The 72,089-nt window shown below is 41.1% G+C and overlaps 3 protein-coding genes and 1 pseudogene across 5 annotated transcripts; 1 reads left to right on the plus strand and 3 right to left on the minus strand.

Annotated features, from left to right (window-relative positions):
- Window positions 1-4,628: 4,628 nt before the first annotated feature.
- On the minus strand, window positions 4,629-5,917 carry LOC311110923 (alpha-2A adrenergic receptor-like; annotated as a pseudogene). Its single transcript has one exon. The product of its transcript is annotated as an alpha-2A adrenergic receptor-like (transcript).
- A 1,184-nt stretch (window positions 5,918-7,101) lies between these two features.
- On the plus strand, window positions 7,102-12,506 carry smndc1 (survival motor neuron domain containing 1). Its single transcript, XM_084153563.1, has 6 exons — window positions 7,102-7,225; window positions 8,872-8,991; window positions 9,132-9,274; window positions 10,587-10,742; window positions 10,857-11,010; window positions 11,703-12,506. The coding sequence occupies exons 2-6, from the start codon at window positions 8,872-8,874 to the stop codon at window positions 11,838-11,840; spliced, it is 711 nt and encodes a 236-aa protein (XP_084009689.1). The 5' UTR covers window positions 7,102-7,225; the 3' UTR covers window positions 11,841-12,506.
- A 174-nt stretch (window positions 12,507-12,680) lies between these two features.
- On the minus strand, window positions 12,681-25,092 carry LOC311110925 (max-interacting protein 1-like). Its single transcript, XM_084153564.1, has 6 exons — window positions 24,736-25,092; window positions 20,292-20,394; window positions 20,020-20,049; window positions 18,412-18,526; window positions 15,105-15,282; window positions 12,681-14,530 (listed from the first exon to the last, which is right to left on the minus strand). The coding sequence occupies exons 1-6, from the start codon at window positions 24,950-24,952 to the stop codon at window positions 14,367-14,369; spliced, it is 807 nt and encodes a 268-aa protein (XP_084009690.1). The 5' UTR covers window positions 24,953-25,092; the 3' UTR covers window positions 12,681-14,366.
- A 10,205-nt stretch (window positions 25,093-35,297) lies between these two features.
- Window positions 35,298-58,729, minus strand: LOC311110922 (gamma-adducin-like). Of its 2 annotated transcripts, XM_084153561.1 has the most exons (16): window positions 58,498-58,729; window positions 57,012-57,289; window positions 53,936-54,028; window positions 53,694-53,838; window positions 52,609-52,760; window positions 52,205-52,285; window positions 51,460-51,609; window positions 50,746-50,889; window positions 50,353-50,451; window positions 47,927-48,100; window positions 44,834-45,094; window positions 44,396-44,512; window positions 43,910-43,999; window positions 39,523-39,646; window positions 39,224-39,316; window positions 35,298-38,969 (listed from the first exon to the last, which is right to left on the minus strand). In XM_084153561.1, the coding sequence occupies exons 2-16, from the start codon at window positions 57,210-57,212 to the stop codon at window positions 38,740-38,742; spliced, it is 2,154 nt and encodes a 717-aa protein (XP_084009687.1). In that variant the 5' UTR covers window positions 57,213-57,289; window positions 58,498-58,729; the 3' UTR covers window positions 35,298-38,739. The 2 variants fall into 2 exon arrangements, with proteins under 2 accessions (XP_084009687.1, XP_084009688.1); XM_084153562.1 differs by lacking the exon at window positions 53,936-54,028.
- Window positions 58,730-72,089: the final 13,360 nt, after the last annotated feature.

Consider the following 72,089-nt stretch of genomic DNA (forward strand, 5'->3'; position numbering starts at 1 on the left):
TTCCGTTTTTTTCTTAAAACCATTTTTTGCTTTGTCATTATGGGGTATTGTGTGTAGATTGATGAGGGAAAAAATCAATTTAATCAATTTCAGAATAAGGCTATAACGTAACAAAATGTGGAAAAAGTCAAGGGGTCTGAATACTTTCCAAATGCACTGTATATAGTATGGAAAACCGTGTTGTCTTTCAGTCACATTGATAAGGCAATAGAATTCCTCTATTTGTGTTTATTCAAGTTGTCTGAAATGGTGGTTTCAAAATAAATGCAAGGCCCCAGAGCGAGGTAAGTGAAGACAACTGCATAGACAGGTTGGTTGTTTAGCAACAAAACCGATGCGTGCGAAACTATGGGGCAAAACAGACTGGGTTGGCTTAGATTGTTGACAACATGTAAACTATATTTCGTCTCCAATGTTTATTGAAAACATAAATACATTTGCACAATGAGCACCTGTTGTCTCTCAAATACATCGTTACAGTTGTTGGTTAGTTGGCTAGCGAATATTTTGCTATATTAGCATTATTATAGACATGACATCAGTCAAAACACCTCAAAACAAGACATGGTATCAAGAACAAGATAAAAACTAGCTGAAAGAGTCACTTACGATTCCCCACATGGCAGCTTCTGGTCATTCTTGCTAGCTATCTGGATATCCAGAATCACAACCACACACGGCCTTCTGCTCCATTGAAGCGAGCGCATCGTTTTCGTGACTTTGTTAGCTAACCTGTCTATATTGTTGGGTTCTATTTTCTAAATAATTGGATTGATGGGATGACTAACTTAGAAAGAATGCATTCTTGACTGGGCTAATGTAGGTTGTGACACCTGGCAAGCTGTGATTGATGTGAAGAGCTGTTTTAGGGGGTAAAGTGAGATAAGGATTTGTGTCTCCAAATGCTAGACTATACTGGTTCTTTGTGATCTGTGAACCTTCCTTGGACGTAGGAATGGTGTCTAAGGGAGCTGGCTCTTCTCACTATGACAGGTTGTTATGATATGGACATATGCCTGGTAACAGAGATGCATCAACGGATTGGCTGAGTAAGTTTAAACCACGCTCAAGTCTCTACTCTAATTGGTCAGCAGAGAGGTGGGAAACTCCCTCTGTCAGAGTATTTGAGTATTGAATCTGAAACAATGTTTTAGTTCTCTGGGGTGCCCTGCGAGGTATCTCAGAGAGCCCGTATATACGAAACATCATATTTACCATTAAAGGTTTTTGCATTAATTAAAATAACTAGTATATCTTAGAAGTCGTGTTGACCTCTTTTGTTCCTAATGCCAGATTTGAATTAACTCAACTTTGACAATACATATTATGATTAATGAGCAATATAGTTCATTTTGTATTGGATCATCAACAGGGGTTGCAGTGACTCATGTGTGCATCACTAACATAATTAAATTATCTCTGATGGCAGAAATCCAACACCCATCGCTTAAAGGAAAATAAAATTCCACCCAAAAACAATATTTGGTTATTTGTTTCATTAGTCCTTTGTTGACATAGTCCCAAAATGTTTTGCTTGTCAGCAATCAAGTTTTGAAGATATGTAACTTTCAAAATACAGAAATTAAAATGCAAATCAATTTATAACATTTTTGACATGCGCAAAATGCGTCATATGGGATGATTTTTGTATTTTGAAAGATATATACAGTGAGGGAAAAAAGTATTTGATCCCCTGCTGATTTTGTACGTTTGCCCACTGACAAATAAATGATCAGTCTATAATTTTAATGGTAGGTTTATTTGAACAGTGAGAGACAGAATAACAACAAAAAAATCCAGAAACACGCATGTCAAAAATGTTATAAATTGATTTGCATTTTAATGAGGGAAATAAGTATTTGACCCCCTCTCAATCAGAAAGATTTCTGGCTCCCAGGTGGCTTTTATACAGGTAACGAGCTGAGATTAGGAGCACACTCTTAAAGGGAGTGCTCCTAATATCAGCTTGTTACCTGTATAAAAGACACCTGTCCACAGAAGCAATTAAGCAATCAGATTCCAAACTCTCAACCATGGCCAAGACCAAAGAGCTCTCCAAGGATGTCAGGGACAAGATTGTAGACCTACACAAGGCTGGAATAGGATACAAGACCATCGCAAAGCAGCTTGGTGAGAAGGTGACAACAGTTGGTGTTATTATTCACAAATGGAAGAAACACAAAAGAACTGTCAATCTCCCTCGGCCTGGGGCTCCATGCAAGATCTCACCTCGTGGAGTTGCAATGATGATGAGAACGGTGAAGAATCAGCCCAGAACTACACGGAAGGATCTTGTCAATGATCTCAAGGCAGCTGGGACCATAGTCACCAAGAAAACAATTGGTAACACACTACGCCGTGAAGGACTGAAATCCTGCAGCGCCCGCAAGGTCCCCATGCTCAAGAAAGCACATATACATGCTGGTCTGAAGTTTGCCAATGAACATCTGAATGATTCAGAGGAGAACTGGGTGAAAGTGTTGTGGTCAGATGAGACCAAAATGGAGCTCTTTGGCATCAACTCAACTCGCCGTGTTTGGAGGAGGAGGAATGATGCCTATGACCACAAGAACACCATCCCCACCGTCAAACATGGAGGTGGAAACATTATGCTTTGGGGGTGTTTTTCTGCTAATGGGACAGGACAACTTCACCGCATCAAAGGGACGATGGACGGGGCCATGTACCGTCAAATCTTGGGTTAGAACCTCCTTCCGTCAGCCAGGGCATTGAAAATGGGTCGTGGATGGGTATTCCAGCATGACAATGACCCAAAACACACGGCCAAGGCAACAAAGGAGTGGCTCAAGAAGCACATTAAGGTCCTGGAGTGGCCTAGCCAGTCTCCAGACCTTAATCCCATAGAAAATCTGTGAAGGGAGCTGAAAGTTTGAGTTGCCAAACGTCAGCCTCGAAACCTTAATGACTTGGAGAAGATTTGCAAAGAGGAGTGGGACAAAATCCCTCCTGAGATGTGTGCAAACCTGGTGGCCAACTACAATAAACGTCTGACCTCTGTGATTGCCAACAAGGGTTTTGCCACCAAGTACTAAGTCATGTTTTGCAGAGGTGTCAAATACTTATTTCCCTCATTAAAATGCAAATCAATTTATAACATTTTTTACATGCGTTTTTCTGGATTTTTCTGTTGTTATTCTGTCTCTCACTGTTCAAATAAACCTACCATTAAAATTCTAGACTGATTATTTCTTTGTCAGTGGGCAAACGTACAAAATCAGCAGGGGATCAAATACTGTTTTCCCTCACTGTATCTTGAAAACTTGATCGGTGACAAGCAAAACATTTTGAGACTGTCAACAATGGACTAATGAAACAAATACCAAAATATAGTTTTTGGGTGAACTTTTCCTTTAATGTACTGATATGTTTTACTGAAAAAAGTGATAACCTTTTCGTCTTTTGTGTGCATCATGCCTATTTGCAGGCTGTGAGTGAAAGATCATATAAATAATATACTGTATTTAGTATGCACCATAAAATCAGTTGATTGTGGGTGGATTATTGGCATGGTGTTTCCTCTCGCTACTGATAAAGACAGAGAAAATCAAATTATACTGGTAGGGATGTCTGCAGTAGGATGATTCAGTCTGTCTTGCCCAGTGGGAAACCAGGGATCTCTTTCTGTTAGCTCCTCTGGGTCTGTGCCTCTGTGCAATATGGAACATGAAGGTTGAAACATTGTCCTTATTCAATAGGTAGAATACAATGAAAACTTTTAGAGGGTAGTGTTTTGAGTTATATAGTATTGGTTTTCTGGAACATTTACTTAATGTACAACAATCATACCCCTCAACCTCAATTGGTACCACAATGAATGTATACTGATAGAACTTACTGTAATATTCAGGGAATACTGTAATATTCAGGGAAGACATGTTTAAATATGTTTATTCATAATACATGCATATGCTCCCTGATATTATGCATGACAGAATTATAGCCTAGGTATTAACATTAAGCATTATGTTATGGGCAGCAGGTAGCCTAGTGGTTAGAGTGTTGGGCCAGTAAGTTAAATGTTGCTAGTTTGAATACCTGAGCCTACAGGGTGAAAAATATTTTGCTCCAGGGGCACCATACTACTATGGCTGACCCTGTAAAACAACACATTTCACTGCACCTATCCGCTGTATCTGACAATAAAAACATCATTTTTTAAATGTCTTTTTATTAAGCAAGATCAATGGAGATATTTGCCAGCTCCCTCACAACATGCATTAATTAATAAACAACATTGCATTCATTAGTTTTAAAGTCAAATACATCTAAATGTATGTAGTGGGATTAAAGATTGTAATGAACTCAAAACTATTGTACATTGACACACACATAAAAACAGTAACAGATGCATTACAAAATTGATCACAATTTACTTGCAGTTTTTCCATTTACTTTAAGCACACCCCACTGGGCACAACCGTCAATTTAACATCTATTCAAAATTGGTTCATCGTAATTTCATTGAAATGACATGGAAACAACATTGATTCAACCAGTGTGTGCTCAGTGGGACAGAACTGAATGTGGAACAAGTCTTTCCCAATAGGTACATTTTCTTTCCATAAGACTCCCAACAGGAAACAGTAGCTAGTCCAAAAAAAGATTATTCATAGCCCTCGTCGATCCCTTTTGCAAAGGATATTTTTGAAAGACCTCCTGAAGTCATTGTTGAATATAGTGTATATGACTGGATTCAGTGAGCTATTGCAGTATCCGAACCAGAAGAAGAAATTGAACAATGTCTCAGGGACACAGCAAGAGTCACATATGGCGGTGAGTGTGTACGTGAAGAAGAAGGGGAACCAGCAGACAACAAACACTCCCATGACCACAGCCAGAACAAAGGTGAAGCGCTTCTCTCTGTTCTGCCTTCCTTTCCATCGGCTCACTTTCACACACTGCTGTGCATCATCACCTTTAGGAGATGGGTCTCCTGGTTTCACCTGACTCACTTTGGTATTTCCCTTGCTCCGTTTCATTTTGATGGAGCACTGGTTCTCATTCCCATCAGACGAGGAGCACTCTTCCTCCACATTTAGTCCATTGACCTCCTCGCCCTCCTCTACTCCACCTCTCCCTCTTTCTTTGTTCCCTCTCTCCAAAGGGTCCTGCTGAACTAAGCCATACTGACTTTTATCTGGATTATCGTTTTCCCTTCTCCTCTCACCCGGAGGGGCCCTGGTTCTCTTCTTGGCAACCTGGTAAATTCGAATGTACACCAGAATCATGATCACACAGGGGGCGAAGAATGAGGCGGTGCTGGAGAATATGATGTACCACTTCTCCTCATTGATCTTACATGTGGGACCCTCCTCTTTGGCCCCTTCCTTCTCCATTGAAATGAGAGGTGGGAATGATATAATGGCAGCCAGCACCCACACGAATAACACTATACATTTGATCCTGCGTGGTGTCCTTTTCGAGTTGTACTTAATGGCTTGAGTGACCGACCAGTATCTGTCCAGACTTATGGCACACAGATGTGTGATGGATGAGGTGCAGAACAGAACATCCAGGGCCAGGTAGATCTCACACCACACTTGACCAAAGTACCAATATCCCATCAGTTCATTAGCCAGAGAAAAGGGCATCACCAGAGTGGCCACTAGAATGTCTGCACATGCTAAGGACACTAAAAACAAGTTCTGAGGGGCTCTTAGGGCCCGGCTGGTGAACACAGTGATGACCACTAGGACATTGCCGAACACTGTGAGTAGAATAAGGATACCCACCAGTATTGTCAGAGGCACAGAAGTCTGCACAGTGTAAGGGAGCCTAGCAGGCAAAGTCCCGTTGCTGTTGGTCAAGTTATCACAACCCATAAGGATGAAGCGTGTGTCCATATAAGAAGAGTCCTTGTTCGAAGAGCCACAACTGATCCACTATTATGACACATTTGTTAATGAAGCATCCCATGATGAAGTAGCCTTCATTTTTTCCCACTGGGGAAAATAATGTCATATGAACAATCTAACATACAAATCATCTCAATGTTAGTTAGTTGATCACATTTTACATTTTAGTCATTTAGCAGACGCTCTTATCCAGAGCGACTTACAGTGAGTTCGTTTTTTTTTTCTTTCATTTCTTTCATCACAAAAGCAATAACCAGGTAAAAGAGAAAATACTCCTTAAACAGCTGTAGTTTTACTCCTTTGTTTTCCAGCATCCAAAAACTCAGCTTTACCATTTACATATTCAGGAAAAAAAGTGGTCAATCGTTATCCTTCAAAAACGTCAAATGGCCCAACGTTGTGCACAGAATAACATCTGCGCAGGATGATATTTCTCTGCCCACTGAAACAGTAGTTGGTGAAACAGATCTTTATGTGGCAGGGGATGGGATTGCTGCTTTATATATGGTTTTGAGCCTCCGCTCCCTGGTCAGTATATTTCAGTGGGAATAATGGGCGGGGTCCAACTACTATCGCAGCTACAGATGAGTTTTATTGCCGCTTTCCAAACTGAACATTGACAAAAGATCTTGTCATTCCAAATATACATATATATTTTGTACTTTGTGACTACGTCTACTGTTTATTAATGAGCCAAATTAGATATTGATAAAAATGTTAATGACAGCAAATAGTCTAAGGCAGGGTTCTTCAATTCCGGTCCTGGAGGGCCGAAATGCCTCTGTTTTTCATCCTCTCCTTCTAATCAGGGGCTAATTCAGACCTGGGACACCAGGTGAGTGCAATTAACTACCAGGTAGAAATAAAAAACAGAAGTGTTTCGGCCCTCCAGGACCGGAATTGAAGAACCCTGGTCTAAGGTAACCGATGCAAATAGTAAATTATAGTTTAATAGACTAATTGGAGCGGGGGGGTTCAAATTTACATGGCATGGTGAAGACAACTTAATGGCTCTTATTCAAGAAGAATATTATAGAATAAGATTTACAGTCAGAGTTGACCTTTTACAGTTAATTCGTTAGTGAGTCGAATCAAAGACCAATTGTTCATTTAAGCATCATGGACAGAAATTATTGGGATAAAGCCCCATCTGCTGACAAAGCGCTATATGACACTTTAGGAGACTGTAGTATCGCGAGAAGAAGATGTTACATCAAGAATCGACATTTCCGGTAGAATTTGCTGAGGAGGAAAGGAACTGTTTTGTTGTTGTCTACGATTTATTAGAAACAATTTAAGTAAAATCTGAATATCCTGAGTATTTATTTAGTTTAAGCAAATACGGGAAGGTAAGATTATTAATTAACATTTAATCGTTTTGAAATCGTTTTTTTTTTTCGTGGCAAAATGTTCATTGCTGCCAGCGGTCGCTGTGTTGTGGTTGTGATGATGGCCTAGCTACTATAACGTTAGCTATCTAGCGGTAGCTAACATTCTAGCTAGCGATGCCTATTTGAAATTAATTTGAAAGTCGATAGCTAGATTTGATACCTATCAGAGTATGGAAATAAATAGGTCGATAACTAACTAGTTACCTTAGAACCGAGTGTTGAACATGTGTTAACCTCCCCCTAACACCGAAATGTAACTAGCTAACGTTAGCTAAGCCTACTAGTTAGCTTTGTAGCTAGATAACTTAATTGGTATTTGTTGGTCGTCCAAATTTACCACCGCAACAAAGTCATTATGGCTAAAACCTCACAATCTCTCCTAAAAATCTGATTTTCAATCTAACCCTTATCCCCAACCATATCCCTTGATCATGACTCCGTGCCATTACATTACACTACACACAAGAGTCATTGACATTGGACAAAGCCGTCTTCTATAGGGGGAGGTTTGTTAAGAGCAGCCACGCTCGGTCTGAACATGAACATGCATAGCTTGCGATACTGTTTTGGAAGCATAAGGAGTATCTTTCATATCGGCGAGAAAGAAAATAAAACGTTAAATTGATGCACACCTTTTATGGGTTTAGGGTTCCCACGCGGCCATATTTCCATGTTACAGCGCTTGTTTATGAAAACAGATGGCTATCTGCGTCTCCGAACACCTGTGTGTAAACGGGAGACAGATGCTACAATGGCGTTGTCAGCTTCAACTGTGTTAAAACGGTGTAGAGTAAATGTGTATTTTGTATTTGGAAAATACTTTTTTTGTGATATGAAAGTAGTGATTTCTGTTTCTAGACCTGTACTGTAATTGAGAATCGAATCCAGAGCCAAATGTCACTTTCACAGAACATGTAAGATCCTTAGACTAAGGAGTAAAGTTAACGGTAGGCTCCTTTAGTCCAATATTCAGTTCGCCTAACCCTAGGAAATATGACCATGTGGGAACCCTATAAAGGTGTATATAAATGTAACCTTTTGTATTTTAAAAATTATTTGTCATCGATATAAAAGATAAGGAACGGCTAGCCTACCCTAAAATTAAGACCAAAAAGCAAAAAAAAATGTTTTCATGAATCTTTACGATATAGCCCATTTTGACTTTGTGGCTGTGGTAACCAGTGACAATAGTATTTGTTGTTTTTGTGTAAGTAGCTAGCAACACTAACAAAGTAGTGTATTTATTGATTTTATTTGACACTTTAAAAACACAATACAACCACAAATGTGGATACAATGCATACTTTTTTTTATAGGATAACACAATTGTGGTCCTCTTAAAAAAAAAAAAAAAAAAACATCGACCATGTTACACATTCACAGCTAAAAGCTGAATTGTATATAACATCACCAAAAAGAATTAAACTATGCAAAGACCAAAATAATAACACATTTAAATAGTAGCCTTGCTCCGCCTTGCAAATCTTTCCAATGCCTTGCCATCCTCGCTGAGTTGTTGGGCTATGTGTTTATTTGCTATTCTTACTTTGTTTCAAGTGTAATTTTACTCTGTTGTATCCCACCCTTTCATTGTCAATTATCAGATGTCAGAGGATTTGTTGAAACAGTTGGCCAGCTACAAAGCACAGTTACAACAAGTGGAAGCCGCCTTATCAACCGATCCTGAGAATGAAGACCTTCTCAAATTACAGAAAGACTTATCGGTAACTAGAAACATGCCATCAGTGTTAGCCATTAGATTTTTTGGTTTTTATGAGTTTCAGTATGTTTCTTAGTGTCTCTGTCTTCAAATGTGATTATTATCTAGGAACGAAATGACCTCAATGTTATGTATCCTTCACAGGAAGTCATAGACTTGACAAAAGACCTCCTGACATCGCAGCCCTCTGAAGGTACTGCTAGTGCCAACAGCTCCGATGCAGCCCCCCTGAAACACAGCTGGCGCGTTGGGGACAGATGTATGACTGTGTGGAGTCAGGATGGACAGTGAGTGTCACCAGAAGTTCCGCAGTCAATATTTAACCAACACTAAACAAAAATATAAACGCAACATGCAACAATTTCAAAGATTTTACTGAGTTACCGTTCATATAAGGAAATCAGTCAATTGAAATGAATTCATTAGTTCCTAATCTATGGATATCACATGACTGGGAATACAGATATGCATCTATTGGTCCCATATGCCTTCAAAAAAAGGTAGGGGCGTGGATCAGAACCGGTCAATATCTGGTGTGACCACCATTTGCCTCATGCAGCGTGACACATCTCCTTCGCATAGAATTGATCAGGCTGTTGACTGTGGCCTGTGGAATGTTGTCCCACTCTTCAATGGCTGTGTGAAGTTGCTGGATATTGGCGGGAACTGGAACACGCTGTCGTACACGTCGATCCAGAGCATCCCAAACATGCTCAATGGGTGACGTGTCTGGTGAATATGCAGGCCATGGAAGAACTGGGACATTTTCAGCTTCCAGGAATTGTGTACAGGTCCTAGCGACATAGGGCAGTGCATTATCATGCTGAAACATGAGGTGGTGGGGGCGGATGAATGGCACGACAATGGCCGTCACGGCATCTCTGTGCGTTGAAATTGCCATTGATAAAATTAAATTGTGTTAGTTGTCTGTAGCTTATGCCTGCCCATACCATAACCCCACCGCCACCATGGGGCACTCCGTTCACAACGTTGACATCAGCAAACCGCTCGCCCACAGGATGCCATTAACGTGGTCTGCGGTTGTGAGGCCGGTTGGACGTACTGGCAAATTCTCTAAAACGACGGAGGCAGCTTATGGTAGAGAAATGAACATTCAATTCTCTGGCAACATTCCTGCACAGTCAGAATGCCAATTGCACGCTCCCTCAAAACTTTAGACATCTGTGGCATTGTGACAAAACTACACATTTTAGAGTGGCCTTTTATTGTTCCCGGCACAAAAAATGAAAGATGGGACCAACACTTTACATGTTGCATTTATAGTTTTGTTCAGTGTAAAATAATCAACTGATACATGACCAATTTTACAATGCTGCTAAGTGGGAAGGTCATCTTTGTTCATCTTGCTTGCACACTATGGTCTTGGCTTATCATTTGACCTACACTGTTGTAATTGATTTGTTCAATGAAGCAGTGATAGACATGACAAAGCTGTTGTGAGATATTTTTAATGAAGAGCCTAGGTCCTGAATAAGAACAATAACAGAAACACTCAACTGTATTTCTTCACAATATTGTGTAGTAGGGCTTGAGTCTGTGGCTCGTACTCACCTGCTTACAGCCGTGATTCTTTGACAGGGTGTATGAGGCTGAGATTGAGGAGATAGACGGCGAGAACGGAACGGCGGCCATTACCTTCTTCGGCTACGGGAACGCAGAGGTGGTGCCACTGCAGAACCTCAAACCTGCTGAGGAGGGCAAGCATTCTGAGGAGGACGGGAAACCCAAGTCAAGGTAGGAGAGTCAACGCTTATGTTAAATATGTCCTGTGTAGTGTCAGGAGTTTTCCACGTTTCCATGATGCTGTTGCGAAAAGAATTATAACTTTGTGTGTGCGTGCCATGACAGGAAAGAGCAGATAGCAGACCAAAGGGAGTACAAGAAGAAGAAGGCCCAGAAGAAGGTGCTGAGGATGAAGGAGCTGGAACAGGAGCGAGAAGACCAGAAATCCAAGTGGCAAAGTTTCAACAACAAGGCCTACAACAAGAACAAGAAAGGACAGGTAACACATGTTCATCTACTTTACACACACATCTTAACACTAGAAAAGCCGGGCCCCGTCATTTTTGACCTCAACATTCTAACAGTCGAATAAATACATTTCATATATGCTATTGCAAAAATAATCATTTGGTTGTGTTTATGAACGTCTTGGGTAACATTTTAGAATCTGGAAAAAAAGGTTCTTCAAAAAATACAATAGCATTTTCATTAGTTTGTTACTGTAGGCTATACGTAAAAACTAAAACACACCAAAAACACCACAATTCAGTGTTAAATCCATCACAAAGAAATCAATCATTGTTTCATTTTGGTAGGTCTTAAGAAACAGTATGACCCTAAGAAAATCTATTTCAAAAGAACAGAATAGCATATTTTAAGGGGGGGTGAAGGGGGAGATTACATTTCCTCCCCAAACTGCTTATAACACGAAAACTCTGTTTGTGAAATAGAAATTCTAACAACGTCAGTGTGTTAAATAGACTTAGTTAGGAAAATGTAAGGATGGATGATTTAAAAAATGGCAAAGCTATTACAATTTGAAATTCATGTGAAGTCAAAATGACGGTCTCTGCGCTTCTAGCCTTAAACTAAGTAACATTTAATGTTTTTTGCACATTTTCAGCCATTGCTTTGTTGCAGGAGAGGTACCATCACAAATACTCTTACTGAGATTTCCGTTGTGTGTTGCAGGTGAAGAGGAGTATATTTGCATCGCCTGAGAGCGTAAACGGAAAGGTGGGTGTAGGAACATGTGGCATTGCAGACAAACCCATGACCACATATCACGACACATCCAAATATAACGTCAGGCATCTCATGCCACAGTGACCAAACATGTTCTCTTGGTGTTAAAGTATCCCATTGTATAGTAGGAGGATCAGTGCTTACCATTGTGTTTATATGGTTTAGATTACCCAAGTAAAGGAGCTTTGAAACTAATCGCTACTCACCATTGGTTGGCTCATTGGAATATTGTTCTTACCGGTATGTCATATAGAACAGCAGAATTCTTAATAAAATAAATTACCCCTGTAATGAAGCAGCACAAATAAGTGTACTCAAGTGTTTAGATTGTGGTGAAATTAGTCTGGGTTGCTGTATCTTTCTGAATGCAACAAAGGCAAAAACTATAATATGTGCATGTTTCAATGTTACACATTTATTATAGCTTTTTCAGGGTGAACTGGACTATAACATTATAGACATTTTTACTTTTTACTCTTTAGTGGTAATACGACTATTTTTAAAGCATCTCAGTTTTGTACATTTACAGTAAAACAAATTGTCATTTTTGTTGAGGTAAGATGTTCCTCTCATTTTGCCCTGAAATTCTGAATAAGTTTCCATATTGGTACTGAATGTTTAACAGTTCCTCCAGATGACAGTAATGTATTTTGTACCATCTTTGTTTCCATGATGTACATCAATGACCTTATGTCACTGCTGGCGATGTAAGCTTATTTTTTTCTCAATTAAAATCAGGGATGAGTTGTGTATTCGCCTATGTTTATTGTGAGATTGCGTCTGTCTGGTGCTAGCGCAGAAGTGTACAATCTGCAGAAGGAAATGTATTGCATAGAAAATACATGATTTCAGTCATGAATAGTGTATATTTAATTTCTTATAGCTTTGGACACACCAATAACAAATAACAACTGGACACTGTATAGGTACATGGGGTGGTAGAGGTTTATTGATCAAGTTTCAAGGGACCACTACCAGGAAACACACAATGGTAGCAGGGGACCAGCAACATGTTCTTTGTAAAAGTCACCTTTGATGGCTGATTTTAGCGCAGTGGTGTTAAGAGACACTTTCTTAGATCAAGTCTTTTTCATAGTGCATTTTACAAATTACCCAACACTGACATTGAATAAAGACTTGGAACTAAGAAACCTGTGCAAGAGTCAATTTAGCCATGTTAAGACACAGTTGGTGGTGATCTATTTAGTTGTCCCACAAAAATATGGGTATGGTCATAAGATTACATTTCCAATTTGGTTAGTGGAATAGTCTTGCAGTGCAATAAGGGGAAAGTGTGATTTTTGTAGATCAATATTCAGAATATACAGCGTCAGGGTTTTAACGTTGGAATGGAACATAAGTTACTAAGTAAAAATTCAAAACTCACATTAAATTCTGCCATGTGTTCATCAATACAAAGACATGAGCTCTCAAAACTGGTCAATCCAAAGCCCATGATGAAAAAATGGAAAGCTACATTCAATACACATGCGCCATTACTTTTGTTCCAAACATTATCTTAATATTGATTACTATTTGTAATTAATGAAGCTACATACAAAACAAGCAAGTTCAATTTGGTGTTGGATGGACAAAATGTTGTGCCTAAAACAGCCAACTTAAAAGAGTTGACATAACTGGCAATAAGTTATTGCTTCAGAATTGTGCTTGGCCCTTGAAGTGCGGTATAGCTCATTATAGCTGCCTAGTGTATACAAACAATATTTATTTAGAAATCTCACCGGGGATGAATGTCAATCATCTCACATCAGACCACTGGGTGATACATTTAGCGTGTCGTGTACCATTGCACTAGCTTTTGTCTGAGAACTTGTCAATGCTCAGTTCAAAACCACAACAGACTTACATAAAACCTAACTTTACAGTTGTCCAAACATCCAAATCATATTTTCCATTCATTTCATAATTCAAGTGTGACCAAGACAGTACAGCATGATAAATATTGGGGAAATAAATACATTTCTCAATCATATTCAAATTAGGTAGGAATAACATTGGTGGCTTGTGAAAGACTTGGGGTATAACTGTGGGCTATGGATGCTGTGGGTACTGTATAAGAAAAACAGTTTGGATTGGAGATATAGAAGCCCTAGTAACTTGCTTGGTGATTGACAAGAATTGTTTATTCCCAGAGGGTCATCTGCTAGGGGTTTTCAAAGTGGGGGAAAAAGTTGCCCTTGTCACTGGTGAGCTTCTGGCTGGCTTTATGCGGTTTTTGTGCTGGTTTTAGGAGGAGACGGGTAACAGACTAGGTGCCGTCGCCCACATCAGTGTCAAGATTTTACAGTTGAGGTAAGATCTGTCCTTTCAAACTGTAGGTGGGGTTTAGCTTTTAGCTGGTTCTTTGTTTAGACTGCAGGTGGTTGATTTTAAGATTCTTAAGATGAGAGGTCCAGTTTTAGACTTCAGGAGGAGTTTAACTAGTTTATCAGAAGAAAGGACCAGTTGACTGCAGGTGCTTGAGATTTAGGCTGGTTCTTAGGAGGTGAGTCCAGATTTAGACTGCATGAGGAGTTGAACTTCAGGCTGGTTCGTAGTAGAGGACCAGTTATAGACTGCAGGTGTGGATGAGGAGCTTCAGGATGGTTCTTAGGAGGAAAAGGCCAGTTTTAGACTGCATGTGGAGTAGCCCTCGTCGCTGGCCAGGCTCTGCCGACTGTTGTGGTCATCCAAGTCACTGCAGCCACTCGTGCTGATACTGTCCAACTCTCCATGGGAGAACTCCGTGCTTTCCACGTCAACCTCGATCTCTTCTACAGAAATTGGAGTGAGGAAAATATTTAATAATGATCCTCCCACACTTATTAGTAATCAGCTAAATGTATTGAATGACAACTAATGCTACATTCGAGACTAGCACATGTACATTCCATTGAGTGGTTTGAAATGGATCTGAACTAAACCGTCTCTTAGTATAATATAACACTGCCACTGTCAGCCGAAATACAGTGAGCTCCAAAAGTATTGGGACAGTGACTGTTTTGTTTTGGCACTGTACTCCAGTGACTGAGGTTAAAGTGCAGACTGTCAGCATTAATTTTAGGGTATTTACATCCATATCGGGTGAGCTGTTTAGAAATTACAACACTTTGTACATAGTAACCCCATTATTGGGGACCAAAAGTATTGGTACAAATTCACCTGTGTGTATTAAAGTAGTAAAAAGTTAAGTATTTGGTCCCATATTCATGGCACACAATGACTACATCAAGCTTGTGACTACAAATGTGTTGGATGCATTTGCTGTTTGTTTTGGTTATGTTTCAGATTATTCTGTGCCTTCTATCTCTATGGGACTAACTAAGCTCTGTGGAATGGTTGGCTCACCTTGGTCCGAGTCAGAGTGTTCTGAGGCCAAAGGGGAACCTACGCTGTCCATACGGACCCTGTCCCTCTCGCCGCCTACAGGGGTCTGCAGGTGGGCCAGCTGCCTCTGCAGGTGCCTCTGCTCTCGCTCCAGGCTTTCCAGCTGGTGCTGACTCCTCCGGTCCATGTCCTCTAGTTTCTACAAACATACAGAGAGGAGAAAGAGTTAATCAACCTAATGTGTGGATAACCCTTAGTATTTTATGAATAATAATAGCATATAAATGGCGTAGGCTAAAGAGCAGCTATTTATAAAATTTCCTCAGACATCTGCATATACAATGACACAGCCCTCTATCTCACAGTACACCCATTCACATATTGTATTCCTGGACAAATTATGAAATCTTAAACAGCTGCCATTTACAAACATATTTTAAATCGAATAATGTTTTTATTTTCATTTTACTCTACTCTTGCAACAACACATTCTGCCCATTCAAGATTGAGTTACAAACTGTGTGTTGTGTTCTTCTGAGCCTGAATAATCATATGTGAATTCATCATTCGCTAAAAATACCAACAGATCCAAACGGCTGTAGTGGCAAAGTAATTCCTGACATTTTTGTATGATGGCCAATTGTAGACCTGGATTTGCTGCTTGGAGGAAAACAAAGGAAACAGCTGTGTTGGTTAAGGCTGAACATACAAGCCACACTTCCTTTCACTTTGTATTTTAATTCTGAAATACAGCAATGTGCCAAACATTTCTCAGATCAATTAGAAAGGCTTTTTCAGAGTTCACAAGAGGGAGACAAATAGGTTCTCCAGACTCAGGGCAGGTTGCAGGCATAAGTATTCGGAAGGTATTCAGACCCGTTGACTTTTTACACATTCTGTTATGTTACAGCCTTATTCTAAAATTAATAGTTTTTGTTACTCATCAATCTACTCACAATACCTCATAATGACAACGCAAAAACAGGTTTTTAGAAATAATATCACATTATGAAAAAATAAAAAATAAGGTATAAGGATAAGAGCGTCTGCTAAATGACTAAAATGTAAAATGTTAACATAAGTAGTCAGACCACTTACTCAGTTCTTTGTTGAAGCACCTTTTGCTGCGATTACAGCCTCGAGTCTTCTTGGGTATGACACTACAAGCTTGGCACACCTGTATTTGGGGTTTCTCCCATTCTTCTCTGCAGATCGTCTCAAGCTCTGTCAGGTTGGATGGGGAGCGTCACTGTACAGCTATTTTCAGGTCTCTCCAGAGATGTTCGATCGGGTTCAAGTCCGGGCTCTGGCTGGCCACTCAAGGACATTCAGAGACTTGTCCCGAAGCCACTCCTGCGTTGTCTTGGCTGTGTGTGTGCTTAGGGTCGTTGTCCTGTTGGAAGGTGAACCTTCGCCCCAGTCTGAGGTCCTGAGCGCTCTGGAGCAAGTTTTCATCAAGGATCTCTCTGTACTTTGCTCTGTTCATATTTCCCTCGATCCTGGCTAGTCTCCCAGTCCCTGCTGCTGAAAAATATCCTCACAGCATGATGCTGCCACCACCATGCTTCACCGTAGGGATGGTGCCAGGTTTCCTCCAGACATGACACTTGGCATTCAGGCGAAAGAGTTCAATCTTGGTTTCATCAGACCAGAGAATCTTGTTATTCATGGTCTAAAAGTCTTTAGGTGCCTTTTGGCAAACTCCAAGCGGGCTGTCATGTGCCTTTTACTGAGGAGTGGCTTCCGTCTGGCCACTCTACCATTAAGGCCTGATTAGTGGAGTGCTGCATAGATGGTTGTCCTTATGGAAGGTTCTCCCATCTCCACAGAGGAACTCTGGAGCTCTGTCAGAGTGACCATCAGGTTCTTGGTCACCTCCCTGACCAGGGCCCTTCTCCCCCAATTACTCAGTTTGGCCAGGAGGCCAGCTCTACGAAGAGTCTTGGTGGTTCCAAACTTCTTCCATTTAGGAGTGATAGAGGCCACTGTGTTCTTGGGGACCTTCAATGCTGCAGAATATTTTGGTACCCTTCCCCAGACCTGTGCCTCGACACAATCCTGTCTCGGAGCTCTATGGACAATTCCTTTGACCTCATTACTTGGTTTTTGCTCTGACATGCACTGTCAACTGTGGGACCTTTATATAGACAGGTGTGCCTTTCCAAATCATGTCCAATCAATTGAATTTACCACAGGTGGACTCCAATCAAGTTGTAGAAACAAATCTCAAGGATGATCAATGGAAACAGGATGCACCTGAGCTCAATTTCGAGTCTCATAGCAAATGGTCTGAATAGTTATGTAAATAAGGTATTTCTGTTTTTGCTCAAATGTCTAAAAACCTGTTTTCGCTTTGTCATTATGGGGTATTGTGTGTAGATTGATGAGGATTTTTATTTATTTAATTAATTTTAGAATAAAGCTGTAATGTAAAAAATTGTGGAACAAGGCAAGGGGTCTGAATACTTTCCAAATGCACTGTATATATATATATATTTAGGAACTCTGTTGGGGTCTGAAATTACTATTGAGAGTAAGAATAGTAAAATACACCAGGTGCAATTTTGAAATTTGGTTGTACATCAGCAGTTTTTCTCTTGTTACAGTAGGCTATGTCAGTCACTGACAGTCACTCAATTAGGCATGTCAGCTAACAACTTTTAGATTGGTAGTTAGTCTAGCCAGCTATCTATCATGGCCGAATACCGACCGGGCATGCAGGGCACGTGCCCAGGAGCCCTGACCTCCAGGGGGCCCCCATTGATTTTGTTAGTCATTCTCACTCAAATATCATATGGCATATCATATATCATATGGCATAAGTCATTACAGAATATTTAGAATTGCTGTAAAACTGCAAAAATGTCCCATAGTAAAATGACTAGAATTGCATGTCATTTTGTATAAAATTGCAAAGTTTTCACACTGCCCCATTGCAAAATGTGTACAATTGCAGGTGATTAACTTTAAAACGTACATTTTTCTCTCGCTGGAGCTGGCCCTGTCCAGACTACAACTAGATAAAATAGGGGGAAAACCTTTCTAACCAATCATGTTTGATCAATCAGTTAGACCCATTAAAGGTATATCCCCATTTTCGTTGGATTTGCTTGAGTCAGGCCCAGAAGTGTGTAGTCAGGAGTAGCAAGTGATTTGCAGGCTGAGAAAGTAGATCACATTGTGTTTGTGTGCTGCAGTGCTATGGCAAGTCATGGGAGCACACAGCTTCTCTATCCATAGGCTAGGGGCTTCAATTTAACCATTCACCAGATCCCATGACACCATGGTCCCCATGACACCACCATTGTGGCATTGTTGACTACCATACCTTAATGTGACCCTTGGCCTTGTTAAGCAACCCCAGGGTAGTGTGCCGACTGCAGTCTGGTCCCAGTGGGATCAACATCTTTAACCTCTCCAAACACAGGCGGAGATGTGCTCGTCTGAGAGGGGGAAGAAACAATAGAGGACTAATCTTTAGTGAAACCAATAATAGGAACAGTCTCTCTACATCCAGATGCAATTCCTAGAGTTGAGTGACATGATTGATTTTCTACATAAATAAATTCCTTGATGAGGCCCTATTCCCATCCCCTCCACATCCATAGATGAATAAATTAATATTTTTGGACAAATTAGACATTGAGCTGGTTATTAGTAATGACATTAACTACAAAAGCAGACCCTTTATATTTTTTTCCCATGTTGTTGGATAGACAGGCTAATCCATTACTTAGATGGAATACATAGTCTGTGCCCAGAGCTATGAACTGACAGGCAGACAGACAGACAGACAATCTCGTTTTAAGGCCAGGTCTTTTCAACATAAGAACTGAACATCCTAGTGTCTCGATTTGGAAGGGCATTGTCCTTACGATCAAATGTATTGAAATGTAGGTAAAGTGGGGATGTCAACTCCTGTCTCGCTAATGATGACCAACCCTTTGTAGTTCAAAGAGTCCATTTGAGATCACGTTTTTATCATCCAGATGCCTGGCCCTTCGCTCTTCTGTGATCTACAATGATTCCCACACTGGCTGCTCTCTACAGATTAGCACTTGTCACTGTATTTTGGGAACCGTGCCCTGACGTGCTTCTCATTGGAAACAAAGATCAGGTCCTGTGCGATAAGCTGATTTTCAATGCACAGAAATGCTTAGTTTACGTGGAGGGAGGCACACTGTCTAAAACAAGCAGTTCCAGTTCCAGTTCCAACTGTGGAAACCTATGGTTGTCTTCCAAAAACCTGTACTGGACTACACGCCCTAATTTGTCTTGCAAAACAGACATCTTTATTCAATGCATTATGCTACCACCAGGATGCTAGCATGCTAATGACCAGCACTGTACAAACAAGCTTGAAATTGTGAAGGTGTTGATAAAATAAGTGTTGTTTGAAGTCCAGCCGTGAAATAATAAATAATAAATAAGCCAGTATTACAATTAAAAATTGTGGGTCAATATATTTAGCATAGCACCAGGATATGCAAAATAAAAGCAGCCTCCAGAGTATTTAGGATTTTCAGCTTGAAGTTCCATTTTGAAAAGACAGCTTGCTCTAGAGATAAAGTCCCTAGAAATAGCTATTTGCCACATTACTTACATCAAACCATGTATCGGTCTACACAGTTGAATGATTTTGTGGATATGATGTTTAATATGCACCAGGACACATTATGCACCATAAGATATATTAGGCTTATATCTCTTTGACTAATTCCTTTTCTTGTAACTCAAGTGTTTTACCCCATGGTACACAGTTGCGTGAGCAAATCACAGTTGGTTGGGGAACGGAGTAGAGAAGAAAATGGTACATTAATGCAAATTCAGTACTTACAGAGATCTTCAATTGATCAATAATAACCATTAACTGTCAATGGAAATACTCGCAATGGCCTCTAACACAGAATGACAGTCACAACCCCTTCTGACTCACCTGTTTTTTTCCAGCTCATTATGTGCGGACCTGGATGTAAAACAAAATGGACAGGTTATAGACATAAATCAAAAGACAAGATATGTTAGCAAGAGAGACAAAAAAAAACTGGTTTGATAGTTTCTGTCTAGTTGCACTGGTTTTCTTCCACATTTGACTGATGTTGGAGCCAATTCCAATAATGAAGGGATAAAATAAATGTTATCATGTAACTGTAACAACATGGGTATTTGTAATAACAGTTATAAATAATTATGACAAGATTAATTTACCTGTTGTGAATATTGTCGATTTTCTTATTCTTGAATTTCCGTTGTCTCTGATGATGCGTGCTCTGAGTTGCAGGGTATGTTGAGGCATATCCATGTTCACATTCTGGTGATGAAATATACACTAAGTATACAAAACATTAAGAACACCTGCTCTTTCCATGACCCATTATGGATGTCACTTGTTAAACCCACTTTAGTCAGTGTAGATGAAGGGGAGGAGACAGGTTAAAGAAGGATTTTTAAGCCTTGAGACAACTGCGACATGGACTGTGTATGTGTGCAATTCAGAGGTTGAATGGGCAAGACAAAAGATTGATGTGCCTTTGAACGGGGTATGGTAGTAGGTGCCAGGCACACCGGTTTGTGTCTAGAACTGAAACGCTGCTGGGTTTTTCACGCTCAACAGTTTCCCGTGTGTATTAAGAATAGTCCACCACCCAAAGGACATCCAGCCAACTCGACACAACTGTGGAAAGCATTGGAGTCAACATGGGCCAGCATCCCTGTGGAACACTTTCGACACCTTGTAGAGTCCATGCCCTGACGAATTGAGGCTGTTCTGAGGGCTGGGGGGTGGGAGGTGGGGTCAACTCAATATTAGGAAGGTGTACCTAATGTTTGGTATACTCAGTGTATTTATGTAACACATTATAAATTCTGTCATTTCTGTCAGACAAATACTTTTTGATATTACTTACTTTCACGGTAGTGTTTTGTTCTGTAACATTTGTGACATCAAGCTATAGCTTAAAGTCCCAAGACAACAGGGAATGCATAGACAACATGTCACATACCCCACTCCCTCCTCTCTAGATATGCTGCAGCTTTCAATAATTTTTTTATGTTGGCAAACTGTAGTCATATACTGTTGATTATTGTAATATATATATATATATATATATATGCCTATAGCTTGACCCAACACTGTCGTTTACCTTCTCAACAGCTGACATGAGAAGAGTTTTTAAAGCCACCCGCAATGCATTTTGGGATAGATTCCATCAAGGTTATTTTGTTTGGGTAGCAACCAATGATTTATACAGTGCCTTGCAAAAGTATTCATCCCCCTTGGCGTTTTTCCTATTTTGTTGCATTACAACCTGTAATTAAATTGATTTTTATTTGGATTTCATGTAATGGACATACACAAAATAGTCCAAATTGGTGAAGTGAAAGAAATAACTTGTTTCAAAAAAGTATACAAAATAAATAACGGAAAAGTGGTGCGTGCATATGTATTCACCCCCTTTGCTATGAAGCCCCTAAATAAGATCTGGTACAACCAATTACCTTCAGAAGTCACATAATTAGTTAAATAAAGTCCACCTGTGTGCAATCTAAGTGTCACATGATCTCAGTATATATACACCTGTTCTGAAAGGCCCCAGAGTCTGCAACACCACTAAGCAAGGGGCACCACCAAGCAAGCGGCACCATGAAGACAAAGGAGCTCTCCAAACAGGTCACGGACAAAGTTGTGGAGAAGTACAGATCAGGGTTGGGTTATAAAAAAATTATCAGACTTGAAGGAATGATGGATAGCGCTAAATACAGGGAAATTCTTGAAGGAAACCTGTTTCAGTCTTCCAGAGATTTGAGACTGGTACGGAGGTTCACCTTCCAGCAGGACAATGACCCTAAGCATACTGCTAAAGCAACACTTGAGTGGTTTAAGGGGAAACATTTAAATGTCTTGGAATGCCTAGTCAAAGCCCAAACCTCAATCCAATTGAGAATCTGTGGTATGACTTAAAGATTGCTGTACACCAGTGGAACCCATCCAACTTGAAGGAGCTGGAGCAGTTTTGCCTTGAAGAATGGGCAAAAATCCCAGTGGCTAGATGTGCCAAGCTTATAGAGACATACCCCAAGAGACTTGCAGCTGTAATTGCTGCAAAAGGTGGCTCTACAAAGTAATGACTTTGGGGGGGTGAATAGTTATGCACGCTCAAGTTCTGTTTTTCTGTATTATTTCTTGTTTGTTTCACAATAAAACATATTTAGCATCTTCAAGGTGGTATGCATGTTGTGTAAATCAAATGATACAAACCCCCCAAAAAATCCCTTTTAGTTCCAGGTTGTAAGGCAACAAAATAGGAAAAATGCCAAGTGGGGTGAATACTTTCACAAGCAACTGTATATACACACTAGATAACTAAAAGGGGGCGCTGTCTTGAAGCCACTGTTCCTCCATCTTGGCACTCCCCCACCATTGGGGAGAGGCTACACGCCTGGTGCCCAAATTGATGACGTATTGTATGTCACGCAGCTGAGAGTCGAGTGTGGAGACGAATGGATTTGGTTCAGGCAGTCGTTCTGATGGCCCTTCCCAGGCCCAGCTAGTTTATACTGGCTAGCTGGCAATAGCAACATGGAGCTAGTTGAACTTGGTAATCTGGATTTGGTCACTATCTCTAATTTGTTCCATTCCACTTGATTTTATTTCGAGTAGAATAGCAGCCTACACGAGAAATTATTTGTAATATTGGTTGTTACCATCTGGATGTCACTGTGATGCAGGGGAGAGTTTGCGCTGAAAGCCGGCAAGACAACACGGGACACAGGGTCCTTTGCTCCCGCTTGCCGCAGTAATGAGAGGGAAGCGGCTAGATAGTGCAGCCAATATCAGGCCAAGGTGACAACTAAAGAAGATTTATTGTAATGATTTTCACTGAAAATGTACAAAGTTATGGCATTAACATCTAACATTTCCGTATAATAATAATAATAATAATAATCACTCTGGTAAAAACGGAATGATTCTGAACACTGTCCTAACAAGTTAAACATTCTAGCTGAAGTTCCTAGCCACAAGCATAAACTAGCTTGATGGGAGGGCTCATCAGGACAACTGAGTGAACCGAATCTGTTCATCTCCACTCATCAAACGTCATCAGTTTGGGTCCCAGGCATGTCAGCATAGCCTAAACATATTTTGGAAGCTATAGAAATGCATTTATTAATGTCTACATTCGTTTTTGACACATTTATTATACTACAGACACCTTTAATCATACTTCTAAATTATCTTATGTGAGCTAAACATAAAGTATAATTATTTGAGATAACTAATGTTACTGTCCCCACTACAACAACAAAGAATACTTAAATACATGTAATTTTGTCCTTGAAACGTTTAAATGAAATACTGTAGAATTCCATTAATTCCTATGGAGGCCTGCTCCTACTGGAGAGTTCCAATATGGCCGACTTGTGGCTTCAAAGACTCCATTGCCAATACATAGCATTGTCAGCAATCCAGGGTTTATATACATCACTGGCAGCAACCTAGTGTTCGTGCTACAAAGCACGTAGGCCTAAACATTTACATTTTAGTCATTTAGCAGAGGCTCTTATCCATAGCGACTTACAGTTAGTGAGTGCATACATTTTTCATAAATCTATATTTTGTACATGGTTTATTGAAAAATACCAACGAACTCTTTCTTCAAGACATAGGCCTATTCATTAATTAAGTAATATCACATCGTAGGCTATTACAGTATGCATTAAAATGCATTTTGAAGACTAAAGTGTCCATAAGCCTACAAATCCCAGAGACACTTTTCAAATCGGAATGCGACGTCAAAGTTAAACCTGTGTTTGATTGGATATCTGCAATGACTCGCTAGATGGGAACATGTGTTAAGTCCAATCAAAACGGTACATTTTGCTCCATGTGGCTAGAGAGGAAGCGCAACTGACAGGAATAAATACATTATAGGGCTGGAATTATAGGGTTTCTCTATTCAGCTTCTGCACAATATGCAGAGTTCTCTCAAACAAAATTAACATTTGTTAAGGGTTGATTTGCCAGTTGGCTTTGGTCTGAGATAAACAGGCCGCCTAGGAATGATTTGCTTTTCTTCGGCCTGCAGGCATCCACAGACAAAAGTTTAAGGAAACCCTATGCGAAATGTTGAGTAGGCTAGTTTTAAAAAATAAGGTGAGTGAGAATTTGATAAATTGACTAGCCAATTATGTAGCCTAAATATTTTAAGTAATTCGGCGTGCTCAAAGGAAGACAGTCTATTTTACGCACACAGGCATGCCTTCATGGATACCATTAAGCTGTTTAGTTTAGACTGTCTCTAAGGAAAGGAATTCATGGTCATAGACAAGTCTCATCCAATTGGAAAATGCGCACTTTAATAGCCATTTAAATACTGCTACCGTTCATGGAAAATGCCATAGCGGGTGAGACCATAATTCGATGTCACGGGTTTGTTTTTGACCATGTATTGTTATTTGTAGGCTATATGCTCTCGCATTCATTTAAACCAATTTGCATTGGCATAATAGGTTTAAATATTATTCACAAATTGCCTCATGATTACGGTTGCCTCTCGTTTAGGCGTCTTTTGTCGCCATTTCGGTCCATTGCATTGTTGTCTGCCTTGGCGAGTCTGCGTCTGAAATCACCAGAATAGACTACATTACTTACTTCCGTTGTTCTTTTCATTGTTCTCAATGTAATTTGCTGCATCCAGCAACACCTGAACGTTTTTCATAAAAGTGTTGATTTGCTCCATTGCGGAACATTCGGAGTATATGACGTCGTTAATAGAATAACCAGACATCTCGCTAAAATCCTGTTGGTCCATGGACTCATTCGACTCCAAAACGACCTCGTTGGATTTCAACTCGCTCTGCTGTCTCATATATTAAACTATTTTATTTTATGACAACTGCCAGAGAGACTGAAGGTCCTCTTGTCCAGAATGTGTAATGTGCAGAGAGAGAGACTGAAATGAACTGGAGTAGATGAAATTGTGCAGTCCTTGAGCCACTTGCCCTACCTACTTGGTGGTTAATCCCTCCCACCAACGCATGCGTCGCATTCAGCATTGTCAAGTGTATGTAAGCGTCATCATCAACATATTGTTGGAAAGTAACATTAATACATGTAGCCTACACTACCAGTCAAAAGTTTGGACACACCTACTCATTCAAGGGTTTTTCTTTATTTTTACAATTTTTTTTAGATTGTAGAATAATAGTGAAGACATCATAACTATGAAATAACACATATGGAATCATGTAGTAACCAACAAAGTGTTAAACAAATCAAAATATATTTTATATTTCAGATTCTTCAAATAGCCACCCTTTGCCTTGATGACAGCTTTGCACATTCTTGGCATTCTCTCAACCAGCTTCATGAGATAGTCACCTGGAATGCATTTCAATTAACAGGTGTGCCTTGTTAAAAGTTAATTTGTGGAATTTCTTTCCTTCTTAATGCGTTTGAGCCAATCAGTTGTGTTGTGACAAGGTAGGGGTGGTATACAGAAGATAGCCCTATTTGGTAAAAGACCAAGTCCATATTATGGCAAGAACAGCTCAAATAAGCGAAGAGAAACAACAGTCCATCATTACTTTAAGACATGAAGGTCAGTCAATACGGAACATTTCAAGAACTTTGAAAGTTTCTTCAGGTGGAGTCGCAAAAAACATAAAGCGCTATGATGAAACTGGCTCTCATGAGGACCACCATAGGAATGGAAGACCCAGAGTTACCTCTGCTGCAGAGGATACGTTTTTTAGAGTTACCAGCCTCAGAAATTGCAGCCCAAATAAATGCTTCACAGAGTTCAAGTAACAGACACATCTCAACATCAACTGTTCAGAGGAGACTATGTGAATCAGGCCTTCATGGTCGACTTGCTGCAAAGAAACCCTACTAAAGGACACCAAAAAAAAGAAGAGACTTGCTTGGGCCAAGAAACATGAGCAATGGACATTAGACCGGTGGAAATTTGTCCTTTGGTCTGTAGTCCAAATTGGAGATTTTTGGTTCCAACCGCCGTGTCTTTGTGAGACGCGGTGTGGGTGAACGGATGATTTCTGCATGTGTATTTCCCACCGTAAAGCATGGAGGAGGAGGTGTTATGGTGTGAGGGTGCTGTGTAAGGGCTATTTTACCAAGAAGGAGAGTGATTTAGCGCTGCATCATCTGACATGGCCTCCACAATCCCCCGACCTCAACCCAATTGAGATGGTTTGGGTAGAGTCGGACGGCAGAGTGAAGGAAAAGCAGCCAACAAGTGCTCAGCATATGTGGGAACTCCTTCAAGACTGTTGTAAAAGCATTCCAGGTGAAGCTGGTTGAGAGAATGCCAAGAGTGTGCAAAGCTGTCATCAAGGCATTTGAAGAATCTCAAATATAACATATATATTTTGATTTGTTTAACACTTTTTTGGTTACTACATGATTCCATATGTGTTATTTCATAGTTTTGATATCTTCACTATTATTCTACAATGTAGAAAATAGTAAAAATAAAGAAAACCCTTGAATGAGTAGGTGTGTCCAAACTTTTGACTGGTACTGGATGTAGTCTTAACAGCACTACATCAGTATGCACAATACAGATAAACCCGATGAACAATTACAACTCCCTGAAATGGACTGAATAATATACGTTTTGCTCAAGTGATCACTCCACTTTCATGATACAAATAGTTCACATAATTTGTAACGCATTATTTCATGGTTTTAGACTGGTTCAAATAATTGCTCTACTTGTCTTGTATATTGTTACTGTGATAATATAATAATATAATATGCCATTTAGCAGACGCTTTTATCCAAAGCGACTTACAGTCATGTGTGCATACATTTGTACATATGGGTGGTCCAGGGGATCGAACCCACTACCCTGGCGTTACAAGCGCCGTGCTCTACCAGCTGAGCTACAGAGAACCACATAATAACTAGCATCTGTATCAAAGCACTAACTAAGTTATGAGGTAAAAACAAATGAGGCTGGAGGGCAATTTGATGTTATCAGTTCAAAAATATATATATCAACGGTGTGACCAAGGACAGAGGAAATTAACCTACTGGAAATGTCTTCCTCTACCTATCACATCAAGTCCTCACATAAAGTGCATTGTCATCCGGCCTAAATCACTGTAATGTATTGAAATCAGATGCTCTCCAGGGCCTTGATGTGATTGGAAGTGTGCCTCCGATGTCACAGTTTAGAGCATGAGTACACACTGTGGAAGCACTGGGGTTATATGTCCCACATGTTCCTTCCCCAAAATGTAGGGCTCTATTCAATCTGTAACGCTGAAGCACTACGTATTTCGCAATAGAAATGTAAAGGTAATTTCCGATTTGAGCCGTTATATGCAGTGTTTACCGTGAATGCAGTCTCTGCTAAAGTGGGAACATTGCCTTTAAATTTCAATCACGCTGTAAAGTTCAACTTCTGCGATGCGGATTGAGTAGAGCCCTTAGTTACTTTAGCACCCCCTGTTGCTACTTTGAGACAGTTTTAAAACATACAGTGCCTTCAGAAAGTATTCATACCCCTTGACTTATTCCACATTTTGTTGTGTTACAGCCTGAATTCAAAATGGATTAAATCCTTCTTCTTTTTTTACCCATCTACACACAATACCCCATAATGACAAAGTGAAAACATGTTTTCAGACATTTTTGCAAATGCAGCCACCACCATGCTTGGAAATATGAAGAGTGCTACTCAGTGATGTGTTGTGTTGGATTTGCCCCAAACATAATGCTTTGTATTCACAACATAAAGTTAATTACTTTGCCACATTTTTTGCAGTTTTACTCTAGTGCCTTATTGCAAACAGGATGCATGTTTTGGAATAATATTCTGTACAGGCTTCCTTCTTTTCACTCTGTCATTTAGGTTACTATTGTGGAGTAACTACAATGTTTTTGCTCCATCTTTAATTTTCTCCTATCACAGCCATTAAACTATGTAACTGTTTTAAAGTCACCATTGAAATCCCTGAGCGGTTTACTCCCTCTCCAACAGCTGAGTTAGGAAGGACGCCTGTATCTTTGTAGTGACTGGGTGTATTGATACACCATCCAAAGTGTAATTAATAACTTCACCATGCTCAAAGGGATTTTCAATGTCTGCTTTTTTATTTTTTAGGTGCCCTTATTTGCGAGGCATTGGAAAACCTCCCTGGTCTTTGTGGTTGAATCTGTGTTTGAAATTCACTGCTTGATGTGTGGGTTACAGAGATGAGGTAGTCGTTAAAAAATCATGTTAAACACAATTATTGCACACAGAGTGAGTCCATGCAACTTATTATGTGACTTGTTAAGCAAATTTGTACTCCTGAACGTATTTAGGCTTGCCATAACAAAGGGGTTGAATACTTATTGACTCAAGACATTTCAGCTTTTCATTTTTTATTAATTTGTAAAAATCTCAAAAAAACACTTTTACATTATGGGGTATTGTGTGTAGGCCAGTGACACGAAATCTCAATTGAAATTCAGGCTGTAACACAACACAATGTGGAAAAAGTCAAGCGGTGTGAATACTTTCTGAAGGCACTGTAAACATAACATATTTTGGAGACAAGCTTTATTCAAATGAACTACAGAATAATATTTATTGGCCCATATACAGTTGAAGTCGGAGGTTTACATACACTTAGATTGGAGTCATTAAAACTCGTTTTTCAACCACTCCACAAATGTCTTGTTAACAAACTATAGTTTTGGCAAGTTGGTTAGGACATCTACTTTGTGCATGACACAAGTAATTTTCCAACAATTGTTTCCAGACAGATTATTTAACTTATAATTCACTGTATCACAATTCCAGTGGGTCAGAAATGTACATACACTAAGTTGACTGTGCCTTTATACAGCTTGGAAAATTCCAGAAAATGATGTCATGGCTTTAGAAGCTTCTGATAGGCTAATTGACATCATTTGAGTCAATTGGAGGTGTACCTGTGGATGTATTTCAAGGCCTACCTTCAAACTCAGTGCCTCTTTGCTTGACATCATGAAACAATCAAAAGAAATCAGCCAAGACCTCAGATTTTATTTTTGTAGACCTCCACAAGTCTGGTTCATCCTTGGGAGCAATTTCTAAACGTTCTGACACGTTCTGTCTCCTAGAGATTAACGTACTTTGGTGCGAAAAGTGCAAATAAATCCCAGAACAACAGCAAAGGACCTTGTGAAGATGCTGGAGGAAACGGGTACAAAAGTATCTATATCCACAGTAAAACGAGTCCTTTATCGACATAACCTGAAAGGGAGCTCAGCAAGGAAGAAGCCACTGCTCCAAAACCGCCATAAAAAAGCCAGACTACAGTTTGCAACTGCACATGGGGACAAAGATCGTACTTTCTGGAGAAATGTCCTCTGGTCTGATGAAACAAAAATAGAACTGTTTGGCCATAATGACCATCGTTATGTTTGGAGGAAAAAGGGGGTTGCTAGCAAGGCGAAGAACACCATCACAACCGTGAAGCACGGGGGTGGCAGCATCATGCTGTGGGGGTGCTTTGCTGCAGGAGGGACTGGTGCACTTCACAAAATGGATGGCAACATCTCAAGACATCAGACAGGAAGTTAAAGCTTGGTCACAAATGGGTCTTCCAAATGGACAATGACCCCAAGCATACTTCCAAAGTTGTGGCAAAATGGCTTAAGGACAACAATGTCAAGGTATTGGAGTGGCCATCACAAAGCTCTGACCTCAATCCTATAGAACATTTGTGGGCAGAACTGAAAAAGCGTGTATGAGCAAGGAGGCCTACAATCCTGACTCAGTTACACCAGCTCTGTCAGGAGGAATGGGCCAATATTCGCCAACTTATTGTGGGAAGCTTGTGGAAGGCTACCCGAAACGTTTGACCAAAGTTAAACAATTTAAAGGCAATGCTACCAAATACTAATTGAGTGTATGTAAACTTCTGACCCACTGGGAATGTGATGAAAGAAATAAAAGCTGAAATAAATCTCTCTCTACTATTATTCAGACATTTCACATTCTTAAACTAAAGTGGTGATCCTAACTGACCTAAGACAGGGAATTTTTTCTAGGATTAAATGTCAGGAATTGTGAAAAACTGAGTTTAAATGTATTTGGCTAAGGTGTATGTAAACTTCCGACTTCAACTATATAGGATACCATGAAATGACTATATTTCACCATCTAAAATTGAAAGCCCCAGAGCTCTACAATAAAGCTTACTTTGAAATGGAATTAATTCCTAGTTGGACGGTCTATTACTATTGTGCCTTTGACTGATTAAGAAGTCATTTTTTCCTTGGCAGAGAAGGAAGGAGGAGGACAGAGGGTAGAGGGGCTGGCTTTTGGGGGGCATCCATGCGTGTGAGCCTGTGTTGTGCCGCAGATGGCTGCCACACTGCAGAAGGTGGCCGTGGCTGTGGCTGTAACGGACGCCTGGGAGAGAGAACACCCTCCCACGGACTATTTCAGCCGGCTGGCAAAGACTGACACACGAACGTGCACACACACGCGCACACACACACAATTAGAGAAAGTGAGTGAGACAGATGCTCATGTTGAAAGTGTATGAGTACTGGGTTTAGGTACGAATAGTCTAGGCCTTTTAGTATAACACGTTGTGTGAAACAAATCAAATCAAATCAAATTTTATTGGTCACATGCGCCGAATACAACAGGTGCAGACATTACAGTGAAATGCTTACTTACAGCCCTTAACCAACAGTGCATTTATTTTAAACAAAAAAGTAAGAATAAAACAACAACAAAAAAGTGTTGAGAAAAAAAGAGCAGAAGTAAAAAATAAAGTGACAGTAGGGAGGCTATATATACAATAGAATAAAGTGACAGTAGGGAGGCTATATATACAGGGGGGTACCGTTGCATAGTCAATGTGCGGGGGCACCGGCCAGTTGAGGCAGTTGAGGCAATATGTACATGTGGGTAGAGTTAAAGTGACTATGCATAAATACTTAACAGAGTAGCAGCAGCGTAAAAAGGATGGGGTGGGGGGGCAGTGCAAATAGTCCGGGTAGCCATGATTAGCTGTTCAGGAGTCTTATGGCTTGGGGGTAGAAGCTGTTGAGAAGTCTTTTGGACCTAGACTTGGCACTCCGGTACCGCTTGCCGTGCGGTAGCAGAGAGAACAGTCTATGACTAGGGTGACTGGAGTCTTTGACAATTTTGAGGGCCTTCCTCTGACACCGCCTGGTATAGAGGTCCTGGATGGCAGGGAGCTTTGCCCCAGTGATGTACTGGGCCGTACGCACTACCCTCTGTAGTGCCTTGCGGTCAGAGGCCAAGCAGTTGCCATACCAGGCGGTGATGCAACCAGTCAGGATGCTCTCGATGGTGCAGCTGTAGAATTTTTTGAGGATCTGAGGACCCATGCCAAATCTTTTTAGTCTCCTGAGGGGGAATAGGCTTTGTCGTGCCCTCTTCACGACTGTCTTGGTGTGTTTGGACCATGATAGTTCGTTGGTGATGTGGACACCAAGGAACTTGAAGCTCTCAACCTGTTCCACTACAGCCCCGTCGATGAGAATGGGGGCGTGCTCAGTCCTCTTTTTTTTCCTGTAGTCCACAATCATCTCCTTTGTCTTGGTCACGTTGAGGGAGAGGTTGTTGTCCTGGCACCACACGGCCAGATCTCTGACCTCCTCCCTATAGGCTGTCTCATCGTTGTCGGTGATCAGGCCTACCACTGTTGTGTCGTCGGCAAACTTAATGATGGTGTTGGAGTCGTGCCTGGCCATGCAGTCATGGGTGAACAGAGAGTACAGGAGGGGACTGAGCACGCACCCCTGAGGGGCCCCCGTGTTGAGGATCAGTGTGGCAGATGTGTTGTTACCTACCCTTACCACCTGGGGGCGGCCCGTCAGGAAGTCCAGGATCCAGTTGCAGAGGGAGGTGTTTAGTCCCAGGATCCTTAGCTTAGTGATGAGCTTTGAGGGCACTATGGTGTTGAATGCTGAGCTGTAGTCAATGAATAGCATTCTCACGTAGGTGTTCCTCTTGTCCAGGTGGGAAAGGGCAGTGTGGAGTGCGATAGAGATTGCATCATCTGTGGATCTGTTGGGGCGGTATGCAAATTGGAGTGGGTCTAGGGTTTCTGGGATTATGTTGTTGATGTGAGCCATGACCAGTCTTTCAAAGCACTTCATGGCTACAGACGTCAGTGCTACGGGTCGGTAGTCATTTAGGCAGGTTATCTTAGAGTTCTTGGGCACGGGGACTATGGTGGTCTGCTTGAAACATGTTGGTATTACAGACTCAGTCAGGGACATGTTGAAAATGTCAGTGAAGACACTTGCCAGTTGGTCAGCACATGCTCGGAGTACACGTCCTGGTAATCCGTCTGGCCCTGCGGCCTTGTGAATGTTGACCTGCTTAAAAGTCTTACTCACATCGGCTACGGAGAGCGTGATCACATAGTCGTCCGGAACAGCTGGTGCTCTCATGCATGCTTCAGTCAAACACTGAGGCTGAGCTATTCTTTAGAAAAACTATCTCAGCTAGCACTCTTTAGCAGGCCTTTCCTACATTCTGTCCCTTGCCTGGACTTGCTCGGTGCAATCCATTGTTATTAACTATATTTGTTGGCTCGCTGAGACGCATGCTTAGGGATGGTCAGCTGTGTAGTGAGGTTAACCAGGTGTATTCTGCTGTCTGTTTCTTATTGGAATGAAATACACTTTGTTTACTAACCATTAATTAATATGCAAATTCAAAGAACACTCATAGAGCAGAGAGGGTGAGGATTTCATCTAGACTAGAGAATGTCCTGTCCATATTACAGACTGGGCTAGTGGACAGACTGTCAGCTCTCTGCTTTGACACAGACAACATAGAAAACTGACCCACTGTAGGATGGTGTAGAATGTGACCCCAACTGGAGTAATCTGAAAAGCTTGAGGATTACACCAGTGGCTCGGCTGTCACAGAGGAGGCAAAGTCACACGTTGTGTGTGTGTGTGTGTGTGTCAGTCAAACCAGCAGTCCCTATGGTTACCCTCAGTAGGGAGTGTATTGCATGTAATGTTCTGAACAGCAAGCTGTGTGTTCTTAAAGAGGAAGGAAAACTATAGATAGTAAGCATGTGCAAATTACTAACATTGTCTATTTCAGCGTGCATAGACATAATGTGGCAGATTTTTCTAATGCAGGTCACATTTTGATTGGAATTGTGTCTCCTGACTAATAACAAATGCTATCATCACATAGTGACCAGAAATAAGTTATACTGAACAAAAATATAAACGCAACATGCAACAATTTAAAATATTTTACTGAGTTACAGTTCATACAGTATAAGTATGAATAAATAAATTCATTAGGTCCTAATCCATGGATTTCAAATGACTGGGCAAGGGTGCAGCCATGGGTGGGCCTTGGAGGGCATTGCTTCTAACATACTGTCTGCTGACTGACTGTTCTCAAAACTGGTACACAAAGTGAAATATTGTGTAAGTGTTCTAAGATATTGTATTTTACATTTAAAGAGTAAGATATTTCCTATCTGACCTTATTGGAACATATTGTCTATATATGACTATGTTATTACATGCCATGGTGGTCATCTGATCTGAGATGCTATCTATGTCTGTCTGTAGTGAGGTATTATGCAGTTGTGCCTGTTGTCTGAACACAATGGTTGTTCTTTGCCCTGAGGTCACAGCAGACGGTCACTCCACCAGGCCAGAGTGTGTCACCTGTTCCTTAAAGCATGCCACCACCGACTCCTCCTCCCATTAACACTCATTAACTCAGGCAGGAGCTGGAAGAGCTGCTGAACACAAAGCGTTGTTCTCCAGACAAAGCGGGGGTTGTTGTTCAGAAAACTTTAGAGATCTTGTCACCTACTTTTTCTGCATTACATTCTGAATGATTTAATCCTCCATGTTTGCCTGTCACTTATTGTGTGGTTCACTAGAGGATACAAATATGCGTCTTATATCAATTCCAAATAAAACGGGATTACAAATGTTTTTTTGACTACTTTAAGAATAATTTAAACTACTGCTTAACGCAGGGGCATCTCGCTCCCAATTATAGTCAGTCTGTCACATCCTGAGATGAGGGTGGTGGTATGATCCTGTCTCACACCCCTTACAGGAACACCTGTCGGACGGCAAATCCCCTCTTTGTCTCCATGGCCCCTCTCATTAGATTACCATGGCAACCTCTATTCAGGCACTACAGCAATAGACCGAATGAATATAGAAAGGTCTTCACAGACAATTATCAATCAGGAAGATGCATTGTTTTTTTGGGTGATACCACCATTTTCTAGCACACTGCTGTGTCTTCTAGGAAATGAAAGCCTTATTACCTGGGGTATTGTATGCGTGTGGGTGTTGCCAGGAGTATTCTACCTGGAGCCTGTTGATAGGAGGATGCAACATTATAGAATGTTCAGATCGAAAAGTGTTAAATAGAACCAACATGATTGACTGTAAAGTATCTACAAATAATAGGCAGCTCTATTCATTACATTTCCATCTGCAATATTCTGACATCTAACATCACAGAATACACCCCTGGTTGGTGCTCCCACTTGGGTTTGGAGAGGGTCTCATACAGCCAGATATACACTGAGTGGACAAAACATTAAGAACACGTTCTTAATATTGAGTTGCACCCCCTTTTGCCCTCAGAACAGCTTCAATTCGTCGGGGCATGGACTATACAAGGTATCAAAAGTGTTCCACAGGGATGCTGGCCCATGTTGACTCCAATGCTTCCCACAGTTGTGTCAAGTTGGCTGGATGTCCTTTGGGTGGTGGACCATTCTTGATACACATGGGAAACGGCATTGCAGTTGCAGTACTTGACACAAACCGGTGCACCTGGCACCTACTACCTACCATACCCCGTTCAAAGGCACTTAAATATTTTGTCTTGCCCATTCACCCTCTGAATGGCACACATACACAATCATGTCTCAATTGTCTCAAGGCTTAAAAATCCTTCTTTAACACATCTCATCCCCTTCATCTACACTGATTTAAGTGGATTTAACAAGTGACATCAATAAGGGATCATAGCTTTCACCTGGATTCACCTGGTCAGTCTATGTCATGGAAAGAGCAGGTGTTCATAATGTTTTCCACACTCAGTGTATGTCAATGTTTGTTGCATTATTTAATGACATAAGAATGCAAAAATATTTAAAAGAATGCAAGCAATACTGTATGTTTCAATCAACAATGGACCATGGTAAAATAAAACAGTCACGTAAACGCAAGCTGTTTTTATTACATCTTGTGAAATGTAATTTCCTAAGGAATGTAATGAAATTCTATGAAGCTGCGATACAGAGCACAAGTTATATTACAAAAGCTCAGTCAATAGAAAAGCAATTCAAACAAACGATGACGAGGACAATATAAGCATTAGTAATGCAAGTTACAAACTGGGAATGTGAACACCATATACTGGGTATATGCATCTAAGCTTGTAATACTTCAACAGACCATAAACTGATACTAAATCAATGTTAAAGCGACCGTTGCAAATTGATCAACCTTAATTTCAGTATTGCATTTAAAACAGCTTCACAAAACATAGTATTTACAAAGGAAAACCATGTTTCTCCTTTTGGATCGAAGCAAACCATTCACATTGCTTACTGGGATAAATCCAATCCTTGATTTATACCATCTCTGCATGTTTGACTTTGTCTTTAGGTTTAACTTGGGTCCAGAGAACAGCTTTTTATAACATACTGCCATACAAATGTAATTAAATGTTTTTGAAAAGTGGACTCCCTCTTGTTAAAATTCTATAGTGACCTTAGTTTAACACCTGGCGACCTATTCAAGAGATTTTAGCATCTTGGGGAGGCAAAAAGAGGCATAGTTCAGCCATAATCCGAGAGGAAGTTGTGTATCTCTTTACTGGAATCTTCAGGACAATGTTTTTTGCTATAGTGTTTCATTTCTTTATTCAATTTGTCAGATTTCTATTTAATTTTTGAGAAATGTGAAGAGGGGCATCTGTTAAACATTTTATTACATTTGTATGGCCTAATCAACCTTCAAATGATCTATCAAAATACTGTCTCAACAAATCTTTCACATACACAAAACATTCATATAACATTTCATAGCCTTATATACAGTGCATTCGGAAAGTATTCAGACCCCTTGACTTTTTCCACATTTTGTTACGTTACAGCCTTATTCTAAAATTGATCAAATTAATCTACACACAATACCCCAATAATGACAAAGCGAAAACAGGTTTTTAGAAATTTTTGCAAATGTATTTAAAATAAAAAACAGAAAAAACGTATTTACATAAGTATTCAGACCCTTTGCTATGAGACTCGAAATTGAGCTTAGGTGCATCCTATTTCCATTGAAAAACTTTGAGATGTTTCGAGTCTTGATTGGAGTCCACCTGTGGTAAATGCAATTGATTGGACATGACTTGGAAAGGCACACACCTGTCTATATAAGGTCCCACAGCTGACACTTCATGTCAGAGCAAAAACCAAGCCAAGAGGTCGAAGGAATTGTCTGTAAAGCTCCGAGACAGGATTGTGTCGAGGCACAGATCTGGGGAAGGGTACCAAACAATGCTGCAGCATTGAAGGTCCCCAAGAACACAGTGGCCTGCATCACTCTAAAATGGAAGAGGTTTGGAACCACCAAGAGCTGGCCACCCGGCCAAACTGAGCAATCGGGGGAGAAGGGCCTTGGTCAGGGAGGTGACCAAGAACCCGATGGTCACTCTGACAGAGCTCCAGTTCCTCTTTGGAGATGGGAGAACCTTCCAGAAGGACAACCATTTCTACAGCACTCCACCAATCAGGCCTTTATAGCAGAGTGGCCAGACGGAAGCCACTCCTCAGTAAAAGGCACATGACAGCCAGCTTGGAGTTTGCCAAAAGGCACCTAAAGGACTCTCAGACCATGAGAAACAAGATTCTCTGGTCTGATGAAACCAAGATTGAACTCTTTGGCCTGAATGCCAAGCATCACGTCTGGAGGAAACCTGGCACCATCCCTACAGTGAAGCATGGTGGTGGCAGCATCATGCTGTGGGGATGTTTTTCAGTGGCAGAGACTGGGAGACTAGTCAGGATCGACGGAAAGATGAACGGAGCAAAGTACAGAGGGATCCTTGATGAAAACCTGCTCCAGAGCACTCAGGACCTCAGACTGGGGCGAAGGTTCACCTTCCAACAGGACAACGACCCTAAGCACACAGCCAAGACAACACAGGAGTGGCTTCGGGACAGGTCTCTGAATGTCCTTGAGTGGCCCAGCCAGAGCCCGGACTTGAACCCGATTGAACATCTCTGGAGAGACCTGAAAATAGTTGTGCAGCGACACTCCCCATCCAACCTGACAGAGCTTGAGAGGATCTGCAGAGAAGAATGGGAGAAACTCCCCAAATACAGGTGTGCCAAGCTTGTAGCGTCATACCCAAGAAGTCTGTAGGCTGTAATCGCTGCCAAAGGTGCTTAAACAAAGTACTGAGTAAAGAGTCTGAATACTTATGTAAATGTCATATTTCAGTTTTGTATTTTTTATACATTTGCAACAATTTCTACAAACCTGTTTTTGCTTTGTCATTATGGGGTATTGTGTGTAGATTGATGAGGAACAATATGTATTTGATCCATTTTAGAATAAGGCTGTAATGTAACAAAATGTGGAAAAAGTCAAGGGGTCTAAATACTTTCGAATACACTCTAGGCCCAGCTATCTCATATCATTACATTTGTAATTTCGCTTTCAGTCATATGATATCCATGCCTAAATATCTGTGAATGTGATAAAACGTATTCAGCAATATTGAGCTAATAGAGATTGGAGATTTTACTAATCATCATACTTTCAGTCCATTTAGTCACAATAATGAAGCAGCAACCACTAAAATAATATCACTGGCATAAATAAAACTTTCTGCAAAACATGCCTAACTAAAATTGCCTTCTCTGTCTTGCATTGTTAAAAGTATTATGTATAACAAAATGATTATTAAGAACACAAATATGTACTGTAGTGTATATCAAAATGTTACCCGAATACTGAATAATCATAAACACTACTACAACCCATACTTTATCCTACTCATAAAAATCTACCAAAACTAAGACAGCGTTATTATGACTAGGTCCAGATACAAACCAACCACACTTCTTAAGGCTTGACCTCATATACATTCCAATACGTCCAGGCACCAGGATACAACACTCACTTAACACTGCCTCATGACATTTACATGTCTTACCTTCAACTATGGGCTACTGTACATTCAATGATGAGCCGACTGGAAAACGTATCTGACCACAAATACATAGCAGGTTAAATGTGGTATTTCAGTGTTTCATATTTAAAAAAAATGAGTTTCTGTAGCTATATATTATCATGTGTTTTGATTACACGATGGCGAATTGGCTATAGTAGATACTGAGAACAATAAAGCTGATACACTACATGTTCAACACCATGCCTACTATTCATGTGTCGAGCCCTCAGAGGAAGTGATTGAGTAATAAGAAGATTGTAATAACAGGCTTATTGTCACAGTTGCTCCCTCCCAAAAGCTGGAGATCTATTAAGATCTTAGTGACTCATACATTTCCTCTCTAAGGAACGCATCTCATCCTATGATCTCATCTCATACCAAACAAGCTGACCTGTCTTTCTCCTGCGTCTCTCCCTCTAGGCCTCAGCCTTCTCCTTCTTTTTATTCATTTTTAGGAAGGAGGGAGTGCGAAACTTTTTCTTCTTCTTGGGGGACTTGGTTTGGCTCTCAGGGGTCTTGTCTCCCCCTGATTTCTCTGTTATGGAGATTTCAACCGTTTCTGTGGCACTGACACTGATCTTGGATACCTTGATGTTCAGTTTCTCCTCCAGTTCTTCCATATAGTCTTTCCCATTGGATATGATCTCTGTTAACAGGAAGAAACCAAGTCAGTGAGGAAGAGTTGGTGCATGAAGCACTTATACACTTCAAAAAACAATACTCCTTTACAGGAAGTATGAAGATGACAAGTTTGTCTGTAGTGCACCCTTTCCAAAACTCAATGGATTATAACCAATTCAATGTTTAAGAGAAGGAATGCCCTGATTTAGGAATTAAGCTTCTCATGGAAACTTTATTGGACACAATGGTCTTGCTCCTTTCTTATTAAATAGACTATACCTTTGACTGGAGACATGAGTGGAGACAGGGACAGTGAGATGGTGGACTCGTCAAAAGTTGTCATCTCATCTGCGTCTGTGACATCATCAGCATCTGCAAGTTCAAAGTTCAAGGGTTATCAATAGGGCCTGGAGTTTTATCCTGACCATGTGACCTGGCCAGGTAGAACTTTGGGCCCTAGTCATCACAGATTCAGCAACACAAATACAGCAGCACTACTGTAGATAACAGAGGTGGGAATTAAATTATCTTCATCATGACAGTGTTGATATTTGTAATGAGATAGGGGAGAATCATACCATCCTGGCCCAGCTGCCTTCGCTCCAAAACACTCTTATACTCTTCTAGAACCTTCTCTGTCAGCTCACTGAAGGGGTTGGGAGGAAGAGAGCGTGTCAGCTCCTCATCCTCAATGATAAAGGCCTGAGGGGAGAGAGGTACATAACAATGGGGTTAAACTTTTAACTGCTAGACATACTGCTTAGTGACCAATGAGCTCCACAAATGCAGTTAAACCTACAACCATTGGTAAGGCCCATACATACCAGTGAGCTCCAACCCAACTACTTCACTGAACACATAATATAAGGATGGACCAATGAAGTCCCATATTAGTCTTCTGATCATGACAATCCTGGAACTCTCCACCATTAGGGTCGTTCCACCAATTAGGTGAAAAGTGTAAAAAAATAGATTTAACCTAATTTTAACATTATGTCATAAAGAGCACATGTTCAACTTTATAAAAAACAAGTTTTCCCATCTGAACAGGTTATATAAAAACGGACTATACAGTCGTGGTCAAAAGTTTTGAGAATGACACAAATATTAATTTTCACAAAGTCTGCTGCCTCAGTTTTTATGATGGCAATTTGAATATACTCCAGAATGTTATGAAGAGTGATCAGATGAATTGCAATTAATTGCAAAGTCCCTCTTTGCCATGAAAATGAACTTAGTCCCCCAAAAACATTTCCACTGCATTTCAGCCCTGCCACAAAAGGACCAGCTGACATCATGTCAGTGATTCTCTCGTTAACACATGAGAGAGTGTTGACGAGGACAAGGCTGGAGATCACTCTGTCATGCTGATTGAGTTAGAATAACAGACTGGAAGTTTTAAAAGGAGGGTGGTGCTTGAAATCATTGTTCTTCCTCTGTTAACCATGGCTACAGTGGGGGGAAAAAGTATTTAGTCAGCCACCAATTGTGCAAGTTCTCCCACTTAAAAAGATGAGAGAGGCCTGTAATTTTCATCATAGGTACACGTCAACTATGACAGACAAAATGAGAAAAGAAAATCCAGAAAATCAGATTGTAGGATTTGTAATGAATTTATTTGCAAATTATGGTGGAAAATAATTATTTGGTCAATAACAAAAGTTTCTCAATACTTTGTTATATACCCTTTGTTGGCAATGACACAGGTCAAACGTTTTCTGTAAGTCTTCACAAGGTTTTCACACACTGTTGCTGGTATTTTGGCCCATTCCTCCATGCAGATCTCCTCTAGAGCAGTGATGTTTTGGGGCTGTCGCTGGGCAACACAGACTTTCAACTCCCTCCAAAGATTTTCTATGGGGTTGAGATCTGGAGACTGGCTAGGCCACTCCAGGACCTTGAAATGATTCTTACGAAGCCACTCCTTCGTTGCCCAGGCGGTGTGTTTGGGATCATTGTCATGCTGAAAGACCCAGCCACGTTTCATCTTCAATGCCCTTGCTGATGGAAGGAGGTTTTCACTCAAAATCTCACGATACATGGCCCCATTCATTCTTTCCTTTACACGGATCAGTCGTCCTGGTCCCTTTGCAGAAAAACAGCCCCAAAGCATGATGTTTCCACCCCCATGCTTCACAGTAGGTATGGTGTTCTTTGGATGCAACTCAGCATTCTTTGTCCTCCAAACACGACGAGTTGAGTTTTTACCAAAGAGTTATATTTTGGTTTCATCTGACCATATGACATTCTCCCAATCCTCTTCTGGATAATCCAAATGCACTCTAGCAAACTTCAGACACGCCTGGACATGTACTGGCTTAAGCAGGGGGACACGTCTGGCACTGCAGGATTTGAGTCCCTGGCGGCGTAGTGTGTTACTGATGGTAGGCTTTGTTACTTTGGTCCCAGCTCTCTGCAGGTCATTCACTAGGTCCCCCCGTGTGGTTCTGGGATTTTTGCTCACCGTTCTTGTGATCATTTTGACCCCACGGGGTGAGATCTTGCGTGGAGCCCCAGATCGAGGGAGATTATCAGTGGTCTTGTATGTCTTCCATTTCCTAATAATTGCTCCCACAGTTGATTTCTTCAAACCAAGCTGCTTACCTATTGCAGATTCAGTCTTCCCAGCCTTGTGCAGGTCTACAATTTTGTTTCTGGTGTCCTTTGACAGCTCTTTGGTCTTGGCCATAGTGGAGTTTGGAGTGTGACTGTTTGAGGTTGTGGACAGGTGTCTTTTATACTGATGACAAGTTCAAACAGGTGCCATTAATACAGGTAACGAGTGGAGGACAGAGGAGCCTCTTAAAGAAGAAGTTACAGGTCTGTGAGAGCCAGATATCTTGCTTGTTTGTAGGTGACCAAATACTTATTTTCCACCATAATTTGCAAATAAATTCATAAAAAATCCTACAATGTGATTTTCTGGATTTTCTTTTCTCAATTTGTCTGTCATAGTTGACGTGTACCTATGATGAAAATTACAGGCCTCTCTCATCTTCTTAAGTGGGAGAACTTGCACAATTGGTGGCTGACTAAATACTTTTTCCCCCCACTGTACCTGCAAGGAAACACGTGCCGTCATCATTGCTTTGCACAAAAAGGGCTTCACAGGCAAGGAAATTGCTGCTAGTAAGATTGCATCAAGAACGTCAAGGAGAGAGGTTAAATTGTTGTGAAGAAGGCTTCAGGGTGCCCAAGAACGTCCAGCAAGCGCCAGGACCGTCTCCTAAAGTTGATTCAGCTGCGGTATTGGGGCACCACCAGTGCAGAGCTTGCTCAGGAATGGCAGCAGGCAGGTGTGAGTGCATCTGCACGCACAGTGAGGCGAAGACTTTTGGAGGATGGCCTGGTGTCAAGAAGGACAACGAGGAAGCCACTTCTCTCCAGGAAAAACATCAGGGACAGACTGATATTCTGCAAAAGGTACAGGGATTGGACTGCTGAGGACTGGGGTAAAGTCATTTTCTCTGATGAATCCCGTTTCCGATTGTTTGGGGCAATCCGGAAAACACCTTGTCCGGAGAAGACAAGGTGAGCGCTACCATCAGTCCTGTGTCATGCCAACAGTAAAGCATCCTGAGACCATTCATGTGTGGGGTTGCTTCTCAGCCAAGGGAGTGGGCTCACTCACAATTTTGCCTAAGAACACAGCCATGAATAAAGAATGGTACCAACACATCCTCCGAGAGCAACTTCTCCCAACCATCCAAGAACAGTTTGGCGATGAACAATGCCTTTTCCAGCATGATGGAGCACCTTGCCATAAGGCAAAAGTGATAACTAAGTGGCTCGGGGAACAAAACATCGACATTTTGGGTCCATGGCCAGGAAACTCCCCAGACCTTAATCCCATTGAGAACTTGTGGTCAATCCTCAAGAGGCGGGTGGACAAACAAAACCCCACAATTTCTGACAAATTCCAAGCATTGATTATGCAAGAATGGGCTGCCATCAGTCAGGATGTGGCCCAGAAGTTAATTGACAGCGTGCCAGGGCAGATTACAGAGGTCTTGAAAAAGAAGGGTCAACACTGCAAATATTGACTCTTTGCATAAACTTAATGTAATTGTCAATAAAAGCCTTTGACACTTATGGAATGCTTGTAATTATACTTCAGTATACCATAGTAACATCTGACAAAAATATCTAAAAACACTGAAACAGCAAACTTTGTGAAGACCAATAACTTGTGCCATTCTCAAAAGTTTTGACCACGACTGTAGTAAGTGCCAAATAATGTAACAGGGTTTACGATTTCATCTTAAATCAGCCATAAAACCAACAGGGAGGGGCAACTGAATGCAAGCTTCACAGCAAAAAAACATTTCTAGCCTGTCTATCTATGGATGACAAGGTTGACGTGTTATGCTTGACCCACTCAGTTTTCCACCACAAAAAAGAGTAGAACCAGCTCATCTGCTTTTACACTATGAATTGACTATTTGATGTTCAATGTTTCTTTTGAAAAAATTTTTTTAAAAAAGGAATAGTTTCACCATATTAAAAAGAGAATTTTGATCACGTAACAGGGTTGACTTTATAATGAGGGACAGATGTAAATGAATCACTGATCACATGAAATAAATAATAATCTTCAGAAATGACCTTGTCAAAGCAACAACATAACTAGGGCTTTACAATGATGGTGAAAACTTGGGAGAAATTACGGGGTTAAAATCTTCCTAGAGGTGACACAGGGTTGACGGACATATCAAAATGGACATGTCAAAATGCTGAATTTTGGCACTTTAACAAGTCTTTTGTCATAACATAAATCTGATTTATTGAATTCTCCATGTGGTCTATATTAGAGGGCACTTAATTTAATATAACAGGCTTTTACATTTATTTTATTGGTGCACAATTTCTACTTAAAATATCAAAGGGACGCAAAAGGCACTAATTCCGTGGAACGACCTATATAATGTTAGGGTTGTGTGGTGTGAAGTTGATCCAAGTACTTACTGGTCCTGGTATGGTGTCCACAACGATGCCAGCTAGAAGATGGGACTTTGGTCCTGGAGTCATGTGATCAACAGTGTTCTGTTGCCTTATCTAATAAACAGATTTCCATTACAAATTATTCTAACTTCTGTTTTCAAGACCTTGGCATAACTCTCTGGGCAATTAGCACTATCTACTACACCCAAATTAGTCCCTAGACTAAGGGGAGTACAAAGCTAGCCTATTTTTGTTCTGAAATGATTCAGTGACACCACAGAGGTCTCCATTAAAATGAATAGAAAGGCTTTATGACTGATTGATTCTCTGGTCCACCCAGCTGTCATGCCAGAGGGAGACAGGTTGCACCCTATAGGTCACTGCAATCAATACTAATTTGCTTGGGAGGAGAGTTCAATAGTACCTCCTTTACAATGTGTGCAGCAAATGGTCAGGATGTCTGAACTTTCAATCAGGAACATGATTAGAGAACACAATGTTCTAGCTCACCCGGTTCCTCTTCTCCAGAACATCAGTGGGGTTTGTGTTAAGGGGAACAAACTGGTTGGGGTCCTCGATCTTTATGGGGGTGCCAGTGCCATTGCTGGTCTCTTCAGATTTCATCCACTAAAAGGAAAGATACTGGTTTAATAAAGACATTTCAGACTGGAGCTCATTAACACATTTGATAAGTGCATTGGGTATGCTAGATTTTATGTAGAGAAATATTGGTGTTTCATACATACAGTTACACAAGATTCCACAAGAGGGCAGGCTAACCAACGAATTTAAAACTGCTCTGGCAACCTACATAAAAGCCTGATGTTTGAGCAAATATTTTAGCTCTGCTATAGGAACAAAGATTGTCAGGTTGAAGTAATAGAGGTATTACTGCATGTCTACTGGTACACAAGGTAGATTGAAGTACACTGGTTTATAGCAGCTCACCATGGTCTTGGTCCTGGGGCTGCACTCTCCGCTGGGTGAACGTTCAGGCACATTGACCTTCAGGTAACTGTTGGGAGAGTTGAGCCAGCGGGTCCTCTCCCTCTGCTGTTTCTGTACCAGGACGTTAAAGGGTTTTCTCTGACCCAGATCACTGTCCGCCAACGGGACAGTGTAGACCGTGGCAGGAATCTCCACATCGTTTTTGGTCCGGATCTTTTCCCTCACTATGGGGTGGTGGTACGTGTAGCCTGTCCGGTAACCCTAGCAACACAGAGACATTGTTTCAGTCCACCTGTCAAAATGGACTCCATGAAAACTCTGCCGCCTGTTATCCATCAACTGTAAAGCCTTTATACAGTGAGGGAAAAAAGTATTTGATCCCCTGCTGATTTTTTACGTTTGCCCACTGACAAAGAAATAATCAGTCTATAATTTTAATGGTAGGTTTATTTGAACAGTGAGAGACAGAATAACAACAACAAAAAATCCAGAAAAACGCATGTCAAAAATGTTATAAATTGATTTGCATTTTAATGAGGGAAATAAGTATTTGACCCCTCTGCAAAACATGACTTAGTACTTGGTGGCAAAACCCTTGTTGGCAATCACAGAGGTCAGACGTTTCTTGTAGTTGGCCACCAGGTTTGCACACATCTCAGGAGGGATTTTGTTCCACTCCTCTTTGCAGATCTTCTCCAAGTCATTAAGGTTTCGAGGCTGACGTTTGGCAACTCGAACCTTCAGCTCCCTCCAAAGATTTTCTATGGGATTAAGGTCTGGAGACTGGCTAGGCCACTCCAGGACCTTAATGTGCTTCTTCTTGAGCCACTCCTTTGTTGCCTTGGCCGTGTGTTTTGGGTCATTGTCATGCTGGAATACCCATCCACGACCCATTTTCAATGCCCTGGTTGAGGGAAGGAGGTTGTCACCCAAGATTTGACTGTACATGGCCCCATCCATCGTCCCTTTGATGCGGTGAAGTTGTCCTGTCCCCTTAGCAGAAAAACACACCCAAAGCATAATATTTCCACCTCCATGTTTGACGGTGGGGATGGTGTTCTTGGGATCATAGGCAGCATTACTCCTTCTCCAAACACGGCGAGTTGAGTTGATGCCAAAGAGCTCCATTTTGGTCTCATCTGACCACAACACTTTCACCCAGTTCTCATCTGAATCATTCAGATGTTCAATGGCAAACTTCAGATGGGCATGTATACGTGCTTTCTTGAGCAGGGGGACCTTGCGGGCGCTGCAGGATTTCAGTCCTTCACGGCGTAGTGTGTTACCAATTGTTTTCTTGGTGACTATGGTCCCAGCTGCCTTGAGATCATTGACAAAATCCTCCCGTGTAGTTCTGGGCTGATTCCTCACCGTTCTCATGATCATTGCAACTCCACGAGGTGAGATCTTGCATGGAGCCACAGGCCGAGGGAGATTGACAGTTATTTTGTGTTTCTTCCATTTGCGAATAATCGCACCAACTGTTGTCACCTTCTCACCAAGCTGCTTTGCGATGGTCTTGTAGCCTATTCCAGCCTTGTGTAGGTCTACAATCTTGTCCCTGACATCCTTGGAGAGCTCTTTGGTCTTGGCCATGGTTGAGAGTTTGGAATCTGATTGATTGATTGCTTCTGTGGACAGGTGTCTTTTATACAGGTAACAAACTGAGATTATGAGCACTCCCTTTAAGAGTGTGCTCCTAATCTCAGCTCGTTACCTGTATAAAAGACACCTGGGAGCCAGAAATCTTTCTGATTGAGAGGGGGTCAAATACTTATTTCCCTCATTAAAATGCAAATCAATTTATAACATTTTTGACATGCGTTTTTCTGGATTTTGTTGTTGTTATTCTGTCTCTCACTGTTCAAATAAACCTACCATTAAAATGATAGACTGATCATTTCTTTGTCAGTGGGCAAACGTACAAAATCAGCAGGGGATCAAATACTTGTTTCCCTCACTGTACATGCATGTTAATTAGGAAATTAGATTTTCAATGAAAAGGTTTGTGCAACATAATTATGCTCAGTACCACAATGTGTTTGTTCTCTGTTAATTGAATTGCACTTTAGCAACATATAAAAACAATCTCAGAATTGCACCTTGGCAGCATATAAAAACAATCTCCCAAAGACACGTTTTCAGACGTTTGCAGTTTTCCATCACAAAGTTTGTAAGATTATTTCCATCTTTAACCATGTGAAACATTACACTCCATATCAGTGACTAAAGCATGTGGTTTAAGTGGTTCCTAGAACACCCAATGTTCAGCCTCTCCAGTGAAGACATTTGTACATTGTTGGAACACTTTGTACAATACATATAAACAACGCTTTCAAAAGTTCCTGATTTCAAAGGGAATAGATAAAGTCTGGCCACACAGTGCAGTTGGCAGGGGAACTGTTGTGTGGAACACATCAAAGATAAGGGGGGTGGGGGACCGCAAACCCCAAACTCAACCATGTTGAGTGGAACCCAGGGAGTGTGTTGAGTTTTCCAGTCAATCGACTCTGAAGGATTGTGTGGTCTGTGCTCTTAACTCCACACAGCATGGCCTGCCATCTGGAATCCATGATGGGGAGGCGGGCTATGATGACACAGAGCTGTACAAGCTAACACAGCTGTAGCCTACCCAGGAAGTGGCATGTCATTAGTAGTTTCAATAGAGGCTTTCTCGGAGTAGGGTCTGCTGTGCCCAGAGAATGTGTCTGTCCCTTATCATTAGTAGTGTTGTTGAGATAGTAGTGTTTAAAGGGGAGAAGCCCTCTGAACATCACACCGTTATCTACAGGGGATGCTAAACAGACCCAGCATTAACAAACAGTCAGCTGGCCAAAGGCTAAGATTAGATGCTCATCTTTGATAAACACCTAACTGCGTGGCACTCTTTAATAGGTTATACTGGGACAATAATCGTGCATTAGTTCAAGGAGCTACAGCTGGCATCCATGATCTCCCATGTTTGAGTTAAAAACACAACTTTCTGGTTGGGATTATGATGTCAATGTATTCCCACACATCCTCAGGATGTGCATGGGAGAGGAAACGCAAAGCATTGTGGGAAAAGTCAGATAAAATAGTGAGGTCACTTACCAGGTTGTCCAGCATCCTCATGAGTGACTCGAACTCTGCCTCGCCCACTTTCCACTTGACCTCGCTGTCCACGGTGACCCCAGCAGCAGCCACTCCGTGGGTCAGGGGCTTGAACCTCTCCCTATCCAGGAGCACCAGGTTCTCCACTCCTGCAGAGCACTGCAGAGCACTGACCTGAAAGACCACATCAAAAACACATATCATACTTAAGACCAGGAGTTTGTTCTGACCATGTGAAAAGACCAGGTCTGGCGAATAATGACTAAAGTCTAAAACTACAGATGTAGGATCTTAATTTGAGTCAGTTTGCTACAGCAGGAAAAGTTATCCTGCAGCAACAGGAAATGTGAATTATTATGTGGATTATAATTTATGGACATCTTTGTAGGGGTTGATAAAAATTTTTGTACGGGTAAATCAATTCAAATTTCAAAGTGGAAATTACAAACTTCAGAAGCCTTTTTAAACCTCAACTACACTCCAAGTTTTACATTTCCTGCAATGCAGGAAAGTTATCCTGCAACAGGGTAATCAAATTAAGATCCGACATCTGTAGCTATTATATTGAAAATATGAGGTAAAAATGTGTGTCACAAGGAATCAGTAGAGTCTAGTGAAGCAAACACAGGAATCCCAGACTGACCACACATGGAATGACCTGCTCAATGGAAAAACCAACACTATCCCAGACACATATGATGATAAGAGAATACTATCTGTCTGCTCCACATAGAGCTATGAGCTACTATCAGACTCAACCAAGTCCTAGAACACTAAACTCCACCTGGTGCTCTTTGAGAACAGTGGTTTCAAATCACACATAGAGTACTTGATTTAGCTTTGTTTTAACAGATGTTTGACTTATCACTCATTTTTCTCTCACGCAGAGAATGTTACACCATTCAATTGGAAAACAACCAACACCAAGTTTGATTCCTGTCCAAAACCAGGGGGGAAACCATTCTACAAGTATAAACCTGGGATTTATATATACACTATATATACAAAAGTATGTGGACACCCCTTCAAATTAGTGGATTCAGCTATTTCAGCCACACCCGTTGCGGACAGGTGTATAAAATTGAGCACACCGCCATGCAATCTCCATAGACAAACATTGACAGTAGAATGGCCTTACTGAAGAGCTCAGTGACTTTCAACGTGGCACCGTCATAGGATGCCACCTTTCCAACAAGTCAGTTCGTCAAATATCTGCCCTGCTCGAGCTGCCCCCGTCAACTGTAAGTGCTGTTATTGTGAAGTGGAAACATCTAGGAGGAACAATGGCTCAGCCGCGAAGTAGTAGGCCACACAAGCTCGCAGAACTGGACCGTCAAGTGCTGAAGCGCGTAAAAATGGTCTGTCCTTGGTTGCAAACTGCCTCTGGAAGCAACGTCAGCACAAGAACTGTTTGTCGAGAGCTTCATGAAATGGGTTTCCATGACTGAGCAGCCACACACAAGCCTAAGATCACCATGCGCAATGCCAAGCGTCGGCTGGAGTGGTGTAAAGCTTGCCGCCATTGGACTCTGGATGAGTCACACTTTACCATCTAGCAGTCCGACGGACAAATCTGGGTTTGGCGGATACCAGGAGAACGCGACCTGCCCGAATGCATAGTGCCAACAGTCAAGTTTGGTGGAGGAGGAATAATGGTCTTGGGCTGTTTTTCATGGTTCGGCCTAGGCCCCTTAGTTCCAGTGAAGGGAAATCTTAACGCTACAGCATACAATGACATTCTAGATGATTCTGTGCTTCCAACTTTGTGGCACAGCTTGGGGAAGGCCCTTTCCTGTTTCAGCATGACAATGCCCCCGTGCACAAAGTGAGGTCCATACAGAAATGGTTTGTCGAGATCTGTGTGGAAGAACTTGACTGGCCTGCACAGAGCCCTGACCTCAACCCCATCAAACACCTTGGGGATGAATTGGAAGGCCGACTGCGAGCCAGGCCTAATCACCCAACATCAGTGCCCGATCTCACTAATGCTCTTGTGGCTGAATGGAAGCAAGTGGATAAGAGCGTCTGCTAAATGACGTAAATTTAAATGTAAGTCCCCGCAGCAATGTTCCAACATCTAGTGGAAAGCCTTCCCAGAAGAGTGGAGGCTGTTATAACAGCAAAGGGGGGACCAACTCCATATTAATGCCCATGATTTTGGAATGAGATGTTCGACGAGCATGTGTCCACATACTTTTGGTCATATAGTGTACAAGTAGTTATTAATTTAATACATACTGATGTGTTTAGACCACACAGGTTAAGTGAAGCAAAATAACACACATATACTGTATCTTGGATTGCAAGACGCCCTCGCCCACATCCTATTTACCTGGTAAGAACACAGAAATAGCAGTGATCTAACAATTCCATGACCTATACAATGATGTGGTAGAACAAGTGTGGCTGATGAATTAAAGTGTTACCTGGATTTCACAAGCCTGCTGTGAGTGGTAAATGTAGTGGAAAGCTTCCTCTATAGTCTCCCCCAGAGCAACCAGGCCATGGTTCCTCAGAACAAGCACCTGCAAAAAGATGAATCGCGGGATAACAACAAGTTAAAAAGGTGAAATTAATAAGTAAATAAAAATACATGAAAGGCAAAAAATATTTGCTAGTGAAAACAACTTCCGGTAACACATTACATTTCAAATGCTCTTATACCTGTGTAAAAACACCAATTACTACAGCAACAAAACAGTTTGATTAAATGGCAGGCGGTCTAATCTCGACGGTGATGCAATTCTGTGTGTTCTGTTTCTATGTATGGCACACACTACAGTGAGCATGTTGGTGTTGTTAAGGAAACCCATTGTCACCTTGGCAGAGGGCCCTAGGGCTTTCTGGAACTCCACCTTCTCGTCTTGATCATCCAAAAAGCCTTGGTAACTGAAATAGGCAACATCGCCCAGAACCAGAGCCTCTTGGGAAATGGGCAGGATGCCACATTTCATCGAGGACACCTGTGAATTCAGGATAAAAGCAACCGTGACTATGCTGTGTCAACAACAACTACCTAAAGGCACCTTTTATGTTATTTTCGGCTAGTAAAACATCAGACAAATAGCATGAACTATAAGAGACGACCGCAAAAGGCAACAGTACCAGTACATTAGGTGTACTTACTGTAAAAACAATAATGAAACCAAGATGAGGTAAATACACTTCCAGAGGTTACTCTTAATAATAAACTGGGTTGTTCGAGCCCTGAATGCTGATAGTCTGACAGCCGTGGTATATCAGACCGTATACCATGGGTATGACAAACTATTTATTTTTACTGCTCTAATTATGTTGGTAACCAGTTTATAATAGCAATAAGGCACCTCAGGGTTTGTGATATATGGCCAATATACCACGGCTAAAGGCTGTGTCCAGGCACTCCGCGTTGCGTCGTGCTTAAGAACAGCCCTTAGCTGTGGTATATTGGCCATATACCACACCCCCTCGGGCCTTATTGCTTAATTCAGTCATTGAGTATCATGGCCAGGTGACATGGCCACTCATTGAGCTTTAGTTGAGAGTGTACTCACAGCAGCAGTGGCAGAGGTGTGGATGTGTATGATACACCTGATATCAGGGCGCATGGAATAGATAGCAGAGTGAGGGCTGAAGCCAAAGTGATCCACCTCCAGGTAGGTGGATCCCTGGTCGACAACGTCACCAATCATGTTCACTTTCACCTGGAAACAGACCAGGACACAATATCAGTAGGGCTACCATGGCAGCCAGATACTGAGTCGGATGCAAAGTCGCACAACTGTATTGGGCATTGTTCCAACTCACTGTGCTACAATATTGCTGCACTATTAAAATAGATTAATTATTCCACTGTTGGTTTTCTTATTTGAATTATTAGTTTAACTGTATTCAGTTGTTATTATGATGATATTGCAAGAGGATTACAAGTAATCTAGTTATCATTCTATTGGGACTTAGCGCTCCATCACTACTGTAACTATAGGCAACTACATGCTGACAACAAGCTGAAAAACATCCAATCAACACAATTGTCATTTCTCCTTGACCCCTTGGTGAAATAGAGTAAGGCGTGTCTCAGCACACCCAGAGGCTGTCTGGGTGGCTGGTTATTGATTATGTGGCCACGTCAATAGTCTGAACACATATTCTGCATGATTCACACATCTCAATGGGGTTGTTTTGATACTGTTGATAATGATAGTGTTGTTCACCCACTGGAGAAAAGCACAAACTGTTATTTTCTATGGTAGTTCTAAGCAATCTGGAATATGAAAATGCATGCACCATTATACCTACCAGATTGCCAGCTGTCACTTCAGTGAAAGAGAGTCCTTGTGGGATGATAAGAACATGGTCTTGTTCTTTGCTAACCCGGACCTGTACAAGGAAAAGGAAAATGTAAAAAAGCCTAAGTGTCAAAAGGCATTGCCAAGAGCAACATTGTACCAGCTACATACAGTAAACCGGTACAGGATGTAGACTATTCTCAAGATAGAAATGTCTACACTATTTATTTGCATTTCAACAATGGTTGAAAATTGCAAAAACAGAATGCGTATTGGGTGACTGAGAACTCCATGTGTCGTTTTGACATGCCTACAGTAATCACAATTCATACTGTGCTTATAATGCTACATTAAGTTGCTTTTACATGTAAGTAGAGAGGTCTAATAAGGTTTTTTTATGAGGGTAATACTCACAGTAATGTATGAGCTGGTGAAATGGGCCCAGCTGAAGAGGTCCACCAGTCTGTAGACACTGGCTAGCTTACAGCGACACTGTTTCTCCCCTTTGGTAAAGGATGGAGACTCTACCCCATAGAGGTCATTGACCGGGGTGACCATCCCTAGGCCTGGAGAGAAAACACATGCATTCATGGTGAACTGATGAGACGAGAGCATAGTCACTAACACCCTACAGCCTTCGTGACAAGCACCACAAATTACAGCCTTCTTTGTGTGTCTAAACAAGTTAAACCATTCATACTACTCCAGAGTTAGAACATTTATGAATGTTCATGAAACAATAACTTTCTTCATGTTCAAGTTGCATTATGACATGGTCAACGGAATTTGCTTTCTCTTTGGTTTGAGCTTACAAGCAACATCTATGCTTACTTGTTCAACTCGAGCAGCTCTTAAAGGGTTCTGCCTCTCTCTTGCAAGTTCCTCTAACAACATTTAGCTCAAATGATTGCTATAAAAATTGTATTTCTCATAAACTCACTACATCTCAGCATCCCTTGCTTAACTTTTGGATCATAAAAGCGGCTGTTCTCAGAACTTCTCATAAGAGCTCTGAGTAGTATATATTTTTCCTACTGTATAAGGGCATTGGACAAACCGGAACCCTATCCTTTTACAAGCACTTTAGGAGGGACTGTTGATTTATAAAGAGACAGTCCCTCCACTACCTCAAAGCCATAGGAGACCACGGTTATGTTTACATTTCCTAACAGTTTCAGTAAACATTCCTAGTGTTTTTAAAATTGAACTTTTTAGCCCTGGGGTTCATAGTGACCTCCATTGAAAGACGGAGGGCAACATAATTGACGCTCCAGACAGCTGTCAATCATAATAAAGTCGGGAACATGTGGCCGACTTAGAAACATTCGGAATGTGGAATGTTGTCAACAAGTAATTGTGCAGAATTTTGCTGCATAAGGGCTCTCAATGTCACACGTTTTTGTGAATTCTGTGTCCCTAAACGTTGACAATGCAGAGAGAATCAGGATGCATCACTGAAAGACCCACATGCACTCTCTCACACGCACACAGCTACTTACTGAGAGGAGATGTGAAGGAGCCTGTCCCTCCCATAGAACTGGCCATGATAAGATCAGCTATCTGCCTCAGAGCCAGCAGCCCTGTTGGATTATTGCCCTTCGTCATCTGATCCTGGATCAGTCCTTCCAGCTCATCCTTAAACACCTGGAAACCAGTGACATATTAAAATGACACCCCTTGGAACCCATGACTCAGTGAAAATAGTCCCAATGACCACTGGCTTACATCTATCAATGCTTACCACTCCAGGATAGTGGTCACTGGTCACAAAGGAAATGAGATGAGGAAAGGACGTTAGCTGGGTCATTCCTACTTTGCGGTGCCTTTTCTGTCCCTAGAAAATATTATTTCTTATTTAGTGTAAAATGTGGATTTCAAAAGGCTTTAAATAAGGTCAGGTGTCCTTTATCTTAAAAACACCAAAATATGGATCCTGAAAGGGAATTTTATGCATTTTAAACACTTTTTGTCAGTGGATGTAGGCGTTATTTATCAACTTCCACAAGAAAAAAGCCATAAAATAATTACAATCTTTCTTCATTATTTTATAGTCCTAGTTAAAGTCTCTTTCATCAATAATTTTTTTTCATGATTATTGTATTTATTATTATTTTATTTAAGATGTTCTGTGTGTCCCTGATACCACTTTCCACCCTGTTAGTTTGTTGTTATTCTCCATTTAAGAAAACAACCCCTTCCTTCAATGACCCCACATTCAGGAAGTGTTATACTTTATTTGGTGGGAAACTATGGTGCAAAGCTAAATAAATATAAACACTCAGTTTTATCTATTTGTCCATGTTTCATGTTGTTAGTCTGTATGTCCCACTCATACATTTCCACCCTGTTAGGCTAAATTACATAGAGAAATAAATAATTCAACTGCTGGGATGTTCTATGTGTATTTATGCAATACTTTTCACCTTGACCCAATTCCATGTCTATTCAGCCGTTCACATTAGGACAGGGTGCACAGTGTACTTTCAGGCCTAACGAGGCCCTCCTTATTACAAGTTTACACAAATCACATTAGAGGTTTCTAAACCCCTCTTTATGTCCATGTGAATAGTGGTGACTGGGAGGTAGCCCTCCCATTAAGCCAGCCTATTAATTTATGCTCACAGAGTGTCGTTGTGAATCTTGGGTATCCTTCCCCAAAAAATACGACTATTCTGTAAGCCTCTTTGGTGGAAAGCCAACATTCCGCACCATCTCAAAGCGGTTCCCATGGTGATGAGCTAAGTTCCACTTGTTGGGGTCTGTTATGCAATCACAGATGAGCGTGGGCTCATCTCATTTTTTATGGGCATGTGTTTGTTGCACCTCCTAGCAGCATCTCTAACCACATTTTACTGCGTGATAATCTGTCCCTCTGATTCACAATGGCATATATGATGCATTTAACATGGGCGCATGTAGGCAACATTTTCTGCTTATACTCAAGGGTTTGAATCAAATAGGCATACATACAGTGGATGCCAATACCTTTTCTGTTCATGCCTACATGTTGTTGTCTCTCCATTTTTTAAATTAAAGGCCCAGTGCAGTCAGAAATGTGATTGTCCTGTGTTTTATATATATATATTTCCACACTATGACGTTGAAATAATACTGTGAAATTGTGAAAAGGAGGAGAATGCCCTTTTAGTGTAAGAGCTGTTTAAAAAGACCGACCTGAAATTTCAGCCTGTTTTGGTGGGATGGCGTTTTGGCCTGCCTGGTGACATCACCAGGTTGTAAATTAGTAGCCCAATAAGAAACATAGAAATAGATTGAATAGAACGGGCGTCCCCATTCAAGTGATTGATGGTATAATGGGTGGACTGGCGGCCATTGCAAGTGTACCCATTGGAGCAAAGCAGGAAGTAAAAGCAGGAACTGAACCCATAAATCTGTTCTGTGATTTGTTGAATCAGCTCAACTGACATTACAAAAAATACATTCCATTACATGAGCCACATCAGTTTGAATGAAAAGTCCACATTACCATGGAATTTATTGCATCACAATACCAGGCAGCCATACTCAGTTGATATTCACGTGATAATTACTAATTCCCCATCGACCACGACCACAAATTGGGGAAAACCCCCCAAAAACCCTATTGAACCCCATTGTAAAAGAGACAACTTCGTCGTAGATTTTTTGTTATACAGAAATAACAAAACATGCCGAAAAACTGCTGTCTTGTTCAATGTACATGTAACCAGGTAAAAAATCCTGATCTAAGGTTCGCAATGCTCTCATGTAGGGAAATGGAGCCTGCGAGAAGAGCCCAGTGGCTTCAGGGCTATTCGGCATGGAAGAGTGGAAAATGTGGGGACCCGGTGTCCAAGTAGGCTACACGTAGCTATGTGTGTGGAAAACATTTCCTCACAGGTAAGACATTTAACTTGTTTAGTATAGTCTGTTTGTAACTCCACTCACTTGTAGATGTATAGTCAGTTTGTTTGTGTTGGCTAGCTAGCTAGCACTCACATGGCTGCTAGCACCGCCATGAAAAGGGGCATGAGGGAAGCCCTACAATATTACGTTATTCTAAGTAGTGAGAACGCTCGAGAGCAGGCAATGTTGAAAAGTAATCTTTGGACATGTTGTACTTTTCTTAAATTTAGTTTTGTAATTGACTAACACAAGCAGGTCAAGTTTTTTGCTGCGAGCCAATGGGGTAACCTAGGTAACCACAGGTTGTTTCCCCCACAAAATGCCAGGGTTAGAGGTTCTAAGCCCATTATTTTCATTTTATTTCTATGGTTCCAAACCTCTCTGCCAATAACAGCTAGTTTTCATTCTTCCCCTCCCCACTCAGACCACTCCCCGACAGTCCTAGCAAAATTCTTGCTTGAGAAAATAGCTCTTTGCTAAGAAGCAATTTTTTGTTGCTTTCTGACCATTTTAATTGAAAACAATCACGGTAAGGTACTTAACTGTTACCCAGAAATTATTTGATATTTAAATAAAAACGGCTGCATTGGACCTTTAATAATGCTAAGCTGTGAACTTGGTCAGGGAATGTATTATAAAGCTTAAATTTATTTTTGGACTGGTTAATATTTAATATTGCTTCCTCTGACAGTAGCACATTTCACTGCATTGCAACAAAGATTAACACTGTACAAACATTGTGCCGGTTGATTAAATGTTTTGCCATCAGAATGAAAACATCAATGGTATAGTGTCTCTACAAGAGCCAATGACATAGGCCTGGATCTCGAAGAGCAAAACTTTTCAGGCCATTTGATGGTCTACAACCAGATAATGAAAGTGACATTACTGTGAACACACATCAACATAGGCATATAGAACAAGCGACATACTGGACTCTGTAGAATCTGAGTGACCCTCTTCTTCTGCTCCATCATGTTGAAGTCCTGCCGTATTTCAGGTGACATGTTCCTGCTGCGGAGGTACTCAGGGTCGCTCTCATCCACCCGGTCAAAGTACCTCTCCTTGGAGTCTGTGCTGGATAGGGACAGGGTCATGGACCCAACAGCCTGTCTGATCTCCACCAAACTCATACTGTCCAAATCTTCAGGATCGCCTCACTCTCTCTGGTCCTCACCTGCTACACTGCAGGACAGCTGGCTCTGGGAATCTGTTGGGGACAGACCAAAACTTCAGTTTCTCACCAGAGCTAGAGGCTCTGGCCCTCCTGTAGCTCAGTTGGTAGAGCATGGCGCTTGCAACGCAAGGGTTGTGGGTTCGTTTCCCACAGGGGCCAGTATGAAAAATGTATGCACTCACTAACTGTAAATCGCTCTGGATAAGAGCGTCTGCTAAATGACTAAAATGTAAACAAGTAGGGCAAGATGTTGGAAATTAGATTTTTATTTCACAGGAAACTTGATTCATACTAAATCAGTTCATTTTATTGCTGAGGTAATCTAATAGGAGGCTTGCAACATGTTGCACACACACACACACAGATAGAAAATGTTTGCCACATAATCTCTAACCACCACGATCTCTGCAGGCAGACAGAGAGTCCCCTGCGTCAACTGTAATCTGTGGAGTGGGGGATGGAAACCACAACCACCTGTGTCTACTGTCATGCCAACAGCCGTAAAGCATGTCAATAGAACATCATAGGGGGGCTTTGTGTTACCACCTCATGTAAATCAACTAGTTTTGGAGGGCAGCTAGCACCTCGGGTGTTAAAGTAACACCTATGGGGGTGGTGGGCAACATACTTTTATTTTTGCTCTACTACGCCTGTTCAAAGTCAGGGTCGTCAGCAGGTTCTTATTAACACAACTAGAAATTGGTCTACATGTGATGAAGGCCGGACAAAGAAATTATAGCAACAAATATTTTACTAATTTTACAGTGTCAAACGTGGGCTATTCAATGTACTTTTACTGCAATGAAAAGCCAAAGAGACAAAAAAATACCATGTTCTGCTAATGCGTACTGGCAAGCAGCATACAGAGAGGCACTCAATAGAGTTAACGCTTTAAAATCACATCCAACAATGTGATGTGATGGAAGAGCAGACTAATAGAGAAAATTGCATGCATGAGATCAATCAAAAGTTTAACAAAGATACTCAACTCAATGGAAATAGAGTTGATGTATATTATGGACGTAGTCGAGTATACTCAGCAAACGCGAAAAAGGCTACTCCATTGAGGAGAGCATTACGACAAAAAGTTTAAAATGCATGCTATCATTGATTTATAATCGACTAGTGACTTTCACCTTCCATTAGTATTATCAACACGCAGAATGCTACAACACTTTGCACATAACCAGTCCACAGGAAACAGGCAACATAGTTTACAGTAACTATTTGAAACATCAAACCTTTTTGGCAGTGACCGTATCTTCGTAGGCTATCTAACGGCAGAAGACCCACACTGTCCTGGACAGAATTCAAAGATCGAGAGGGAAAAGTGTCAAATGTATTCCAGATTTCGATGCATTCTGACTGCAACGGTGTAAAAAGTTAGTCCGTATGTGCGCGCCCTATGGCATTGCAGCTAGTGAATATCTAAACAGCTGTGTGTGCACGATGCGAGAACGTCCGAGTGTTGTATGTGGGCATACTGTACTGTCTTTGGTGTGGGTGTGTTTGTGTGGGAAAAAGGGAAAGAGAGACCATGTGACTTCTCATATCCGCCTACTAACTGGGAAATTTGACGGGACAAAAAAAAATCGTAATTTGTATCCCCCCCATTCCAACCGAATCCAACTCATGATCAATTGACTGACTTCAGTAAAAGTAAGCTAATTATCTCACATATAAAGTGAAGTGGAAGTGCGTGCGTGTGTAGAAGTCAGTATGTGTATGACGATCTTGAAAATAAACATCACTACTTAATTTCATGAATAATTGAGAAATCTGCCTTTCCATTGGCTTTGGAGCAGAGGTTGACGTCAAATATTTGACCCAACATTACCAAAAAAGAAAACTTCAAAGCCTCAATGTGCTGTGTATCTCCCCTGACGAATACAGTCAAAAAGTGAATGCAGGCAGTAAGTAGTAGGCTATTCTAAAACATAGGTTGTTTGCTCTGTGGCTCAGTGGAAGCAATGCAACACAGATGTTCACATATGCATGACTCAATACACACTGCAGGATTGCTCCCCTCTTCAATTCACAGGGATCAGACATCCTTTTAGGAACTGGAGTATTGTGTATGTGTCACACTGAAATAATCCCATTTCCACAATCTTGGGGTTGTCAGAATATGACTAAACCTACAATGCACTTTGAAGGGCAATGCATTTCATACAATTGCATCCCTTACTGAGAGAGCTCTAGAGTCTAGACATCATAGGTGCACTTGATCTGTTTCTTGAATAATCTAACTATTCTATAAACACCATCTACACCAAGTCTAACTCTCAAGGGTATTTTCAGTCAGTTACAACTCTCAGAACTTTAGATTGAAAAAGTATGTATCAAATGGACAAAAGGATATTTCCTGTGCCATAGAGAGCACACATAGACATCACATTTCAAACAGCAACATAGTGATATGCCCCTCAAGCACTGGTGGGATTGTGCACATATTATCTTGATTAGCATACAGACACAGTCAAATGTATTCCAGTTCTAGTCAAGTGTTGAATTAATTAAGAACAATTAAAAACTAGAAATTACAGTTCATTACCTCTTCAGATTGATGTAAAAATTCTCGCATCCTTTTAAAACTATATTGTTGAAAAATGTGTGACTTTGTCCCCTGTTTTGGTCCCTTGGGAATGTGGTTTGCTAGTCCATTCAGGAAATATTACTATTTAACTCTGTTAACTCTGTTAATGAACTCCCACTCTGGGTTGTGTACAAAGCACTCGCAAAATGTTTTTGTTCTGAGGAATTAAATTGACTTTATTGCAGAAAATATAGATAAAATCGACACAAAAGTTGGCAGAGCACAAACACAAAGACATACAAATTACAGCAAATCATTGATGTGCTCTGCAAACTTTTAGGAGCAGTTAATAACATTGACTTACTATACGAACACAAATGCACTCACTCCCACGCAAACGCACACACACACAGAAAGTTTATAGTAGAATTTGGTCTCCCAATGCACCAAACGTAAACATTTCTTGCTGCACCAAGGACCTCTAACCTATCGGTTCAAAAGGTGACACACGCACACGCACACTTGGAGAGAGGAAGCAGAGTAGAGGCTCCACGGCGAGGCAGATACGGGGACAAATGGGTTGATGTAATGAAAAGCAGAACATTCTCACTGCAGAGCTGTGTGACCCTTCAACTCCCAAAGGCTAGCATGGTTTCAACCCTGCCTGCACTGGCAGAGTTCCTATGGAAACCATACACTAAACATGTAGTGCACATACACACACATACTCAGCATCCTCCCACTGAACCCCTACATTCTCTGTAACTCTATTTTGACTTTTTAAACATGTCAGTCCTTCTTGTGTAGCATTGACCAGATGTCTTGTGTTATTACTAGAGATCTCATTCATAAACAGTAAGAAATATATATCAGAAACACAAGCATACATCTTTATTATGATTGATTACTAAGGGCCTAAATACAATTCCCCAAAACACTTAAAGGAAAATTCCACCCCAAAACGATATATTGTTATTTGTTTCATTAGTCCATTGTTGACATAGTCCCAAAACATTTTGCTTGTCAGCAATCAAGTTTTCAAGATATGTAACTTTCAAAATACAGAAATCATTCTCCTATGATGCATTTTGCATCATATGATGCAAAATGCAAGACATGAAGAACTGAGGAAACCCACACTATCTTACGATAACAACTAGAGAGATAACAGCACAAAAGTGTTTATGAGATCCTACGTCATCCCTGACATGAACTTGACCTCACTCCTTGGCAGAGGGAACCATATAAAAGGCTGATTTATAGAATAAAATGAGTTTACAGTAACAAGTCTTCGCTGCTCTTCCAAAGGCTTCCAATGACCTTCCAAGATGTCCACTCTAACATTATTAACAAGTAGACTCTAGACTCATCGCAAAGTTATGCATTTACATACAGAACCACTGATTAAAACCTGTGCCTCAATCTAAGTAACATCATTTAAAAAATCTGCATCAAAATCTGTCCGTTTAAGCTAGAGATATCCGTTTTTTTGCATGGGTTGCGTCTCAATTCACTGCATCCGACTATGTCGGCTTTCCGTAGCTCAGTTGGTAGAGCATGGCGCTTGCAACGCCAGGGTTGTGGGTTCGTTTCCCACGGGGGGCCAGTATGAAAATGTATGCACTCACTAACTGTAAGTCGCTCTGGATAAGAGCGTCTGCTAAATGACTGAAACATAAATGAAATGTTGTGGAAGGTGGCGGAGCTACAGCGGTGTTTGTCAGACCATGAGACATCCCGAAAATCGGTCTTCTCACGAAAACGTCTGTAGCATCCGAACGGTTTGGCCTACAAACTATTATGACCACTCTATGGAAAGGGGAGACTCACAAACACGACAGTGTTCTATGTTTTGCTCCCACAAGTGTCACGGGACTCGTTTGAAGGTAACCCATACAAACAAATGAAAGTATGTTTTGTGCCAACAAAAATAAGGGGTTAAATATGTGTCCAAAAAACCACAAATATTTCCTGATCTTTCTTATATCTCCTAGATATAGGACAGACACTTCAAAACCTTATACCTTATGATTTATCTGTTGACTGTCTTTTTTGCCATTTATGAATGTGTTATTCAATGCTATAGTAGTAAATATCAAATTCAATATTTTATCAAATAATGTTATATTTATTTGCGGGGGATACCTAAAGGGATCCTAAAATTCAAATGAAATAGCTAAATGATGTATAGTATGACCATCTTAAAACAATTCCATATGTTAGCTTAGTAAACCCCCCGTCCCCCGTCCCCCCCAAACGGCTTAGGCTTTTAGATTGGTAACATGTGAATGGCACATATCCACTCCAGAAGATGCAATATGCTGCATGTCTTTTGGATCAGTTATGTGGTTTGCTTTTTTCTGTTTTCATTGTCAAAATGTGTATAATAACTTCCCACTAATGTATTTTACGACTCACAAAGTAATTGTGAAAGAGAAAGTTTGGCAGGAATTCAATTAGATTTCAGCTTTAATGAATCACTGGCCCAGAGCTCTGGCAGGCAAGACATACAGTAGTTAAACTATATCCTGATAAACTGACTGTAATGGCAAATAAAATCATGAATTTATACCTTTCTCTCCATTTGGTTCTCGTCACCATGTGTTCATTTTGCTTTTTGTTTTCCTTAGCTGTTTTTCCCATTAGAGCATCTAAATCAACACAGCATAGGTCAAACAGAAATGTTTTGGCCAGTGTTTTTGTTGTCGTTTGTTTTTTAATTAATTGTTTGATTGTCACAAGAATTCTTGATGAAAATATTGGTTTTCTTTAAGTGTTCACATATCATTTTCTAACAGATTTTACTTTTATTTCTCAAGCTATGCTAATAGTTATTACTGTACTAATCTGAAATGTAACACAACATTAGTTATCAATGAATCTAATCATGGAATCTCCTTCACGTACTCCGCCAAATGTTTCTAGCTGACAAGACTTCTGGTTCGTTGGAGGCCATTAGAGTTTATAGGCATCATTATTACGTCTGTTGCTCAAACAGAGGAAGTAATTTCTACGTCATGGTGGCTGTCAACTTAAGTGAGGGGATAAGGAGAAAAACGACATCTCTTCACAGGAAGCCACATGGTGAACTCCGGGCTTCCAGCCAGAAAATCATCTGTTTGTCATCTCAGAGAAAGGGAGAAGAGAGAGAGAGAATCATAATAATGTAGACCAGCCCTATCTTCCCCTAAAGTTCATTTTTTCAATCAATCAATCACATTTACTATATAAAGCCCTTTTTACATCAGCAGTTGTCACAAAGTCCTTTTCAGGGGGTGTCTAGGAGGTGGAAACATCCTATTCTCATCAGTCAAAATTACAGGTCATGTTGCCTTCTTGACTGATTATTCCTGCCGTCAGAGCAAAATGTTAAAGGTCATATCCCCTCATCAGCCATTCGCATTCGCTCTACATCATATCTGTTCATTTTCTTGTGTCCAGTTAATGACTATTTAAAGATTGAAAGGGCAACTTTTCTCTCTAGGGTCTATGAAATATTGTCAGAGACTTTTACGTCCATGTCTGTCCCCTCCCATGCCTCCATTTCTGGTAATTATCCTTTGGCCTCTGTGATGGGGAACACCATATTTTATTATCAACAAAAGGACCTTTGACCCTAACCCAACTTATTGATACCAACTGTTGAGAACCAACAAACCCAACAGTCCTCTTGGGAGAAAAAAACATGTGTTGTTTATGAGTTCATTTGATACAGTAAAATATCCCACCACATAGTTTCAGAGTTTGAGGAAATCGATACCTCATCGAATTTCACCAACAGCGCCTTCAAGTCGGTTCCAGTGAGAAAAAATATCCATCAACAACAGTTCTCTCAAGAGAATACCACCATGGACTAATGTTGAACAACTTCACAACTCCCTAGATACAGTATGCATAAACATGAACATTCTTAACCTTTACACATTTGCTTTGAGAGTGTCTTAGCCGCTGAATGTGTTACCCACTTCAAGGCTTTTTGTAAGTAATGAAATAGGATTAAGCCTCTGTAATGGTGATTAAATTGATACCTCACTGTAAATGGTTGGTGCACAGCTTTCTCATATCATGGACATTTAGATAATGTCCCCAGAGAGCCTTATGTAATAACCAAGTCAGTGTCAAAGGCCTGAGAACTGTCTATTTCTGAAACCCTATTTCAGGATTTGAACACTGCATAGCTTAACTGAAGGCTACTCCCTCTGCCTTTGGTCTGAGCTATTGTTCCCCCTTGCAGTGTTCTAAGTTTACTGTCAAATGCACAAACAAGAGAACTACTGTTACAAACAGTTACATATATGCTAAACTTTCTATAATATGAAGAACATGCTATAGGGGAACATAATCATATGGAATTCTAAATGATAAACCCTCTGACTGCAAGTCCACAGTGGACGAATGTTTGTATCTTTTCAATACAATCTCACTACTTATGAATATGCATTGTACTCTCCATTACACTTGAACATGGTTCTGCTATTCACTTTAGCAGTGTGGGCGGTAAGCAGCAATACATGAACAGGCAACTAGAGACCTGGAGCAATTTACATTGCTGCAGTCAGAACAGTATTTTCACAGCTTTATATAGAATGTGAAACAGATATAACACATAAATAACGACTAGGAGAGAGGACTGAGCTGGATGGGGGAGAATGAGGAGACGGCCAAACTTTGTTTATTTACAGTACATGGAGGACCTGGCGGAGACTGGATTGGCCTCCATTGCCTCCATCCTAAGATGTGGTCAAGGGTGCGGCTGACTATGGTGCTGGAGTAAGGGTCTGGCCAAGTTTAACTCCTGGTGGGTTTATCATATAAACCTAGACCATGGGAAGACAAAGTTGAAAGTGAAACGAAATACACTGAGTGTACAAAACATTAAGGACACCTGCTCTTTCCATGACATAGACTGACCAGGTGAATGCAGGTGAAAGCTATGATCCCTTATTGATGTCACTTGCTAAATCCACTTCAATCAGTGTAGATGATTAAAGGCTAAAGAATAATTTTTAAGCCTTGAGACAATTGAGACATGGATTGTATATGTGTGCCATTCAGAGGGTGAATGGGCAAGACAATAAATGTAAGTACCTTTGAACGGGGTATGGTAGTAGGTGCCAGGTGCATCGGTTTGTGTCAAGAACTGAGTAAAATTCATGGCTAAAAGAGACTTGTTTTGTGTAGAAAATATTCAATATGTCCCAAGTGATGTCTTTCTCATTATGATATCCTGCATCTGTCACTCCCCCTATTTTGTAGATACATCGCTTAAACTTGACAAATTAATTGCTAATGCTCAATTACATGGTTTAAATGGTTTGGGTAACGACCCAATGCATGTGAACTTGATGGGTGTCTGAAAACCTAGATTAAAGGACACAATTAGCTATGAAATCTTATATGTTTCAATTCTACCCAGTGTATAATATTTCTAGAGAGAGAGACATTAATTGAAAGCAGCTGTTGGTCACTTAACTCAGCATCTGGAACTGATGTGGTTCTGGTCACAGAAAGACCAGCCAAACAATAAAAAATACTGTATATCTCGACAAGATTGTAAAAACAGCTTTAACTATAGAGTACATCAGCAAAAAAATAACATCTAGATGGTTCTTACCTAAGAAGGGATACTATAGTGTCTCTTTGGCAAATCTGACCATAACTCTATCCTCCTGATTCCTGATTACAGGCAAAAACTAAAACAGGAAGTACCAGTGACGCGCTCAATACGGAACTAGTGCGATGAAGTGGATGCTAAGCTACAGGACTGTTTTGCTAGCACAGACATTCATCCGATAACATCAGTCACCAGCTTCATTAATAAGTGCATCAACGACGTCGTCCCGACAGTGACTGTACGTATATATCCCAACTAGAAGCCATGGATTACAGGCAAGATCCACACTGAGCTAATGGCTAGAGCTGCCTTTTTCAAGGATCAGGACACTAATCCGGACAATTATAAGAAATCCCGCTATGACCGCCGACGAGCCATCAAACAGGCAAAGAGTCAATATAGGACTAAGATCGAATCCTACTACACTGGCTCTGACGATCATCAGATGTGGCAGGGCTTGCAAACTATCACGGATTACAAAGGGAAACCCAGCCGCGAGTTGCCCAGTGACCAGCCTACCAGACAAGCTTCTATGCTCGCTTCGAGGCAAGCAACATTCAACAATGCATGAGAGCACAAGCTGTTCCGTACGACTGAGTGATCTCGCTCTCCGTAGCCGATGTGAGTAAGACCTTTAAACAGGTTAACATTCACAAGGCCGCGGGGCCAAATGGATTACCAGGATGAGTACTCAGAGCATGCACTGATCAGCTGGCAAGTGTCTTCACTGACATTTTCAACCTCTCCCTGACCCTGTCTGTAATACCTACATGTTTCAAGCAGACCACCATAGTCTCTGTGCCCAAGAACGCCAAGGTAACCTGTCTAAATGACTATCGCCACGTAGCACTCACATTCCAGACACCCTAAACCCACTCCAATTCTCATATGATGCAATCTCTATTGCACTCCACACTGCCCTCTCCCACCTGGATAAGAGGAATACCTATGTGAGAATGTTGTTCATTGACTACAGCTCAGCGTTCAACACAATAGTGAACTCCAAGCTCATCATTAAGTTCAGGACCCTGGGACTGAACACCTCCCTCTACAACTGGATCATGGACTTCCTGAAGGGCCACCCCCAGGTGGTGAGGGTAGGCAACAACACATAGGCAATGCTGACCCTCAACATGGGGGTCCCTCAGGGGTGCGTTTTTAGTTCCCTCCTGTACTCACTGTTCACCCATGATTGTGTGGCCGCGCATGACTCCAACACCATCATTAAGTTTGCTGACGACACGATGGTGGTAGGCCTGATCACAGACGACGATAAGACAAGCCTGAGGTCAGTGACCTGGTAGTGAGGTGCCAGGACAACAACCTTTCCCTCAACGTCAGCAAGACAAAGGAGCTGATCTTGGACTACAGGAAACAGAGGGCCGAGCACGCCCTCACATCGACGGGGCTGTAATGGAGCGGGTCAAGAGCTTCAAGTACATCGGTGTCCACATCACTAAGGAATTAAGATGGTCCATACACACATAAACACAGTCATGAAGAAGAAACAACAACACCTCTTCCCCCACAGGAGGCTGAAAAGATTTGGCATATGCCCTCAGATCCTCAAAAAGTTATACAGCTGCACAATTGAGAGCATCTTGACTGGCTGCATCACCGCTTCGTATGGCAACTGCTTGGCATCTGACCGCAAGGCGCTACAGAGGGTAGTGTGTACAGCCCAGTACATCACAGGGCTGCGCTCCCTGCCATCCAGGATCTCTATATCAGGTGGTGTCAGAGGAAGGCCCTAAAAATGGTCAAAGACTCCAGCCACCCAAGTCATAGACCAGGGGTATTCAACTCTTACCCTACGAGGTCCGGAGCCTGCTGGTTTTCTGTTCTACCTGATAATTAATTGCAGAAAACCTGGTGTCCCAGGTCTAAATCAGTCCCTGATTAGAGGGGAACAATGAAATAAATGCAGTGGAACTGGCTTCGAGGTCCAGAGTTGAGTTTGAAGGTCGTAGACTGTTCTCTCTGCTACCGCACAGCAAGCGGTACCAGTGCACCAAGTCTGGAACCAACAGGACCCTAAACAGCTTCTACACCCAAGCCATAAGACTGCTAAATAGTTAACCAAATAGCTACCTGGACTATTTGCATTGCCCCCCTTTGCGCTAACTCTTTTGACTCATCACATACGCTGCTGCTACTGCTTATTATCTATCCTATTGCCTAGTCACTTTACCGCTACCTATATGTACAGTTGAAGTCGGAAGTTTACATACACCTTAGCCAAATACATTTAAACTCAGTTTTTCACAATTCCTGACATTTAATCCTAGTAAAAATTCCCTGTCTTAGGTCAGTTAGGAATACCACTTTATTTTAAGAATGTGAAATGTCAGAATAATAGTAGAGAGAATGATTTATTTAAGCTTTTATTTCTTTCATCACATTCCCAGTGGGTCAGAAGTTTACATACACTCAATTAGTATTTGGTAGCATTGCCTTTAAATTGTTTAACTTGGGTCAAACGTTTCGGGTAACCTTCCACAAGCTTCCCACAATAAGTTGGGTGAATTTTGGCCCATTCCTCCTGACAAAGCTGATATAACTGAGTCAGGTTTGTAGGCCTCCTTGCTCGCACACACTTTTTCAGTTCTGCCCACAAATGTTCTATAGGATTGAGGTCAGGGCTTTGTGATGGCCACTCCAATACCTTGACTTTGTTGTCCTTAAGCCATTTTGACACAATTTGGGAAGTATGCTTGGGGTCATTGTCCATTTGGAAGACCCATTTGCGACCAAGCTTTAACTTCCTGACTGATGTCTTGAGATGTTGCTTCAATATATCCACATCATCTATTTTGTGAAGTGCACCAGTACCTCCTGCAGCAAAGCACCCCCACAGCATGATGCTGCCACCCCCGTGCTTCACGTTTGGGATGGTGTTATTCGGCTTGCAAGACCCTTTTCCTCCAAACATAACGATGGTCATTATGGGCAAACGGTTCTATTTTTGTTTTATCAGACCAGAGGACATTTCTCCAAAAAGGACGATCTTTGTCCCCATGTGCAGTTGCAAACTGTAGTCTGGCTTTTTTATGGCAGGTTTGGAGGAGTGGCTTCTTCCTTGCTGAGCGGCCTTTCAGGTTATGTCGATATAGGACTCGTTTTACTGTGGATATAGATACTTTTGTACCTGTTTCCTCCAGCATCTTCACAAGGTCCTTTGCTGTTGTTCTGGGATTTATTTGCACTTTTCGCACCAAAGTACGTTCATCTCTAGGAGACAGAACGTGTCTCCTTCCTGAGCAGTATGATGGCTGCGTGGTCCCATGGTGTTTATACTTGCGTACTATTGTTTGTACAGATGAACGTGGTACCTTCAGGCGTTTGGAAATTGCTCCCAAGGATGAACCAGACTTGTGGAGGTCTACAAAAATAAAATCTGAGGTCTTGGCTGATTTCTTTTGATTTTCCCATGATGTCAAGCAAAGAGGCACTGAGTTTGAAGGTAGGCCTTGAAATACATCCACAGGTACACCTCCAATTGACTCAAATTATGTCAATTAGCCTATCAGAAGCTTCTAAAGCCATGACATCATTTTCTGGAATTTTCCAAGCTGTTTAAAGGCACAGTCAACTTCGTGTATGTAAATGTCTGACCCACTGGAATTGTGATACAGTGAATTATAAGTGAAATAATCAGTCTGTAAACAATTGTTGGAAAAATTACGTGTCATGCACAAAGTAGATTTCCTAACCGACTTGCCAAAACAATAGCTTGTTAACAAGACATTTGTGGAGTGGTTGAAAAACAAGTTTTAATGACTCCAACCTAAGTGTATGTAAACTTCCGACTTCAACTGTACATCTCTACCTGTGATGGGTGATTTGAAGGAGTCAGGCACAGGAGGGTAAATCACAGAATACAGAGTTTATTCCGGATTACAATGTTACACAGAAATGCGTCAAACAGGCGCACTGGAACCAAACAGGCACACAGGGAAAATATACCCCGGCAATACAAAATACACAGAGCTCAACCGAGCTCCACTCTCCTCACACTAAACAATCACCCACATGGACAAGGGGGCAGAGGGAACACTTAGACACTACTAATGAGGGGATATGAACCAGGTGTGTGTAATAGACAAGACAAAACAAATGGAATGATGAGATGAGGAGCGGCAGTGGCTAGAAGGCCGGTGACGACGAACACCGAAGCCTGCCCGAACCAGGAGAGGAGGCAGCTTCGGAGGAAGTCGTGACACTACCTCAATAACCTCGTACCCCTGCACATCGACTCGGTACTGGTACCCCGTGTATATAGTCAAGTTATCGTTACTCATTGTGTATTTATTCCTTGTGTTATTATCTTTCTATTATTGTTCTATTTGGAATTGGTTAAAAAGGATTACAATTTAAAAAAGAGTACTGAATAAGATAACACATCTGGTAAGTGAAAGCCTTATCAGTCCAACGTTTCCTCCTAAACAGACTCACAGGTGATTCATTCCATTCACCCATGATATGGATTGTCATTCTGATCAGTCATTGAGCAAATCCTTATGAAGTCTATATAAAGTAATCATCTTAAAATGAGGAGCTACTTTCAAAACATTTCCTGATTCACTGATACAACATAAAATATCAAATATCTTGCCCTGTTTGCAGTTACAAACTACTATTATAGTTCAATTCACTTGTCTCAACATCCACCAATGCAAAAACTTGAATGCTGTTCCACTTACCTCTCTGTGGGGGAATTTGTCACCTCAAACACCCACAGTTCTGCCAGTTGTCAGTCTGCTGTTTACATTATCACAATAGGAAGGGTAATCATCTAGCTCCAACTAGGATGAAGGACTGCTGCTTTGCCTCATCTCCTACTCCCTCAGTTCCTCACTGACATGTGCTGCACATTCTCACAGCTTGCTGAGAAAAACCTCCAAACTTGTCAGAGGAGGTGGTAGAGACACCAATCTGTTGTATGGGACTGTATTGTGCAAAAGAGGGAGGAGCAATAAAGTCACACACTCACCAGATTTGTTCTGGCAAAGATGACTAGAAAAGGAATATTCAACGTTTCGAGAGAGTGGTTTTAATGACTAAATAGTCCATATCGAATTAGAGAAATGGTAGTAATGGAGTGTTACACATAAATATCTGTGGCATTACAATGATGAATCAGGGATTACCAATTGAATAAATCATTTCATCAATTCATACGTTATAGCTATTTTCACTTTCAGTTGTCTAGATTAGATATTTTCAACCTGTTTTCTGCGTGCAGCTAGGCTACATGTAAATTGTGCAGCTCGGAGGACAATGCAGAGAATGCTTGCCCACTATCACCTCATCCTCCCACACAGAGTGGATGAGTAAAATAACACTGATTCCCTTCTCCACTGTGCTGCCTGCCTGAATACATGACATATAGTACATTTTATTCAGTACATTGTGGCCTAGAGCCAAGCATTTGCATAAAGAATGAGTAAAGCAATACAAAGACGCTAACAAAAATAAATGAGAGAAATACAACATGAGAGAGAAAGAAAGAGAGAAAGTGTGTGTGTGTGAAAGCGAGAGAGAGAGAGAGAGAGAGAGAGAGAGAGAGAGAGCGAGAGAGAGGGTCAAAGAGTGTTAGTGTGGGAGGAAACAGAGAAATGGAGACTGGAATGTGATTTTTGATATAGGAGATATGAACACCTATCGTAGGGGGTACTGGGTATTCTCACAATGTTATTGGGAAACCCAGTACTGTAGATATTGTGTGGGTCCGATTAACACGTTGTTCCTTTATGTGTCTATTACACATTTGATTAGACAACAATAGAATATACACATAGAATACACAAGTATAGACAATATAACTGTAACACAAAGAATCAACATTGATAATGAATCATAATCTTTAAGGAAAGAAAACAGGAAGAGTATCAGTAGGGATTTTAGGGCCTCTTTACACTACACTACTTTCACAACACAAAGTAGGTTCAGGAGAGATACTTGTGTAATGCAAAGAGCCGGATCTAGATCAAAATCTCTCTTTGAATACATGCTCTGGAACTTTGGCAACTACTAAGTATTTTTGAAACCTCCGGCTTTGGGCTGGATGTGTCAATGTGTAGTTCATACATGCATAATCTATGAGCAGAATTACTATTTTACCTAAATTAGCCATGAAATCCCTAGTTTGAAAGTGAAGCTGTGCTGTACTGTGTGCCATTTTCCCTACACTTTCCGCCACAATAATCTGATTGGTTTAGGGCAGAACAAATCCAATTGGTTTCTAAAAAGTCAATGGGTGGAGTTTAACAGATGTATAACTTTTAGAAACATGGCGGAGGTTTGAATCTTGTAAATAAAACTTTGAGTTACAAGTTGTAACATTTTGAAATCATTATTGTGTTACAGTAGTCAGACAAAAGTGGCAATATCTCTAAGATACAACTGGTAAAATACAGCAAAGAGTAAAATGTAGCAAGCTAGCAACAACATGCTAAACTAATCAGAGCAAGCAAACGAGCTAAGCATTTAGCAACCTCTTAGCTACCAATGTTGAATTAATAAATAGAGCTATCTAGCTAGCTAGCTAGATGTCATATATACAAGAAAGTCAGCTAACATTTGCTTTATTGAAATGTTAATGGGGATGAACAGTTATGCTGCCCCAGGGGCAGCAATGTAAAATGCTAAGCTAAGCAGAGCTAGTTGGCTAGCAGATAGCT

The sequence above is a fragment of the Coregonus lavaretus genome (genome assembly GCF_964263955.1).
Source record: "Coregonus lavaretus genome assembly, chromosome: 36".
NCBI classification, from domain to species: Eukaryota; Metazoa; Chordata; class Actinopteri; order Salmoniformes; family Salmonidae; genus Coregonus; species Coregonus lavaretus.

Bases quoted from the DNA above. Each gene is read 5' to 3' on its own strand.
- smndc1 (XM_084153563.1), top strand. From the start codon at position 8,872: ATGTCAGAGGATTTGTTGAAACAGTTGGCCAGCTACAAAGCACAGTTA. The intron at 8,992-9,131 runs GTAACTAGAAAC...TATCCTTCACAG, and splicing joins AATTACAGAAAGACTTATCG to GAAGTCATAGACTTGACAAA. The intron at 11,011-11,702 runs GTAACACATGTT...TGTGTGTTGCAG, and splicing joins ACAAGAACAAGAAAGGACAG to GTGAAGAGGAGTATATTTGC.
- LOC311110922 (XM_084153561.1), bottom strand. From the start codon at position 57,212: ATGAGTTTGGTGGAGATCAGACAGGCTGTTGGGTCCATGACCCTGTCC. The intron at 50,452-50,745 runs GTGACAATGGGT...ATCTTTTTGCAG, and splicing joins CCCTAGGGCCCTCTGCCAAG to GTGCTTGTTCTGAGGAACCA. The intron at 39,647-43,909 runs GTAAGTACTTGG...CTCTCCCCTCAG, and splicing joins TGGACACCATACCAGGACCA to GCCTTTATCATTGAGGATGA.
- LOC311110925 (XM_084153564.1), bottom strand. From the start codon at position 24,952: ATGAGACAGCAGAGCGAGTTGAAATCCAACGAGGTCGTTTTGGAGTCG. The intron at 20,395-24,735 runs GTAAGTAATGTA...TTTCATCACCAG, and splicing joins CAATGAAAAGAACAACGGAA to AATGTGAACATGGATATGCC. The intron at 20,050-20,291 runs GTAAATTAATCT...TTTTACATCCAG, and splicing joins ATCGACAATATTCACAACAG to GTCCGCACATAATGAGCTGG.